Here is a 72,089-nt window from a genome sequence, read left to right on the forward strand (position 1 = left end):
TCTTCATGTATCTCACCCCTGACAGATTCCCTGAACTGAGCAAGCTGGCTTCCTTGTGCTACTCCCTAGTCACACCGATGCTGAACCCTCTGATTTACTCTCTGAGGAACAAAGATGTCAAAGATGCTCTAAGCAAACTTCTAGACAAGAAAAAATCCATTATTTAATTGTTCTTCCTCTCTCACTAGTGTTTTGAGTGTTATTTCATATCTCTTATAATGATATTTCTTCTTTTATGCTATTATTAGAATCTTACCTTATTAAATATGACTTTTTTCTTTTCTGAAATCTTAGATATTGGACATCCTGGACATTAGAGAATAATTCTTGATTATGCTCCCTTCTCATATCTCCAATGTCAATGTACTTCACAGAAACAGTATGCATATTATAGTATTGAATAATATATTAATGTTTCATTCTAATCATTAGCAACAATTTAGTGTTTATTTTTCATTGTTCTTCCATTTGTATAAAATTTATAACTATAATAGTTATTTTTAAGAAATTTTTCCATTTTATAGTTTTCACTAGTACTTTTAATTAGTTATTATATTCCAGCTTCATCAAATAGTTCATACTCAAGGAAGAACTGCTAATAAGATAAACAAAGTATAATATCCTTGTCTGTGCACATTTATTTGGGAAATTGTCTTTAAGCATTGCAGGCATTTTGTAATGCTCTGATACAGTGCTCATTACTCCATTTCATTTCAGTGAAATAAAAGACAGAAAGCTGAAAACATCTTTAAGTGACCCTTCTCTCCATATTATTGTTTTTAATTAAATTTTGTTTTTATTATCACTGGGAAATACTTAATGGAGTTTTAGGAGTAATTGAGCCATAAAAGTAGAGTACATTCTAAAATTCACTCTTTTATCCACACAGACGTATTTGTTTATTTCATAATTTTGGTGAAGATCCATGTTAATATTTTTACGTGTTAGACAGAGGAGTATGCCACTCTACTTCTTAGAGAGTTTATAAATTAATTAATGAATTAAATATTTAGACAGATAATTAATAATCATAGGGCTGTGCCAACAATATTCTAAGAAAGCACCAAGTAAAGTACTTGAGGACCATTGGAAGTCCTCTTAGGTAATACTCAGAAAAATTTAAAAGGCTAAGAATTTAGCCCAATCAGGGAAATTCTGTCATGAGCCAACAATGTTTACCTGTATTCAAAACATAAAATTTATATAGAAAAATTAACTGATCAATAAGACAGGACTCCAAAAAGAATTGTGTCTTCTAGTTTTTGAACTTGCATGAGTGTTAACGGTGGTAGAGTGAGCAGAACTGAGGTCGCAGCTCAGTGGTAGAATGCCTGTCTGCCATGAATAAGGCTCTGAGCTTGAACTTTTGTACCATAAGGCAAACACAAAGCCTAACAACAATATTAAACACAAATGATCTCAGAGTAAGTCCACAAGAGGGGTATTCCTCAGTTTGATAACAGTGAGGGTGTTCGTGTATGTGTACCCTAACATCACCTTTAATGATGAGGAATTAGAACCAAAGGAAGGATGTTACACCTTGGTATACCTTTCTAATCTTTTATTTGTAGCACTACCTTCTGTAACAACATATGACAAAGAAATAAATTGTGATATTTTCAAATGTGTGTGCTGAAGATTCATCTTTCAATACCACAAATGTGCCTACATGAAGTATACCAGTATGTTTTTGAGGTCAGGATGGGGCAACCATATGGTCAAGAACAGCTTCATTCAAATAAGTAAAGAAGAATAGTTTCATTTTTTTTTGGGTGTAATACATCCCCAGATAGGTTGAGTTCAGTTCTGAGAGGTTATGTTTGTTCATGACTTCTAACATGAGAGGAAAAAGTAGAGATCACATTCAAAGAATTAATTTTGGAAAATATAGGATGTTATAAATACCACAGTTACTGCTTGCAAAAACTAAACTGTGACAAAAGAAACCCAAAGCTTAAAATTTCAATAAAATATACTATAAGCATAATAATAAGTATATTATAAGATGATCCAATTTATAACAGAATTGTGTGCATATAAGGAAATAGTGAATTATAAATTATTTGTATGTGTTCAGTTATCTTCAGTCAAAATTGGTTATTAATATAGGATATTCCTTGTAAATGCCTGGTAACTACAAAGTAAATAGCTATAGAAGATCATTGACTATGAGAACGGCATCAAGATATACCAATTCAGAGACAGATGAAGCTGTTATATTACTTATACCAAGCACTCCATCTCCAGGAATCTCTAATCCATCAGATTTATGGCTGCAGGAAGAATGTATCAAAAGACAAAGGGATCAGTAATACTAGCCAACAATAAATAACAGAGATCAAATTAAATGCATAATTACTGAACTTGGAGTTTTAGGAAAAACAAATTTTAAAATAGAATACTAAGGGAAATGTTAGAGAGGTCTACAACCTTTACCACAGCAAAATGAAAAGGAGGACTCTCCATCCTGGAACACTCATCATTGTATTTGCTGTTCTTTACAATAGCAAGAAAATACAACAAGCCTCAATGTTCATCAACAGATGATTGGTTAAAGACTTTGCACCCGATAAGCCTCTTCACAGATACAATAATCCAAATCATACCAAATTAGAGTAAATTCAAGTTTAATGGATGCCAATGCTCCCTGGGAGAGAAAATGGGGAAGGAAGACCAGAAAATCATGTATTTGTTCTCTGGGATACAATTTAAATACCCTGTGGGAGTGGTCTTGAGCATCTCCAGGGAGGGGTCATTATTCAGCAGGCTTTCTCAGAGGTAGAGTCTGGACTAAGGCAATTCCCAGGGGAGGGGGCTTGGGATGGAACTTACACCCAAGCATTCCAGACTCTTTGGATATATGGATTCCAGGGACTGAGGTAACGCTTCCAACCAAACATCCCAGGCTCTTTGAGTATATGGATGCCAGTGGTGGGGATGATGCTTCCACCCAAACATCCCAGACTCTTTGGGTATAGTGGTGCTGGCTCAAGTCTGGCTACTTCCTGAGGGCATGGGGCGATGTAGGGGAGGGGAGAGTAAGGAGTTGATGGGCTCACACTCAGTGGGAGGAGTCGCTGGAGAGGCATCTTAAACCTGTTAATCCTGGACTATGAAGCCTGAGAAAGAGGCACACCTGTCTGTATTTTTAGCAGGAAACTTAACAAATGAAGTGATGAGCTACTAGCCCTTAAGTCATCCAATGCCATAGACAGATCTGAGAGGGGTAAATAAATGAGCAAAAGTGAGACAACTTTTTTTTCAGTTGTGCAGACAATCCCAAGTCTCTCTGTACTCTTTGGAAATCTTAGAAGCAGTACTTGGCTTTAGCTAATGAGGCCAGGAGGCCTGAAAATTTCTTTTTGTGGGGGTAGGGTTCAGTACACCTGTCTTGGCAGGATGAGATGATCAATTCCTAGGTGTAATGTCCAGGAAGTTGATGAGGTGGAAGGCAGGTTTTTTTTTTTTTTTTTTCCTGTCTGGGTGGCTTTGCCATATGTAAAGGCAAGCCTCCAGGCAGAAGTTCTTTTGCAACCATACATCTTCTTGGAAAAGCTATAGGATGCTTTAGGACAGCTATGTCTCTCTGTCATAAGAGCTCTTTTTCTAAATGCCATACTCTCAGATCTGTAAAGGCACTTGAGAGTCAGGGTACCATTACCTGTCAGGTATATCCAAGTTAGACATATAAGTTAAATTTAGACATATACTTTACACAATCCATTACAGCTTACCAATACTAGTAGAGGCAAGAAGATTAGAAGGAATATTTTAGTAAGCCGAAGTATATTGGAGGTGGAAGGTCTCCTTCGTAGGTTCAGTGCACGTGGGTACTCTTAACAAAGATGGCACTGAGGTTTTTACTTTTACCTCAACCAAAAATGGTGGCTATCCATGTTTTTTTTATTTTTACAGACCTGTTGTAATATGAAGTTACGAGTTTTATAGAATCCTATTTTCTAATGTCATCTCTTAGTATCTTTTTTATTATGGAGTGTAAACTATTACTATTAGAGGTACTATGGGAAAATATATATTATTTCCTTTCATTTTGTTGGTTTTGTTGTTTTTACTCAGACTCTTTTGATTACCTGCCCTGATTTTGTTTATCTGTTGCCCTGTGACCTCTTGGATGTGTTTATCCTTCTCTTCATATTGAAGTATTCCTGCTAGTATACTATCCCCTGTAAAGATACTCATCTGGGAACCCTGTGAATTTTTGGATTATATTTAAAACCTGGCCCACAAGATGAAATTCATACCCGGCATCATGATCAGGTCAAGAATCTGTGCCTTAAAAACTCATATGCTCTAAGGAAAAATCTGATACAATTATTCTGCTAAATGAACAACCCATTAAACCAAGTTCTAGTGGTTTACAGTAACACCCATAAATTAGTGTTAGGAAAATGAAACCAGTTGCAATGGTACATTTGGGAAATAGTACTTCACAAAATTAAGAAGCTTCCACACGGTGCCTAAAACAATCAAGTGAATAGACGGTTCACAGAATGTGAGAAATTCTTTGGTATCTACACATCTGAGAGAGAGTTTATATCTAGTCTATGGAAAATAAAAAATAAGTAGCTCATTTAAGATATCAAAAAGCATAACCACTAAGTGGGACAATAAAAAGTACAGACATCTCAACATATGAAGTGCATCTGTCCAATAAACACATGAAAAAATTTAACCACACTAGCTGTAATGGTTTTTTATGAATACCCAAATTAAAGCTATAATCATGTAGAAGACAAGTCATGTGTATTTCAGTAAGGGATTATCTAGATTAAGGAAGTCTATGGAAGAGAGACTATTTATATTACATTCAATAAGATAGGATGACCACCTTACTGCAATAGCATGATCTGTGGCCTGAGATCCTTTTCTGAATTAAAAGGAAAAGCAGGGTGCTAGCAGCAACAATTCTTTGTGCTCATCAGCAAATGTGATGTTACTAATGATATCTCACTCCTGCTATTGCTCCGTGTCTGCAGATGTGATATTACTAATGATATCTCGCTCCTTGTCTGCAGATGCGGTATTACTAATGATATCTCGCTCTTTGTCTACAGATGCAATGTTAGTAGTGATATCTCGCCTTGCTGTCATCCTTTCTTCTCAAGGTGAAATTTTAACTTTGAAATGTGAGTCAAACTAAACCGATCTTTTACAACATTACTTTTGTTGTTTATCACAGCAATAAAGATTTTAATACAATATCCATCAGAGAAATGCAAAATGCAAGAGATTCCATCTTACCCTATTCAGACAAGAAAACAAATATGGTATAACAATGCCTTGTATTAAGGTTTACCCTGTCTCAAGAAATAACTTAGAGACACTAGATGTCAATTTATGGCCTCCATAAATGAATAAACTTTTGGATAACTGCACATATTAGGGCTTCCTGAGTACCAATATGTTCTCCATTTTGCTTATTCGTTTTCCTGGCTTATATGTGATATGTGTATAGCATGTAGTTTGTTCTTTAATTTAAGAAGTTGAGAAGAAAAATACATTGTATTTAGGTACACTAGAGAAATTTACTTTAAAGTGAATAAACAAGGTAGCTACTTTATTGAGCTACATTTAAGATAAATATCTAAAACAGCATAATGATAATTTATTGAAATGTTTCATGTAGTAACTCATCTAACCCTTTGTGTTAACTTTAATTTTTTTCTTCATTTATAAATAAAAAGCAATGGTTAGAGTCAAATAGATTGAACTGTTTCTGTGTAATGAACAAGAAGAATTAGTCTATAAAACATAAAGCCGATACGACGTCTCTGGCTGCTAACTGTTTATAAATGTTTACAGGATCCCAGGAAGAATATAGGCTTGGGATTTACTTCTTGTCCTAAGTGACCTTTCTGCAGATGCTCGGATAAGCTCTCCTATCTCTCTGGATCCTCTGGAGCAATGTCTTTGCTAGATGAGCTTGACCAGAAGATGTATTTGTATAAAGTCAAAAAAAGCTATAAATTCTCTCATTTTATTACATAAATAACTCTTAAAATAGTTCTACAAAATCAGAAATCTTGATTCCTTTTTTTTTTTAAAAAAACAAGGTGTCCTAGATATATTACACAAGTGATTATACCTCCTATTATAATATTTCACATTGTGGAAAAAACGGCCTGAGTGATTTCATTTGTAATGCAGGTCTTTACTGAACATTGAAGGAAGAAAAAGTCCGTTATTCTCAGCAGGAAATGCTTTCCTCACCAGCAATCACCATAACATTATTGCTTCTAGAGAAAACAATAAGTGATTTATGATCTCATAGCTGTGTTATACATTAGTAGAAGCCAAAGGACTCCTTAAGTTAGATCTATTGCAGTAAGGCATTGGCAAACACCAATTCTCATATATTTTTCATGTCCTAAAATTGTTATAAATTATTTCGTAAATCTGCATGCAATCAAAGCCTGCGATCAGTCTAATTGAAGGTACGAACTTCAAAGCCTCAAAATGAGTAAAATACCACTAAATAATAGTAATAAAAAAGACTAGCTTTATTCTTTTTTAAAGTGAGAAATGTTGAGAGATTTTAAAACTTAAGGAAGGCTATGGTTTAGCACACTGTAAATTCAGAGAAGAGCTTGAAGAAATGTAGAGAATGTCTGCTTCATATCCCTTCTCTTCTACAAATTATGATTTTTTTGCCAATACTAGAAGTCTTAAAATTATTTCAAAAATACAAACAATGAGAGGTCATTAAATTAATATGTAACAACATGGTACCTGGATAAACAACCTCCAGGCAACTAAACTTAGAAGTAAACCTAAGTTTAAATATAGTCAGTCATTCTTAAATTTCACTGACGAACTAGATGGCCTTTACTAGACATTGCCTATACACTATTCTCTATTTTTATACACTTTATTACCAGTTATATTACAAGATATAATTGAAAACAGAAAGACATTTTAGTGAATGGAATTCTGGAATAAGACAGAAATTAGTTTTGTGCATCTTACTAAGATTTTGTTCCTTTATGTTTGTTTCCACTTCCTTATAAAAACTTATAAGGATAAACTGAAAATGTTTCCTTTTATGTGTAGAATTTACTACCAGAAGATCCTATTTATCAACCTAAACGATTCACAAAAGGAAGGACAACATTATGTATTTTACACATGATCCAGTTTTGTATTATTAAATCTATATACTCTGAACTCCTCTCGGATTTTTTTGTTCTGAAACACAGATAAAGTTTAAATAATTGATCTAACTTCTTCTCTCTCTGGAGAGCTGTCTCCCAAAAGGCGAGAGAAATCTTACTGTTGGAACTGTGTGAAAGCACTGCCTTGTTATTTCAAGTCCAAAGCCCTCATGCCTAACTGTGGCCGACTTATGGGAAATACCATGTGGTCAAGGTCTTATATACTCCTGACAACCAATCTCCCTTCCTTATAAGTGTGTAGAGGGGAAGCTGCACTGCCTTCTGCAGTTTCTTTTGAGTGGCTTCGTGCCACAGTTCTCCCAAATTAGCTCAACTTTGGCAGAGCATCACGAAGAAATTCACCTTTATTCTCTTCTGAAAAAGATCTCAGAAACTTTTCAAGAATTTCACAGCTGAAGGGCAGCTTAGTCCATAAAGCCACAAGGGATATACATGACACTTTTTCTCTGAGAAGCCTCTACCCTAAAAAGTGGGATAATGAACATGTACTTGTAGGGTGGATTCATCTTAATCTCAAAGTAATTTTTCACAGATAATGAACTTTATGCTTGCCATTTGGAGAACTAAAACAAACAACACCAGAAGGGGAAGCATCAAAATTCGGTTTCATCTTTAACAGAACCTGACAAACTACCATACGACACAAGGTAAAAGTAACTTTTACAACATCTAAATTTGACAAATTATAAATGCCCAAGCTGACCCTTTTATGCTAGGTACTCTAGGAAGGATGCCTTTCACGAGGTAAGAAGTATTCAGTCATAAATTTACTAATGTTTTTGATGTTATAAACTGTGGAATTCATAACCTAAGTTTATTGAATAATACCCTCATTCTGAATCCTCATATCATCCAGCTGTTACCTAGTAGCCATAGTAGACATGTGTTATAATGATTACCTTCTATTGCTAGACTCAGAATGCTATGGTGCTAATGAATACATAGAGAACACTTGAACTTGATCTCAAAGCTATTGCCAAAGGGGGGGTAAAGTACATTCATTTTTAATGTTAAAACATAGAGGATTTTATGGAAGTGACTGCTATGTGAGGAAAATATGAAGATAATTTTAGAAAACACATTTTGACATGAAATAGAGAGTTGGGGGAATTTGTAGTTAAGATAATTAAGTTTAATTTAACACTCAAGAACTTGGAGAAGTGAGCCAGGTGATTACTAGGAAGGATTTACCAGAACACACGTAAGGTACTAAGTCCTAAGAATGACCAATAATATGGGTTCTACAGCTGCTTTTCTTCATGTCAAATTGCAATTCTGACCACAGTAGATGAATTTTAAGACTCAATACATTTTGTACCTCATTTATAAACATGAAATATAACATTATCTCCTTATTTTATTATCTTATAGATTAAATGAATATGACTGAAGCATTTAGGACAGTGTTTGGCATAATAAAATGTTACCTTAATCTTTGTAATAATTTTTCTTACCTATACTCAAAAATACAAAGTCCAAACTGAGAAGATAAAGAGTAGATTGCTTTTTTAATAGAAGAATATAAAAACATCTATTTGAGGTCTCTAAGAAATGACATAGCATTGGTTATAAAAATCATGTATGGGAAAATAAAGGCAAATAATATTTCACACTTATGTGTCACTTTTCTTATTTTTAATCCTAAACTACTATGTAAATATGCTATAAGCTTCTTTTTCTCTTGAAATCACAAAATTCAATGAAAAATCGTAATTAAAATATTATTTGCTGAGCCTGGGGACACAAATCAAAAGCAGAGGTAAGACAAGTTCAAGGTTTATAAAATCTACAGCAGGTTGAAGAGAAGACTAGAAAATGAACAAGATTTCAATATAAAAGGCAAATAAATAGGAAGTCATCAGGCTTGCTGATAGAATGCATATGGTCACACGTGAGATGCTAAGTTCATTTTCCAGTACCATCGAAAAAAGGTACTGATCTTTCATCTGGTAGACATACCCTAGGATAGGTATTAATTTTTTCTACACTTAATTATATATTAGTTTTAGGACCTCAGTTAGATTAGCAAGTGCCAGACCCTGGGTTCAGTCTTTTCAGCTTCAAGAAAAGAAGACAATATTAAAAAAAAAATCCATTTTGATATCTATTGAATCTCTAAGTTAAAACTTGAAGCCTTGTGAAATTTGAATACTAAAGCCTACAATATCTCTAAAACAAGACTTAAACATCTTCCTGAATGTCATTTCTTAAAATATGGATATTTCCATTTTAATATCACTTCCTAATATTGAAGTCATTATGTAAATAGAAAGAGAAATATGTAAAACAGTGACAACTAAAAGACCAGAGTCATCAAATGCAGAGTAAAGGCCTAATTCTGCCACTTTGGGAACGGGAAATAAAAGCAACATTTGAATTCTGGTCACTTGTGTGAATTCAGCTTGTCATTGTATTCCTATGAAGTGCAAAATAAAAATGCTGATATAACACTTTTGTAAACTCCTGTACTGTAGCAGCTGCTTGTAACACTAAGATCAAGCTAAGAGTTTGTTTATTTTGCCTTATGCCTCTCATCAGATCTCCTCCATGGGTGACAGGGGAGCAAGCAATCACTCAGGAGTGACTGACTTCATCCTTGTAGGCTTCAGGGTCGGCCCTGAGCTTCATCTTCTCCTCTTCCTGCTCTTTCTGCTTGTGTATGCCATGATCCTTCTAGGAAACCTTGGGATGATGACCATTATTTTGACTGATCCCCGGCTGAACACACCAATGTATTTCTTCCTAGGCAACCTCTCCTTCATTGACCTCTTCTATTCATCTGTTATCGCGCCGAAGGCTATGAGCAACTTTTGGACCGAGACCAAGTCCATCTCGTTTGCAGGCTGCGTGGCCCAGATCTTTCTCTTTGCACTCTTCATTGTGGCAGAAGGATTTCTCCTGGCAGCCATGGCCTATGATCGTTTCATCGCCATCTGCAACCCACTCCTGTACTCTGTTCACATGTCCACACGCCTGTGTGCCCAGCTGGTGGCAGGCTCGTACTTCTGTGGCTGCATCAGCTCTGTTCTCCAGACCAGCATGACATTTACTTTATCCTTTTGTGCTTCTCGGGCTGTTGACCACTTTTACTGCGATAGTCGTCCGCTTCAGAGACTCTCCTGTTCTGACCTTTTCATACACAAAATAGTATCTTTTTCCTTAGCTGGCATCATTATCTTACCAACAGTCATAGTCATTCTTGTTTCTTACATGTACATTGTGTCCACCGTGCTAAAGATACACTCCACGGAGGGAAGGAAGAAGGCCTTCTCCACTTGCAGCTCTCACCTGGGTGTTGTGAGTGTGCTCTACGGTGCTGTCTTCTTCATGTATCTCACCCCTGACAGATTCCCTGAACTGAGCAAGCTGGCTTCCTTGTGCTACTCCCTAGTCACACCGATGCTGAACCCTCTGATTTACTCTCTGAGGAACAAAGATGTCAAAGATGCTCTAAGCAAACTTCTAGACAAGAAAAAATCCATTCTTTGATTTTCTCCTGTTCCACTAGTAGTGTTTTGAATATTGGTTTCATACTTCTTGTTGCCAATGCCGAGTTTTTCTCCTATATGTAATAACAATGTTATTAGTAGCCTGATGTATACAATGCATCTTTGTGACATCTTGTCCGTCTTGTAATCCTTAAATTCTTGCACATGTGAACGTCCTGGAAATAACAGAAGCTTTTATCCATCATCCCTTCTTCCCATATCTGACAAAATTTTGCGTAATAATTATGTTTCATAGTCTTTAAAATGCTTTAATTTTAATTTTACTGTATTTATTAAGTAGCTTTTGATCTAATATTGACCCTATCTAAAATTTTTATTTCCCTTCTACACACAATCTGGATAATCCACAAAGTGACAGATTTTATTTTCAAGAATACACTGGCTATTTGTTTTTCATTGTTATTAATGTATTAAGTGATTATCAAACCAGTGTGATAAGTACTTTCCATGTATTCTACATAGAAGTAATAATTATAGCAAAGAAGCTGTACGTAACCTCAGTATATACACTAACTTGAAAATTTCTCTGAGAATGCCACACATTGTGGAGTCCTTTGAGCCACACAAAACACAAATCTGAATACACAGACCTAACTTGGAAGATGAAGCACTGTCAAGTTTTGATTACTGATTACCTCAATTTATCCTGTGTTAATTATTTTTGGGGGTATTTAATAAATATATAGAAGTAGCTGAACCACCGAAATAGAATGTTTTCTAAGATGTATTTCTCTAGCTCTCTTTCTATGTTTGTTTATGTCATAAATTTTATTTAATGCATTTTAGCACATTTTAGTATCATGATAGCCATAATAATAAATCACTTTATTCTTTAAGAAGTTCAGGGGGCTGGAGAGATGGCTCAGTAGTTAAGAGCTTTGCCTGCTCTTCCAAAGGTCCTGAGTTCAATTCCCAGCAACCACATGGTGGCTCACAACCATCTGTAGTGAGGTCTGGTGCCCTGTTCTGGCCTTCAGGCATATACACAGACAGAACATTGTATACATAATAAATAAATATTTAAAAAAAAAAGAAGTTCACAATATAGTATATGAGTCAAATCTTTGGGAAATCAATTCAAAATCAAAGGCTGTGTGCCAAAGATGCTCTCTGAGATCCCATTGTGAGATGGATGAGGGATTAAGGTTGGTAAGCATGGATACTTTTCTTGGGCTCTGAGGAAAATGGATTTTAAAGGTATAGAGTTGGAGGTAGGGAGACTGATGCTGTGGCTAATGCTGGTGGTGTGAGCTTAAACTTTACTTATGTTTCTGAGGAAAAGGTACATCTTTAAAACCATGATTAGCAAATAAAAACAAAAGTTAAAGAACTAGTGAGTCAAGACTATGTGAAAAGAGATGTTCTCCCATTTTAAAACTAGAATCAATGTTGATGGAGATTGTCTAAGCAGAAAAGTCAATGGGAAGAACTAAGTTAAGGATGTACCTGCCCAATCCATCAGATCCATGGTGTGATCTTCAGCATCAGTAATAAAAATAAATTAAAGGGTTTAATGTAAGTTTTATAATTATAATGTTTAGGACGATCTATAGCCAACATCGTCCTTAATGATAAAAACTTGAAGCTTCCCTGATGTAATTATTAACAATGCTACAATGTCATACTGTAACATATATGTTTAAGTTTGTAATAAAATTCTAGATGATATAATGAGATAGCTGGAAACAAATGTTTTGTAGCATAATTGTATAACTTAAAATTTTTATGTTGAAGCTTGTGGTGGTTTGAATATGCGTGACCCCATAGGCCATATTGAATGCTTAGTCACCAGGGAGTAGAACCTGTTTAGGGACAGATTAGGAGGTATAGCCCTGAGGGAAGAGATGTGGCCTTGTTGCAGGAACTGTGTCATTGGGAATGTGCTTTGAGGTTTCAAAATCTTACACCAGTCTCAGGTTCTCTGTGCTTTCTGCCTGTGGATCAGGATGTATCTTTTTAGTTACTGACTCACTGTGATGCTTTTCTGTTTTTGACAATGATGGTCACAGACTCACCTTTCAAAACTATAAGAAAGCCCCCAACTAAATGTTCCTTTTATAAGAGTAACCTTGGTCATGGTGTCTTTTCACAGCAATAGAACAATAACTAAGACAATGCCCAAATCTCCAATGTCTCAGAATAAGACTATAATTTGGATAGTGTCCTTAAAAATGAAATAAAGTTAAAGTTGGACAGCAAGTGGGTCAAAATTCATAGTATATCAGGATATTTGTTGGAAGAAATTATAAGAACATGGAATTTTCAGTTTCATGTGTATAGAGTTGAATCTAGGCAGAGAAACCAAGAAAATTGTCACTTACAAACCAAGAAAAAGATCTAAAATGAGTTTACTCTGATAGTAGCTTCATCTTAGGCATTAGCCTCCAAGGCTATAAGAAAATATTTCTGTGATAACTATACCCAGTTAGTTGTATTTTGTTATGACAGACTGAGAAAACTCATGTGATTAGATGATTAATGATAAATACACAATGGCACATGTTTGCATACAAAATGGTGACATATGGAGAAAATTCAAATGTCTCAGTAGTAGCAGCAATAAAACTTTCTGCAATGAATAATTAGTTACAGTAGGCTTCCTGAAACATGGCTAATATACAAAGGTCAATGTAAAACATTCCAGCATCTTGGTCCTGCTTCAACTTGATATGCCATGTTTTGTTGACTCCCATGGGAGGTCTTACCCTTTCTGAGGAGTGGATGGGGGATGGGTGGGTAAAGGGGAGATGGGGGAAGAGAACAGTAGAAGAGGAGGAAGAAGAAACTGTGGTTGGTACGTAAAATAAATTAAAACATTTTAATAAAAAAGTAATATAAAACATGTTGTGGAAGTGGAAACATCAAGATAAAAGAATAGAAATTTCCATTTCTAGTTTCTTTATGTAAACACAAATTTAACAATAATGTACAGGACAAAATACATCTATGAGAATTCCAGCATACAGTTAAAATGTTGTAAAACCCCCAAGAAACTAAGAAGGCAAGGGTACCTTCATCAAAATGGGTAAAATATACTCAGATACAGATGGCTCAGCTAAGTATCTAGAGAATACCTTTATACATGCTTTCTATTTTGCAGGGAAATATTGGATTGGATGCCACAAACAACACAGTGACTTTTTAGAAGATTAAATAAGATTTTTTTTTTCTGTGAATCATTTGATGCTCAGATGAAACCAACATAGTTGTATGTTAAGGAATTCCTGAGAATACAGAGATAACAGCCGGGGTGAATCAAAACCCAGTGCCATTATCATTAGCTTCTCAGTCAGCCCTCATTGTCAGCCACATTCAGAGAGTCCAGTCTGATCACGTGCTCTTTCAGTACCAGTCCACCTGGCCTTGGTGATCTCCCATTAGCTCAGTCCCACCGTTTCAGTGGGTGGACGCACCCCTTGCGGTCCTGACTTCCTTGCTCATGGTCTCCCTCCTTCTGTTCTTTATCTGGACCTTGGGAGCTCAGTTCAGTGCTTCAATGTGGGTCTCTGTCTCCATCCATCGCCAGATGAAGGTTCTATGGTGATATGCAAGATATTCATCAGTGTGGGCACAGAAAAATTTTTAAACAACAGCATAGAGGAAAAATTCCCCAATCTAGAGAATGTGATAAGCATCAAGACGTGAGAAGCATACTGAACAACCAATAGGACCACAAACGCAATTGTTTATAAAACATAAAAAAAAATTCAGAAAAAACAGGATCTTAAAAACATCAAGGGAAAAAACCAAATCACACATTAAGACAGCACAATTTGAATAACACCCAACTTTTCAGTGAAGGCTGAAAGCTGGAAATGCCTGTGTGAATGTTGTCCAAGTTTTGAAAGACCATGAACAACAACCCAGGTTACTGTTTCCAGCAAAACTATCGATCCTACTCTATGGGGAAAACATTCCATGATCAAAATAAATTTAAACAATTATGTCTAAAAATTCAGCTCTTCAGAGGACACTCTGCAGAGGAAGGAAAACATCATTCTAACATGAATGCTAGCTACACTGTAGAAGACATAAGTGTAATCCCAGGGTAACTGACCAAATGAGATCCAAAAACTCAAAAAATTAAAAAACAAAGAAAAATGACAACATAAAAAAGAAGACAAAAACTAAAAAGATGAGTGAAATATGGAAGCTGATATAAAATGTAGAGTTCAATAAAGATACAGAGTTACATAAAAACACACAAGCTGAAATAATGCTAATAATGAAAAATTCAATAAAAATAAAAACCCATTGGCTAAGAAGTGGGGAGTGTAACTGCTGTGGAGTGAGCACAAATCCAGCTCTCAGCACCCAAGCCCAGCACCTCTCACCCAACCTAGCTTCACTGATAGTGACACACACATATGCAAATATAATTTAAAAATAATAAAGCAAAATTAACATCTCAGTAGAAATCCTCACCACTAGAATGGATCATGTGGAAAACAGAGTAAGAAGGCTGGAAGACAGGCAGAGTAATTATACTGCTCAGTAAAATGCAGTGATACGTTTACAAACATCTGTGAAGGAGACATTAGAAAGTTTTGGAACACCATAAAATGACCCAGCCTTAGAATTATGAGCATATGAGGAGAATACCATACAAAAGGAGTAGAAAATATTTCGCTAAAATTATATTAGCCAATTTTCTCCACTTAGAGAGGAGATCCCCTTGTCGCTCTAAGAGATCAAAACAGTATAAATAGAATGAGAAAAGAAGCTCTAAATGACATATTACAGTTAAAATATGAAAAGTGCAGAAAAAAGTATTCTGAAAATTGAAACAGAAAATGATCAAGTCACTTACAAAACAGCCCTATTAGAATAACCTGGGAGTATTCAACAGAAAAATGTAAAACCAGAAGGACTAAAAAGATAAAAAGATAAAAATAAGGAAAAAATAAAAACCTTTCAAATAAGAGAAAATCAAAGGCATTAATGAATAATAAGTGAACTGTACATAGATACTGAAGGAAATACTTTATTGTATGGAAGGATACATATAGTCAAAGGGTCATTTGGAAAAGGAAACACTGCCGTAATTATTACTCAAAAGATCACAATTCAACAAAATTACAGGAACTAACACACATTTTCAGTAATAATTCTTATCAATAGTCTCAAAGCACAGTGAAAATCTAAAGCTAGGCAACTAGAGACAAAACTAAGCAGAAAGCAGCATCCATTAATTTTCTGCCATCAAGATACACACCTTACCATAGAGATAATTTTAGATAGGATAAAATGACTGAAAAGTGTATTCCAAAGAAACCAATCATTTTTAAAAATGACTAAGTATAACTATTCTAATATATTATATAATATATTAAATTAAAAATAGTCAAAAGAACTGAACAAGGTCACTTCATACTCATCAATGGTGTGGGAGAATTGTCTGTATTCTGTCAGTCATATTTTAAATAAATGCTGATTGGCCAGGCAGGAAGTATAGGCAGGTCAACCAGACAGGAAGCAGAGTCAGGGTGATGAGAACAGGAAAATTTTAGGAAGGAGGAAGCCCATTCCTCCAACTCCTGCCCAGACCACCGAACAAGCAGCATATGACCTTCCTCGCTGAGAAAGATAATGAGCCATGTGGCTAACATAGTTCAGAATAACTGGTCAATATAAGTGATAAGAGCTAATAAGAAGCCTGAGCTAATGGACCAATCAGTTTATAATCTTATGAAGATCTCTGTGTGATTTTCTCTGGGACTAAATGGCTTGGGGACTGGGCAGGACAGAAACCCCAACGAGCAGCAGGCCCTTCATGTTACAGAATGGCACCCAATGCATTTGAGTGTTATACATCAAATGAACACTACACCAATAAAATATTATAAACCTAACATAGAATCATAAAACTCAAGTGCATCAAATTTCAGAAGAACTTGTAAACTTGTAATAGATGCCTAAAAGTGAGATGATCTTTCATGGTTCCTGCTTCATGAAAGACTCTGTGAGACATTCTGCAGCACACAGCCAATATAGACAGAACTGTCTTTGAAATTTCCTGCTTCATGAAAAAGTCTGCTGGATACTATGGGCCTGTAGGCTGAAGATGGATACCCCATTGTACAGAAGAACATTGGGTGACTGTCCAGGCAGCAAGATGTCTCTGTTAATACTAGAGTTTTGGAAGTTGCTTTACAATGCACCTTCTGTTTACTTAGGTAATATTATATCCTTCTGGAGTCTTTGATGGATTTGAAAAATTTATAGTTATAGTTTTTCTCAGTTATGATATAAAGTAGATATAAATATTGTAACTGTAATTCTTGCTTGATACTTGCTCTATTATATGTAATTTTACTATGTTAAAGATAAAGTCTTTCTTTTTTATTTAAACAGAAAAGGGGAGGTAATGTGGTGTTTCATTCTGTATGCTGTGATTACCATAAATGAATAAAGAAAACCGCTTTGGAAGTTTTACTCCATGTTTGACTGGGCCAGCTCCTTCTAGGTACTGACATGACAGAGCATAACTAGATGAGAGACTGATGGTAGAGCAATTACATATCTCATAGTGGCTAAGAAGCCAAGAGGGACACACGAGAAGGGAGCCTGAGCAAGATACCCTTCAATAGGCAATTACAACCTGAATCAAGTCAGAGACTTTGTCTTCAGTACTTCTGAACTACCCACATTGATTGAGAAACACCCCTTTAGAAAACACACCTTCAGGGGACACTTCAGATTCAAAGTATAACCACACACACACGCACACCTCAAAATATTACATTAATGTCCACTTTAAAGATTTTAGAGTGTGAGGTAAACACTTGTCAAAATACACAAATGAAGTCTATTGCTCAAAGAACATGTCTAACATTGAAAAAGTATGGGCATCTCCTCCAGTCATTCGGTATAAAACATACCTGTTGTTCCTGAAAAGCAAGTTTATTTGACCATGTTCTTGTCAATCATCTTACTTATTAAAGATTATGTGACACACTTTAAAAAAAGAAAGAAAGAAAACTGTTTTGAGCCTATAGCAGAGCTAAAGGGGAACAGAGCTAGGTGGGAAAAACTAAACAGAATGCTGGGAGAAAGAAGGGTGGAGTTAGAGAAAAGCCATGTAGCCCGCCAGAGACAGATGCTGGGAGCTATACCCAGTAAGCCACAGCCACGTGGAGATACACAGATTAATGGAGATGGGTTAAGTTAAGATGTAAGAGCTAGCCAACAAGAAGCTAGAGCTAATGGGCCAAGCAGTAATTTAATTAATATAGTTTCTGTGTGACTATTTCAGTTCTGGGTGACTGGGACAAACAAGAAGCCTGCTGCTACAATCAAGACTATAAGAAATGAACCAAGTGTGTCTTTTGTCACATTGTATCTGTTTTACTAGTTTATTCTGTATAGAAAATCAGTTATCATGCCCTCCAGGGAATGCTTCTAATTTTCCAAAGGCGTAATGCTGAGTTCATCAATTAATAATTTTCCCTCTTCTTTCCTTGTTTCCTTCATTCTATTTCTTTCCATTTGTTTCTTTTTTTCCGCATCATGGCACAAAGTAGTTTACTGATGATCTCCATGGAGTATTATATGGAGGCACTGCCTGCCCAGCTCCTTGGTTTTCATCCTCATGGGGAATTTCTTTCTGGATTCATTCCAGGCCTACTTGCCACTGAATTGGTGAAATAGTACAAGACAATTATAAGTTCATCCAACATGACGTTAGGATATCATCTGAAAATGTTGCTACTGTTTGCTAAAGCCAGCAAATCTGAACCAGGAACTGAACATTGATGAATGACAATCAGTGCTGTGGAATAGCTTCTGGGTAATGAAATGTTTGTTTATATCCATGTTTTGGTGTATTCTTAAGCATACTTAGTGGTTACCAAGATAATAAGAAAAATTCTCATATCTGCACCCTGACTTAGCTTTCAATTCTAACCCATGTTTTGAAAATTCTGCTAAAATCAGGGACTTGTTAATGTAAATTATGGATTTAAATAAAATTTAGTTTTTTCATTAATAGTCCTTGCTGGAGGTAATTCTTATCACTTCTCTAATGTGGACATTGACCAGTTATATAGTTTTAACCTTTGTATTCAAGAGCTATTACATATACACCAAAGGTTCAAAAGTGCTTGCATATGAAAATTTCATAGTGTGATTCCAGTACCAACAGGAGCAATTGTGAGGCATTTTTGGGCATAAATACACATGTTGTAGGTTAATGCACATGATTATGCGATTTAAAAGTCAGCTTCATAGCATGTGATTGAACTATTGATTACACAAATTCTTTTATACTCTGTGATAAATTGTTGAGTAGTAGACAAGCATGTTTCTCACTCTAGTGACCCCAAGTCACTTAAATCTATTGTTAATATTTTAATTTTCTAAATCATGGAGTTGGAAAAAACTTTCTCTATGTCTATGCTGTATTTTACTTGAGAATAGGCTGCAATTGTAACAGTATATATTTAAATAAAGATAACTGAGGCTTGCCTAAATTCTTACTTTTACTATTTAAATAACTATATTTAAATTGTTTCTGGACATGAGTAATTTTCGTGGGGATTTATTCTCGTTACTGACTTTGTTGATACAAAATAAATGCCACAGTACAATGAAAAGTTATTTATTCCTTGAAAGCAGAAGGCATCCTTGTGTAGGGAAGTATGATTCACTGTGAATTATTTAGTTCCTGTAGTCACATGCTGTTAGCACTACAGGGAACCTCAGGGATTTCTTAGTTCAAAGGATTTCAAAAGATTTCTTTGCAGTCCTGGGGTTCTTCAGATGTGCCTGGTACCAGCCCACTCCCTCCCGTCATATCAACCATATTACTTTTAAAACGTGTAATAGCTAATAAGATGTCTTTGATAAAAATATCTTCTAGAAAAAAATCCTCTCATTTTACCAGGAACAATGTAGGATCCTCTTAAGCAAAGAGACTCCACAAAGAGGGCGCTGTGTGCAATGGTGGCAGGTCAGGCGGCCATGTCCTTTGTATTCCTGCCATGTTTTCCTTCATAGGATTTACTGAAATAGTTCATGTTCCAAGACGTCTATACTTTGTTTACATTTTAAAGCTATGCAGAATAAAAAAAAAATACAAAAAAAAAATTGTTTTGTGCTGTCTTTTCATTTTACAAGGGTATATTAGGGCTTTTTCTAAAAGGAGGGTAAAAATTGAAAGGAGGAAGGATAACTTGAAAAAAAGAATGAAGGATAAAATAGGAAAAAAGCGAATTAATAAATAAAGAAAATAAGAAACAGAAGAAGGAGAGAGGGAGAGATGGGGTGCAAAGCAAGAGTCTTTTTTTTTTTTTTTTTTTTTTTTTTTGGTTTTTTGAGACAGGGTTTCTCTGTGGCTTTAGAGCCTGTCCTGGAACTAGCTCTTGTAGACCAGGCTGGTCTTGAACTCACAGAGATTCACCTGCCTCTGCCTCCCGAGTGCTGGGATTAAAGGCATGCGCCACCACCGCCCGGCAAAGCAAGAGTCTTGTTGCATTGCTTTTAGCCAATATAAGCAAAATAGTGCGTGTCTTTGGCAGTTAAGTTGTGCCTTCAAGCATTTAAATCGTCTTATGACTGAACAACAAAAAAACTAATGACATGAAGTTATTGTATAAAAATAAAATTGTCTAAACTGGAGAGACTCCCTCTATTCTATGAAACTATACATATATACACACACACATGTGTGTGTGTAATGATATATGTTACTTTTTATTTTGTTGATGAAACTAACCAAGCTAAATAACATTTTAATTTGTGCTCAAAATTTATTCAAATATATTTACATTATAATACTTCATATATTATATATTCTAGAAAGATTATGATGTATACAATAAATATCAACCTTTTATAGTCACAAAACTTAATGGCAGTAAACAGGTGATAGAATCTATGGGAAAATTCAAAACAAAACTTCCTGATTCCAGACATTTTTCTGGAATTTCTATTTTCCCAATAGAATTTAGAGGTCCAATTTGCATTTATTACAGGTAAGTATGATGAAAAATCCTCACTGGATTAAACAACTCAATGGGAAGACTTTAATAAAACAACAGATTGTTCATGTTCATGATGTTTATAAAGTAAAATGAACAAGGTAAGTGTGCTTCCATGCTGAATCAGCAGGAGTTTTTAATAAAATTCTGACTCTTCACTTATTTTTTTTTTATTTTTGCCATTTTCTAGTTTTATCTTCATATTAGCTATGAAGAGTGAGCAGAAGAGGAATTACTCAGAGGTAACCGAGTTCATCTTGTTGGGATTTACAGCCCCTCCAAAGTTTCAAGTCTTTTTATTCTTGGTGTTCTTGATGATCTACATGGTCACTGTGGTAGGAAATGTCAGCATGATAATGATTATTAAGATGAACTCCAGATTCCAGACACCTATGTATTTCTTCCTTAGAAACTTGTCTTATTTGGATCTCTGCTATTCCACAGTCATTGCTCCCAAAACCTTAGCCAACTTCTTGACAAGTGAAAAGAAAATTTCCTACAATGGTTGTGCCACCCAATTCTTCTTCTTTGCTTTATTTGTTACAACTGAAGGCTTCCTTCTTGCTGTGATGGCATTTGATCGATTCTCAGCCATTTGTTCTCCTCTCCTTTATCCTGTGCACATGTCCCAAAAGGTCTGTATTCAGTTGGTAACTGGCTCCTACATTTGTGGATGCATCAACTCCATGGTACAAACAGGTTTCACCTTCAGCTTGCGTTTTTGTGGAGAAAACAGGCTGGACCACTTTTTCTGTGATGTCCCAGCTTTGATTAAGATCTCCTGTGTTGATACTTTTGTGAATGAGATTGTACTGTTTATTCTCTCTGCTCTCATCATCATCTCCACCACTACCATCATTCTGGTTTCCTATGGGTACATTCTTTCCACTGTCCTGAAGATCCCCTCAACCCAAGGCAGGAGTAAGACCTTCTCTACCTGTGGCTCTCACATAGCAGTGGTGAGTTTATTCTATGGAACTGTGTTCTTCATGTATGCCCAGCCTGGGTCCATCTCCTCCCCAAAGCAAAGCAAGATTGTAGCTGTGTTCTACACACTTATAATACCCATGCTGAACCCTCTAATATATAGTCTAAGAAACAGAGATGTGAAAGATGTTGTACAAAAAATATTTGGTGGGAAATGTTCTCAGTGATATTTATGAAACCTTTATTTAGTGAACAAAATTTCTTTTCTAAGCTGTATATGACCACAAATATAATTTTATAAATCTCATAGAGTAATAATTCTAGTAAAATTGCATAGAACATTATTTTGTGTGTACTAAATATATGAAAGCATATAACTTCTCACTTTATAATGAAATTTCAAATGATTAGGTAGCAAACAAAAATTATCTTTATGTAATTGATAAAATTTTGCCATATATGTATATTACACTTTTTATGTCAACCAATGACATTGAACCATGTCACCTTTCATTTCCTGGGTTAAGCCCACCTAAGCGAAAGAGAAATTCTCTATTGTTCTACAGGGTCCTAGATTTTCATCATTTCAACACCACACACAGGACCGAGAGAGCGAAAATATAAAAATGGCCTCCAGACAAGTCTGACTCAATTTTCATTCCATCTGTAGATTTTTGTTGTTTATAATTGAACATAAAACATTATATGGGCACCAATTTTTTACTTTCACTAACAAATCTCGAACATGGGATCCTATCAGAGTAAAAATAATCTCATCCTGGTGGTTAAGGGCATCAGAAATCAAACCATTAGATACTTGTTTAGACGGTTGTTCAGGAATGAGGAGGTGTACAAGGCTTTTTTTGGGGGGGGGGCACCAACCAGTTTTCAAGTCATGACACAGAACCTTATTAGCTGTGAATCCTCGACCTAGGTTAGGCTTGTTTTTGGCTAGCTCTTTTAACTTAAATAAGCCTGCCTCTCTTTATCTACCTTTTACCTTGGATCGTTTTTACCTTTCTTCCTTCTGTATATCATACTTTCAATGTTTCTTGGGTCTGGGTGGCAGCTGAGTGGTTTCTGGCCTTGGGTGTGTCCCTCCCCTTCTCCCCCATTCTTTCCTTCTTCTTTTCTGTCCCTGAGCCTAGATTTCTCCTCCTATGTATTCCTCCAGCCTACCAGACCCAACTATCCCTCTCCCGCTTAATGGCTTGTCATTCACCTATTTATTAGACCAATCAGGTGTCTTAGGCAGACCAGGTAAAACAGAAGCAACTCATCTTTATATAATTAATCACATATCTTTGCATCATTAAACAAATACAGAGTAAACACCTTTACACAGTTAAGTAATATAATGTTGCGTAAACAATTGTAACACCTCTTTGCCTCCAGAGGCACCCAAAATGGAACATATTGTTGCAATTGCTTTGTTTGCTCATCATAGCTATATGGTATAATGTTATTACTGAAGACACTACTCACTTTGCCTATAACACATAGAGAAGCCAACTTCAACTGCAGATGGTGAATTTTCCCTCTGGATAGCTTATATAGTTCCAAAAGGTGTTACACAACCTGCTGAGAGAGAAAAGAAATCAAAGGTGTCTCTGACTGCTGATCTTTACATGCTAGAACACTGACCTAGATGGCAAGATGTGCCCATTGGCATAAGAGTGATATAACTGGTAGAAGGGTAATCAATCATTTTATGATTTGATATAAAGTCTGCCTCACATGAGGGATTTAATGTCTTATACTGTAAATTGGCCAAAATCCCATGACCGGGGAACTCACAGACTCTAAAGGGAAAGTTACTGCTATTGGTTTGCTAAATGGTTATGGGGTCAAGCTGCCCTCTAAATAATTGTGCTTATTCCTAAAGATTTGTGTTACTTCTACCTTTGTCAGAGAAACTTCTTTTTGCAGTAGGTAATGCAGATATATAACAAGTCAAAGCACCGTGTACAAGTAAATGAGTAACCATTTGTGGACAAATCATTCATATCAAGCCCTTGTCTCACACCCTAGCTCAGGAGACTTTGTAAAAGATAGAGAAGAAAGAATGAAAACGATGGGGTAAAATCTTCAAAATTATGACTTGTTGACATGGCATGGCTAATGCATTCATCAATTTGTGGCTACATGAACAAGATCTAGACAACAGCATACAATCAATATTCCTACATGATCAGGGGCTGAGCCTTTGGTTGACCAGACATTGGAAACTGATGCCTACCAAAGGAAGATTCACTCTTTTTTGAGAACATGGCAGCTTATAGGCTACCCATGTCCCAGTAGATAGTCACATCCACATGAAGATGGGCAGCAGTAATAGGACTCAATGTTATGAATAATCAAGAAATAGATGATTTCAGTCATGATACATTTTTAATTCTAGCACCTAGCATACAGATGTAGGTTCTGTGTATTCAAGGCCAACCTGGTACACAGAAAATACAAATCCAGCCATAAGAACATAAGAAGACCTGTTTTAAGAAAAAAAAAGGTAGAAGGAAGAAGAAAATGGGAGGAGATGGTGTGGGGGGCACAAGAGAGAGTTAGAGGAAGGTAGTAGTGGATTGATATGACAAAAATACATTGTACAAATATAAGCAATTCTCAAAAATAACTTAAAATATTTGATGGAGGTGGGTCTTGTATTAATCTGTTGCTTTCATTGGTTAATTAATAAAGAAACTGCCTAGGCCCATTTGATAGGCCAACCCTTAGGTGGGTGGAGTAAACAGAACAGAATGCTGGGAGAAAGAAGCTGCGTCAGGGAGTCGCCATGATTTGCCCACCAGACACAGACGCAGGTTAAGATCTCCCTGGTAAGCTACACAGATTATTAGAAATGGGTTAATCTAGATATGAGAGCTAGCCAGTAAGAGGCTAGAGCTAATGGGCCAAGCAGTGTTTAAAAGAATATAGTTTCCGTGTAATTATTTCTGGTAAAGCCATGAGGGCGGCCGGGTGCCAGGGATGCAGCCCCGCCGCTCTCACTTAAACAAATATTATTTATAATGGAAAAATATATCTAATTTATAGTCATCACCATTATGTATTGTTTTATATGTGTAGTTTTACATGTACAAAATTTTACATATGTAAAATTGCATATTAACACTTTGGTTTTAATTTGTGCTTTTTATGTTGATTTGAGTTATGTTTGCATATTGCTACAAGGATGATGTGATGATTTGGGTAAAAATGGCTCCCATAGGTACATATATTTGAATACTTGGTCATTAGGGTGTGTGCACTACTTGGGAGGGATTAGGAATTGCAGCCTTGTTGGAGTAGGTGTAGACTTGTTAGAGGAATGTGCCACTGGGTGTAGGCTTTGAGGTTATAGAAGTCCAAGCCAAAACCACTGGCTTTCTCTTTCTGTTGCTTGCAGATCCAGATGTAGGACTCTCAGCTACTTCTCCAGTAGCATGTCTGCCTGTGTGCTGCCATGATTATTATGGACTAAACCTGTGAAACTGTAATTTGACAAAAACAAATAAATTAAGTAGTTTCTTTTAGGGAATTGTTTGATATAGGAAAACCCTACATCATGGTTTTCATGTTTTATTGATAGATCATGAAAGAAGAGTTTTTTGTTTGTTTTTTTCAAATTATTAATACTTATTTATTATTAGTTGATTTTCCACAACCCAATCAGTCCCCCTCTCTCCTCTTTCTCTAGTCCCTACCACATTACAGAATATTTGTTTACACTGTGAATATATGTCTTTGCCTTCTGATTGATTTAATGAAAAGCAGAATGGCCAAATGCTAGGCAGGAAGAGGTTAGGCAGGATTTCCAGGGACAGAGAGAAGGGTGGAGTTGTCAGTCAGATGAGCGGAAAAGGATGGTTCAAGATGAGAGGTATTGTCATGTGACAGAAAGTAGATTAATATAAATGGTTTAAGTTACGAGCTAGTTGAGACAAGCTTAAGCTAAAGGCCAAGCTTTCATAATTAATAATAAGTTTCCATGTAATTATTTCTGTGGTGACAGCTGACGAAAAAGCTTGCTACACCCCTCAATTAGTATTATTAAATATTATTATTTAATATTACTAATATTAAATATTATTATTAAATATTAACTACATATTTTAAAATATATTTGTTTGAGAATGTAAAATATGTGCACACAACACATACATTCAATACTATGATGTGTATATTTTTCTTTTTTATTGAAAACAGATTTTTTCTCACATATTCTAATTATAGTTTCCCATGTCTCTACTCCTGGAGCTCATCTCTCCCTCCCTCCCCTTCTACCCAGATCCACCCTGTTTCTCTCGTTAGGAAACAAACAGGCTTCTAAGGGATAACAATAAAATAATATAAGACAGGGACCTGCAGTGTTTCTTCCACTGTAACCGCCAGGGATCCTGCAGCATTTTACTTAGTCCATGACAGTTATCCAAAGGATTAAGAAAGAAAGAGACAAAAGACAGAAGATAGAATCAGGAGGAATCTGAGCAAATAATCTAGCAGACTTGAGTTTATTTTTCATAGACCTTTTATACACAAAGCAAAAAGGAAGAAGTCAAAAGAAAAAGTCTTTTGGCTTCCTTACCATGGTTCAAGAAACAAACAAGCATAATCACATCCTTAATTCTCAAAACATCTAGTAACCACACCTTTGATCAAACATCTTGTTATTTGGCCTTGAGGAGTAAAACATCTAGTGACCATGCCTTAGGTCAAACATTATGTTATTTGGCCTTGAGAAGCAAAATACATCTAGTAAACACATCTTTGGCCAAACATCCTGTTATCTGGCCTTTACAATCTTGAACTCTCTAACCTTAAGTCAAGATGGAAATACTCACTGTTGGCTTCCACATCTGCAGAGTAAAGGCTTTCTCTGTAGGAACCAGCCCGACTTCTCAAGGTTCAATATGTTGTGATGGTATTGTCTTCATTAGTGGGGCTTGCCTTCAGGTTATGGAGAAAAATCTACAGACTGGACTAAGGTCTAGGTAATATGGATATTCCCATGGGATTTCTATGGCCAACAACTCAATTATTTGGAACCCAGTCCTGGTACAGGAAGATTCATTTGATGACAAGAGATGTCCAGTTGGGGTTCTATCTGCCCTATTATTTGGCAATTTTTAGATCATCTTCATATATGCATATATTTTAGGAATCTTCTACTGTATTAGGTTTCCATACTCCTTTCAACTGTCTCTTTTCATATTTAACTGTCTTTCCTCCCACATCTCTGTCTTCCCTCCCCCTCTCCACTTGACCTCTTGTTACAGTCTCCCCCAACATGCCTAAAAACGATCTATTCTACTTCCCTTTCCTAGAGACATCTGTATGTCTCCTCTTATTTCTTTACTCCATATTTAATCTCTGTAGTTCTGTACCTTGGTCATCAATGACTTAGCAGCTAATATCTAAATATAAGCAAATACGTACCATTCATATTTATCACCCCACAAAAAATTCTGTAAGGATCAAAGACTTCAACATAAACTGGATATATTAAACCTGATAGAAGAGAAAGTGGGGAATAGCCTTTAACTCATTGTCTTAGATGAAGACTTTCTGGGTCTTTATTTGTCTTTATGGGCTGGGTTATCTCATTTGAGGTAATTGCCTTCTACGTCCATCAATTTGTCTGGAAATTTATGATTTCTTTTTTTTTTGTTGTTGTTGTTTGAAACAGATGATTATTACTACATTGTGTAAATACACCACCTTTTTTGTATCTATTTTATTGTTGAGAGACATCTACATTGCTTCCAGTTTCTGGCTGTTATGAATACAGCAGCAATGAGCATGGTTGAGCAAGCGTCTCTCTGATAGGATGAAATATCCATTGGGTTTATACTGAAAAGTGGTGTAGCTGAATATTGAGATAGAATGATTCTCATTTTTCTGAGGGAATGCCATATTGATTTCCCTAGTGACAGTATAAGTTTGCAATGCTACTAGCAATGGATGAATGTTCCCCTTTCTCCACATCCCCTCCAGCATGAGCTATCACTTGTTTTATTGATTTTAGTCATTATGGTGGTTGTAACACAAGTAAAGTAGTTTAATATTGCATTTCCCTGCTGATTAAGGATGCTCAACATTTCCTTAAGTGTTTCTCAGTCTTTCCCGTTTCCTTTACTGAGAATTCTCTGTTTAGATCTGCTCTCCATTTTTAGTTGATTTTTTGTTTTATTGATATCCATGTTTTTTAGTTCTTTATATATTTTGAATATTAGCCTTCTATCAGATAGTAATTTAAAAATAATCTTTTCCCATTCTGTAGGCCAGTGCTTTGAATAACAGGGTCCTTTACTATGCAAAGCTTCTCAGCTTTACAAGGTCCCATTTATTGTTGATCTTAGTGCCTGTGTTGTGTTCTGTTCAGAAAGTCTTCATCTAAGACAATGAGTTCAAGCCTATTCCCCTCTTTCTCTTCTGTCAGGTTTAGTATATATGGTTTTATGTTAAAGTCTTTGATCCTTATGGATTTTTTTGTGGGGTGATAAATATGAATCCATTTGGAGTCTTCCAGTTTTATCAATACCATTTGTTAAAGATGATGTATTTTTTCCAGTGTGTGGTTTTTGCTTCCTTGTCAAAAATCAGGTGTCCATAGGTGTATGGATTTATGTCTGGGTCTTCAGTTCTATTCTATTGATCAGTGTGTCTGTTTTTGTGCCATTACCATACTATTTTTATTACTTATAGCTTCATAGCCCAACTTCAAAACTGAAATGAAAATACTTCCAGCAGTTCTTCTAGTATTAAGGATTGCTTTAGCTATCCTGGGATTTGCATCTTTGTGTGTGTTTCTATATGAAACTGAAGTTTGTTCTTTCAAGATCTGTGAAGAATTGTGTTGGAATTTTGATGGGGATTGCACTGACTGTATAGATTACTTTTGGTAGAATGTTCATTTTTATCATATTAATCCTACTGATCCAAGAGCATGGGCGATCTTTTCATCTTCTGATAGCTTCTTCAATTTCTTTCTTACAATGTGTAAAAATATACTTGTGTTTTATTATTCACTTTTTAAGACTAGCAAATATTTAGTTTTTCCTTACAAAATTATTCATCTTTATCCAGTTGTTCATACACCTTAAACAAATGAAGTACAGTATTGTTCAAATTGCTAAATCTTATTTCTTAATTAAAATTCAAGTACTTTTTATTTTGCAGATTAGGAATACAGATTTTTGTCCTTTAATCTTCTGGGGGTTTATTATTATTGTTTTGTTAGCTAAAGAGTTTTGTAAGTTTGAAAAATATCATGTATTCATTGTTTCTCATTTACATCAATGTCTTGTGATTGAATTTATAATCTTTATATCAAGCATCATTATTTATTAAATAAGTATTTATACAATGAACAGCACCAGGTATGTGTGATCCACTTCTCAGCACACACTGACATCAGAAACAACAGAAATTCATAATATTTCATTTTTGTTAAATAAATGCAGGGACTCCTAGAAGCAGTTTTTGTGAAATAATATAATATTCGTTCAAAAATTCTTTATAATCAATGGTGAATTTTGAGTGAGAAAATAACTATTCTGCTTAAAAGCACTGTAGCCTACTCTACTTATCTTTGAACTTTTTTCATAGAAACTGAGATTATAAGAGTCATTAGGAATCAGACAATGAAGAATTCCTATCCTAAACTCACCGTGTCCTATGTAGACATTTTACAATTTCATATTAATTAATAATCGGGTACTACCCAGGAATCAGATTTAAAAAGAAAAACAAAACAACCTCCCAGGTGATTCCAGGGAGTCAAAAAGTTCACCAAATGCTGACCTAATTGACCTCTGGGACTTACTTTATTTTCATAGAAATATGTGTGTATAACAAGAAATTTCTGATTTGCTTTCCTGGTTTGAGATTATTATGCAGTTGGATGTTATGATGCTTTCACTTTCACATTTACTATTATAAAACGGTGCTCTTGAATTGGAGCTGAAAGCCCAGTGTACGGATTTCTTCTGAGGGTAATGAGGTGAGGACATATTATGCATGAAAATAAAATGGTCTGCTTGGTGCATGTGGTTTGTTACTTGAAGAATCTATATGAAAGATAAAATACTTTTGTTAATTGTTATACTTTTCTCAATATGACTTAAAAAGCAATAAGCTTTTAAATTTATTAGTGAGGCTCTCAGGTAGCCAGATCTGTATTTCAAAAGTTAAAAATTTAGTTTTTATGTAGATCTTATTTTACTTTAGCAAATAATTCTTTTTTTTTACTATGATTTTAAATTGATTTTATTGAACTATACATTTTTCTCTCCTCCCTTCCCTTTACTATGATTTTTATAGGTAAGATTCCATTTTCAAATGTTGGATGCATGCATATATACATTTGTATTTTTCAACACTTCGTTCTTAAGGGATATAATGAGGCAATTTATGCATATTTCCACACATAGTAGACAAGGCTAATTAGAATTTGTGATTAGAAAACCTTCCTAGTTTATTGGAAGTTAACTAGAAGCGATTAGGGGGATTGTGATTATAGATTTTGCCAGATTATTTTCTTTCTTTCTTTTTTTATTTCAGCAATAATCTTTTTTTTGAATTCAGCCCTTAAATGGGATTTTATTTTTTTCTTTTTTTTATTAATTAATTTATTTAATTATTAAAGATTTCTGCCTCTTCCCCGCCACCACCTCCCATTTCCTCCCCCTCCCCCAATCAAGTCTTCCTTCCTCCTCAGCCCAAAGAGCAAGCAGGTTTCTCTGCCCTGTGGGAGGTCCAAGGACCACCCACTTCCATCCAGGTCTATTAAGGTGAGCATCCAAACTACCTGGGCTCCCACAAAGCCATTACGTGCAATAGGATCAAGAACCCATTGCCATTGTTCTTCAGTTCTCAGTAGTCCTCATTGTCCATTATGTTCACCGAGACCGGTTTTGTCCCATGCTTTTTCAGACCCCGGCCAGCTGGCCTGGGTGAGTTCCCAATAGAACATCCCCATTGCCTCAGTGTGTGGGTGCACCCCTCGCAGTCCTGAATTCCTTGCTCATGCTCACTCTCCTTCTGCTCCTCCTTTGGATCGTGAGACTTCAGTCCAGTGCTCCAATGTTGGTCTCTGTCTCTGTCTTCTTTCATCGCCTGATGAAGGTTAATATTCAGGAGGATGCTTATATGTTTTTCTTTGGGTTCACCTTCTTATTTAGCTTCTCTAGAATCACGAATTATAGTCTCAATGTCCTTTATTTATGGCTAGAAACCAAATATGAGTGAGTACATCCCATGTAGCAAATAATTCTTGTTTCTCAGCTCATTCTCTCAAGTATGAATTATTTATTCAGGACTTTCCATTTTACAAGGGCTAGATATTTTACTTACTTTTTATATATAACTTTGGGAAATCCTTATGACAATCTATTGAATCAATTTAGTTACTTATAATAAAACAAGGACATGGAATTAAACATTTAACTGAATTGCTGAGATAAAGTAGCCAGAGACATAAAAAACAGGGATTTTTTTTAGACAGGGTTTCTCTGTAGCTTTGGAGCCTGTCCTGGAACTAGCTCTTGAGGCCAGGTTGGTTTCGAACTCACAGAACTTCACCTTCCTCTGTCTCCCGAGTGCTGGTATTAAAACCATGTGCCACCACCACCCAGCATAACCCAAATTTATGTGAACCAAATATCATGATTTTATAAAGAAATACTTTTATCCTTCATAAAATATGACAGAAATTAAGTCACTTTCACTTCTTCTCTCTCTGTTGTATGTTTAATTTATAGGATTTTGAAATAAAAATGTGCAACTTCAGAAGTTCATTAAAAGTTTCTCAAATAGAAGGAACTGTTTTTGCCAATCTGAAATTAAATATGACAGTTAGGCCCCCAGGATCATAAAATCTATTCTTTTATTTAGATTTAGCTTTTCAGATATCCTTGCCATTAATTTGTTATTTATGTATTTTTTGTTATTTAATAGTAAGCATTCATATTTACTAAAGAAGTAAACCTGATTTATTTATTTTGTGTTTTTAAAATATTCACAGAGAAAAATAATCCTTGTTGGGGAAGTTAATAATAGGTGGCAACCATGACATTTTACATAAACAAATAATTTATATGTTTAAAGCTGGGACAAAGAAAAGTGCTGGGACTTGACTTCCAAAAAAGAAGCCACTGACCTTCAGAGAGGAGCAATAAGTGATGTAGGACACAGGTGCTAGCTATGTCAGGCAGGTACAGGGGACACGGGGCTGATTTCTCACTGGGATGACATTCTTCCAGGCTGATGCTTTGCTTCACTGTGTGAAACTGCAACCTCCTGTGTCCTAATGGCTTTATGTACACACGAAATTTTTTATTTAATTTTTTAGATTAAAATGTAAAAACATCACTCCCCACTTATGTTTTTTCCTCCAACATATCCCAGCTGTCCCTCCTTGCTCTCTTTCACTAGAGTTTCTTTTCTTCATAAATTATTGTGTTAAAAGAACCAAGTTCACTATGTCTTTTGGTGGGGAAGTAGATTCAACAAATTTCTCGTTTCTAAATTTCAAAGAATTGTGTGTGTTTAAGCATTTGACTACTATTGAATTTTATGTGTTTGGGTTGTTATAAATACTACAGCTTCATTCTCTGTTTCCTGCAATCCTTGAAAGAACCTCGTACAGTAGGTATTATTAGCAGTTCCCATCCTACAGAAGAGGACTTTGATGTACTGAGAGTTTAGAAGTCATCTTAGAGTTACTTAGGTTGAAAACTCCTAAGTGTCCTAACTTGACTGGGTAGCATTCAATCCAGAAGTGTGCCTTCCTCTATTCATACTTCTCAATTTATATCAGAGCTTATGATGTTAGAGTTAATGGGGGGCTTCATCTTTGACACTACACTGGCTAATCTAAATTCAAAACTATCTTGTCAAATGAGTTATTAAAAATGAATCAATTATATTAGCATTTTCCCCCGAAAGGAACCACAAGTTGACCACAGTGCCCTGTGATCTTTTTTCTCAAATAGGTCTCAGTTATGAAACTGGAGCAGAGCAGGAATGACACCGAGCTGACAGAGTTTATTCTGCTGGGATTCTTGGTATCTCCAAAAGCACGAGTTCCCCTATTTTTACTCTTCCTGCTTATCTATTTGACCATTGTATTGGGAAATATCAGCATGTTAATTGTCATTAAAATAGACTCCAGACTTCATACACCTATGTATTTCTTTCTTCAAAATTTATCTTATTTAGATCTCTGCTATTCCACAGTCATTGCACCCAAAACTCTAGCTACTTTTTTCTCCAAGGACAAGAAAATTTCATACAATGAGTGTGCAACACAGTTCTTTTTCTTTGCTCTTTTTGTTGGGACAGAAGGTTTTCTCCTGGCTGTGATGGCATATGACCGCTTCTCAGCCATCTGCTCACCGTTTCTATACACTGTACGCATGTCCCAGTCGGCTTGTATTCGTTTGGTGGCTGGCTCCTATATCTGTGGATGCATAAACTCCATGATACAAACAGGATTCACCTTCAGCTTGCGTTTCTGTGGAGAAAACAGGCTGGACCACTTTTTCTGTGATGTCCCAGCTCTGATTAAGATCTCCTGTGTTGACACCTTTGTGAATGAGATTGTACTGTTTATTCTCTCTGCTCTCATCATCATCTCCACCACAACCATCATTCTGGTTTCCTATGGGTACATTCTTTCCACTGTCCTGAAGATCCCTTCCACCCACGGCAGGAGTAAGACCTTCTCGACTTGTAGCTCTCATATCATTGTGGTGAGTTTATTCTATGGAACTGTGTTCTTCATGTATGCCCAGCCTGGGTCCATCTCCTCACCAGAGAAAAATAAGATCGTGGCTGTGTTCTACACCCTTATCATCCCAATGTTGAATCCTCTGATTTATAGCTTAAGAAATACAGAGGTAAAAAATGCTTTGAAGAAGATATTACTAAGAAAAATGCCTTGGCATTGACTTCAAGTTTCCCTCAAAACTATGGAATCAACTAAAAGCAACAATATCAATAACTTATGGCATAGCTCAATCAAAGGTATCTCAAAGTTTTGGATTCTAAATTTTATTTTTTTATTTTGGTAATATCCTAGATTTTCATCGTTTCTTGTATAAAACAATAGTGGCATAGCTAGGTATTACATAATTTCAAAACTATAATTAAATGCATTACTACCAAATTAAATATATATTAAATTGATTAAAACTATCTTTCCACAGTTTATTTAACAAAAAATTTGATGGTCAGTATCATTTATGATTGTCTAGTTCATATTTATGTATCTTATTTTAAAATTTTATATGTAAATTAAATTATACATTTCCCCTTGAATTTGAAAAGTTATTTCCATGAAATGACATAAAATATTTTCTCATAATAATCTGAGCCTTTTAATGTTGGTAGACATGCTCACTATCTCAAATATCCTACCTAGTACTTTCTTCTAGTTTTTTCTATTAAACTTGCCATGGAATTTGTTATGAAGTTCATTTTGAGATTCAAATCCATTTTTTAAATAATTCCTCTTAGTGTGTCAAGTTGTTATATGTATCTTTGCTTTTGTTTTATTTTGCTGAGGTATATTCAAAATTACAAAAGTACCAAAATTAATGTATATACTGAATATATCACTGGAATATCTGCATACAAATCTTCATGCCATATAACTGTTTTGTTTTCTAAGGTTTTCTGATTTTTATTAACTTTCTTTTTGTGAGTTTAAATATTGAGTAGTGTTTCCTTAGTTTCATGAATTGTGTTGAAGAGCTGCACAATCATCAGTATAGGTGTGCAATTTCATTTTTCATGTGTTCTTGTTCTGTCGTGTGTATTATCAATTTTACAACGGGACTATTTAAATGAATTTCTAACTTCAGCACAGTCCATTTACTTGACTCATGTCTTATTATTTTTTTCTAATTTATTATTGTATTTAAGGGCACCAAAACTTAAAATGACCTTATAAAAATTCTTATTTTTAATTAATTTGTATAGTGGCATGAATGGGATAGGACTAGCTCTCCTACACACTACCTCCTGCATTGCAGTGCTGTGACCCTTCAAGGGGGAAACTCTTTCATGAGGGATCAATCCAGCTCTCCCACTCTCATGGATATTAACATGGATTCAGGTGACAGCCCTGACCAGGCCACAGATATCAACATGGTCCTTGGCCACATCTGGACCATTGACCCACTCATAGCTCTCAGTGACTGCATGGACCATGAGCTTCAGCATTTACTCAGGTGGCTACATATGCCACTCACATCAGTATGGCTTCCTGAGGTCACAAATCCCGGGGGCATCACCAAAGTGTTAGGTAGCAACACAGACTAAATTTCTCCACATGAATCTCAGGCTTTATCACAGCCTGGGCAACTTCATGGACCACTGACATCAACATGGCCTCTGGTAGCATCACTAATCAAGGTGGTCCTTTGAGGAGGTCTTATCCTGAAAGTGAACCTTTCCTCATCTTGGACCTCCATCATTGCCCAGAGTCAGGGCGATCCTGAAGCTGGACAGAAGGTTCAGGGATGAGTGTGCATTTGCATAAGCTCCAGGCTGTTGTACACCATCTGTTGACCCTACTTGGCAATAACAGCATGTAGACCTCACCTCTCTCATCTATCACAACCATCATTTCTTCAGTTCCACCTCTCCCCTGAGCTCATCATCTCCATTTTTCTAACCCCACTTTCCATCACATATTTGTTGTAGAGGCACATGTCCACCATGGTCTGAGAGACCAGGGCAGCACTTATGTGTCTTGGACCCTTAGGCTGGAGTGGTGCTTTGGGGAATATTTTTTTTAATATGGAAAACACTGATGATTTAATATTAGAAATTTCAGAGTAATATGAAAACTCTCTCAAAAGATTTAAAGAAAGGCTGAATAAAAACATTTTATGATTTTATGACACACTACTATAAGATACTTAAAAAATAAATATAAAACTCAAAATGAAGTTAACACTAAAATCATTTGCATTTTAAGGAAGAAAATAGAGTAAAATTATCAGAATATAATGAGAAAGTATATATATATATGCAGATATTGAAAGGGTCAACTAACAATGAGAAAATATTTTATAAAAATATTTTTTAAATTTAGAGAAAAATTCCTACTTTTAATTCAAAGTTCACAAAAATTTAGGAATAGTTTAGTAAGACATATATGGTCTTTCCATAGATTTTATAAAATTTGGTCATCCACATGATAGAATATATGTTCAAAATTTATAAAAGGTACCAGCCTTATATGAAAATAAATACACATACAAGGCTTTTATTAATCATGCTTCATTTGGTGCTCAGAGTTTTGGGGTACAAATTCACGTGGATACCGATTCCATGACTACTAGAACCAGCTCAAAATGTTTGGGGCCAAAAGTCTCCCACCTGGCTTGATTTAACCTATGTGGTTTTCTGTCAAAACCCCACCACAGTAGAGGTAGCCCATTGGTAGGCTCACCATGCAGTGACTTGGCAATTTCTCCAGCTCACACTCACCTTTTCCCCTGCTGCTTTCCCTGGCACACAGCAATTTGGGCAGTTTGTGTTTCCAGATAACAATTTACGGAATTCTCATAATGGAGGAAAGTTCACTTGATTAAAAAGTAATCAATAAATTTGAAAGTTATATAATGGCAGACCATAATCACCATCCAGAAATATAATAACGTTTTTGCTTATATTATGGATGATATTCTACAAGGCTTATATGGTTTTTCTGATACATCTATTTATTTGATATTTGGACTTAGCTTTGTTTTTCGTATTGTATCTTTATTTTACTTTTTTTTTATTGAAAAAATTTCTGCCTCCTCCCCACCTCCCATTTCCCTCCTCCTTCCCCCACTCCTTTCCCCCTCCCTGTCCAGTCCAAAGAGCAGTCAGGGTTTCATACCCTGTTTTTAAGTCCAAGGACCTCCCCCCTCCATCCAGGTCCAGGAAGGTGAGCATCCAAACAGGCTAGGCTCCCACAAAGCCAGTACATGCAGTAGGATCAAAACCCAATGCCATTGTCCTTGGCTTCCCATCAGCCCTCATTGTCTGCCATGTTCAGAGAGTCCGGTTTTATCCCATGCTTTTTCAGTCCCAGTCCAGCTGACTTGGTGAGCTCCCAATAGATCAGCCCCACTGTCTCAGTGGGTGGGTGCACCCCTCACGGTCCTGACTTCCTTGTTCATGTTCTCCCTAACCGTATTATATCTTTAAAATAATGGTTTGATAACATGCTAATAATGAGGCACTTTTAGAAATGATATAGTCTTTATGGACTAATAATGAATAGCTAGCTGACAGAATTTATACTATTGAAAATCAAAAGTTAACTGAAGAATTAATATGATAGAAAAGGATAACATTACTTTGACAGAAAAATTCAATCAGTGTGAAAGGGTACTGAAAAATTATCTGAAAGAAGTGATACTGTTGAATTTGACAATCAAAATCTGCTTAAAAATTATTGTAAGTTAGCAGTTAGAGTCTCTCTCCAGGAAGGCACTCAGCACGCCATCCAAATAATATCCAAGGATGAGAAGTTATCATTAATGGAAAAATTTCATACTATGGAATCATATGTGCAGAATGAGGACTAGAGGTTATTTGAGTCAATGAAAACATTAGAAAAATTCACAGGTCAACAGATTCAGGCTTTACAGAAGACAGTGGTAAAAAGATTTGAAATGATTGAGGATGGTGGCGCACGCCTTTAATCCCAGCACTCGGGAGGCAGAGGCAGGCAGATCTCTGTGAGTTTGAGACCAGCCTGGTATACAGAGCTAGTTCCAGGACAGGTTCCAAAGCCACAGAGAAACCCTGTCTCGAAAAACCAGAAAAACCAAAAAAAAAAAAAAAAAAAAAAAAGAAAGAAAAGAAAAAAAAAAAAGAAATTATGAGAACTGATGAACGGGGGGGTGGAGGTACAAGAGCAGGATTTAGACTTGCCAGTACGTGTCAGAATTGTCTTTCTTTTTTTAAAAATATTTATTTATTATGTATGCAGTATTCTGTCTATCTGTATGCCTGCAAACCAGAAGAGGGCACCAGACCCCATTACAGATGGTTGTGAGCCACCATGTGGTTGCTGGGAATTGAACTCAGGACCTTTGGAAGAGCAGGCAATGCTCTTAACCTCTGAACCATCTCTCCAGCACCAGAATTTTCTTAACGCTAATGAGAACAACAGTGGCAGAGGCATTAGATAATGCAAAAAACTTCTGAATTGAATCAACAAGTATATTTCAAGAATGTGTTGACCTCCCAATGAAAACCATGAGATGTACTACTTGGGGAAGGGGTTTCACTCTTGTTTCCACAAGAGAAGAAAAATTATGGATACCATCAAAATTAATAAAGATTCACTTTGAAAAGGAGAAACCCATTGAAACAGAGAAATGACAGCTCATCCACAATGGTGACAACCATACAGGTGGTAAGGAAAGTCATATAGGGTTGGGGCAGGGTTCTGCTCTTATCTTTGCAGGAAAATACACATCATCAAAAATTCAAGAGACCCTGGATGTTTGAATGTTGACAGAAGAAAAAATAGCTATCCACTATGGACCATCTAGAAAACAGAATATGGTTTATAAATCCAAGTATGGATTATACTTACATTTACACGCACACACACATACACATTCAGCTGGTTTTGGAGTTGGATAATGGCTCTGTACTTTTCTAAATCCAAGAATGTTGTTAAAAGGAACATTTAGAGTTTCTGTCTCATATCAAGAGACATCTGTTTTGGGACAAAAGAAAAACTTTAGGAAAAATTTTACTTTCTCCATGACATTTTTGTCTATATCATATTCTTCATTGAATGTATGTTTATATGGATGATGTTTAAGTGTTTCATGATGAACAATAGCTTTTCCTACAGATCTTTTTCAGTAGTAATCTTTGAATTTTCCAGAAAGAAGATGGGGCCCCACAGCAGCAACTCTACCTAGTTGAGATGACATCATGATGAAGACAGAGCTACTATAAGACTGCTTCTTTTTTGCTGCTGAAATGTTACACCTTCTCATGACAAGTTCTGGCCAGAACTCCAAATGAGAATTTTGAAAAAAAAAAAAAAAAAAAAACAACCAAAAATCCCTATCTATCGACTGCTTTGAAATTGTTTGTAAATATACTAGACAGTAATTTTGAAACTTAACCATCACTTTAATTTTGCAGGATCCCATTAAGAGAACATTGCCCATCCCCACCAAAAAGTTTGCCCATAGGGTTAGAAACACTGTTAGGGGTTGTTGGTTATTACTTGTATTAGATAGAGAGTTGGGGTAAAATATATTTGTTAAAAAAAGGGGAGATAGTAATAGTGGGTAATAGAGTGTGAGCTATTATTTATGAATAATTTACATTGGTATGGTTTTTGTATATTGATACAAGTTCAAATTATATTTTATCTTTGTTTACATTATTTGTACACCTATGCAAAGTTATTCTGTCAGATTGTATATATGTATGTTCTTATCTCTGTTTAGGGCATTTTGTATATTGATACAACTTTTAAGATATATTTTCATATCACATTATATGTTACTCCTACCTCTGATCAAGATACTTATAGATTGTTTACATTTTGAAGTCATTGTCCTCATTTGTTGCACTTTGTTTACAGATTATTTAATATTCTGACTTACTTCTGATTTACTCTCTAAGTTATACAGGTATTAATTATTTTCGGTCAATAGTTGTTCATGCTTGTTGTAGATACAGTCAGATCAATTAGGTTCTTTAGATAAATAGAGATTGTATTCTGTCTAGATAGGTAATCTTCAACCACTTCAAGGATATGTGGAACACGGCATTTAAATAACTTAGGGTTCTGCTGAAGTGAGACACTACTGCTTCTGACAGCATCAATCTACTCCCGAGAGAATGTTGAGCACCAAAGACACTCTACTTGGAGCTTGTTTTTTTCTTGGCAAAACTGGCCTTTGGGCAAGGAACTGACGATGCCTCAACCACTGACAAGTTACATAGTATCTGGAAATGGATAAGCAGGACTGTCAAATCTTGCCAAGACAGGGTAAAATGATTTTGAAAATTTTCCTGCCTCTGAAAATGGTCTGTCAGTTACACTAGGCCTTAGCCAAAGTTGGTTGCTTCAACGTTGTAAAATGAGACTTTGGGTGATTGCTCAGGTAGCTAATTGTCTCCATCATATATTGTTCCCTTTGAAAGCCACTTAATTGCATTTTCTGTCTGCTCAAGTAATATTATCTCCCTTCTTAGGCCTTCAATGGGGTTGAAGATTAGATAGTTGTATTTACTGTCCTCTTATGATCTAGCCAAGCCATTTCCTATATAAGACTTAGGCTCCACAGGATAGAATGTTTATTAAAACATTTATCATATGTTCCTTGCTTAATATTGTTTATGTTGATTGTAATTCTAATCTTATACTTGTTATCTGTTCCTAGTGTGTATTGTTTTGTATTGGGTTTGGAACTCTCTTAATTAAACAAAAAGGGGGAGGTGTTACAGGAACTTCTTCTGCTCTTTCAGCCAATAGCCTTTAAGATAACAGCCCACTGGGGTGTGGTCTCATACTTTAAAAAGCAGCAGGATCCGGGTGCCTTCTCTCTTGCTTCTGGCTCCCTTTATGGCGACTATACTTTGTTTCCTGTTGTTTGGGATGGTGATCTGTTAAGTATTCCCCCTCAAATAAATAACCCTTTTTATTATCCCTAATTCTTAACTGGTGTGGGATTGTTTTGCAGCTTCAATAAAAGACCTTCTGGAGGTAACAAAATCCCTGATTGTTGGGCACTGCAGACCCTTAGACCTGGAACCTTCTATGACCCCTTGCTTGCTGGAGTGAACAACTTGTTTTCCTATGTTTGCAGCTGCTCTGAGCACAGAACCATCATGAGTTCCTGATAACAAGGAAGTGGTTTCTGGTGGGCTTGCAGTGAAAAATTCCACTAAATTTAGTCAAGCAGAGCACTAAATAAGCTGCCTGGGAACATAATAAAATTAGCATTCTTGCTTCAAGAGTGACCCATGTCTCTGTGTGTTTGTTACTCCCCAGACTCTTGCCTGACCACAGTTCTGGGTGGTGCAAGTACCATAGGTGGAGGTGCTGAGATCAGGAACTAGGGACACCTCTGAGGGGCACCCTCCAGAAGGCTGGCCAGCAGGTAAGTAACAAAGAGAAGGTGAGAGGGTGAATTGCAAAGATGGGGCAGATTCCTAAAATAAAACAAAATCTTTAAAGAGACAGAATAAACTTGTAGAAAAAGTAACAGGAGTAAAGAAAAATAAGGCATATAAAGATGGAACATAAATACAGAGTATGGATTATGTATATTATTGTGTTCTCTTTGACTTTTTTGACTGTGAATGAGCTAAATATAGAGAGATATTTCATTATATGGGCTACTAAGCTAAACAAACACATATGTTTTAAAGGTTTCTTGACTTCAAAATTTGAGTCTAAGGATATGTTGCTTTGGAAAAGAGTTTCTTTTGTTTACACAGAGGATGAGAACCTGTGGAATCCTTCCAGACTAACGTGGTTTGATGGCCAATACCCCCTGAAAGGTTGCTATGAATACCCACAAAAATACTTTGCCCAACAAAAAGCACCAGGCAGTTTAGAGAGAGCTTCGTCCAAATTCCCAAATATTATTTATAAATGTTTCTTTACATTCAGAGGAGGATATGATATAGAGATGAATACTTTGCATTGGTAAGAATCTTGGTCTGTTGATGCAAACTTAAGGTCAATTTTGTTATCTACTTTCTGCTCTTGATTACAGTGCTGTGTTTATGCAGCTCATTTAAGAAATGTAATATATAATTAACAAATATAGCTTAATAGATAATTATCAATAATAGTCAAGTGTATAGTCAGTTATGTTTTCTAGATATATATTTCAGTTAGATAGGTATTCTTCAAATTTTACAGAGACCTTCAGAATATGGCATTTAAAATGGTTTTTTTTTTTTTTTTTTTGGATTTTTGAGACAGGGTTTCTCCGTAGCTTTTGGTTCCTGTCCTGGAACTAGCTCTCGTAGACCAGGCTGGCCTCGAATTCACAGAGAACCGCCTGCCTCTGCCTCCCGAGTGCTGGAATTAAAGGCATGCGCCACCACCGCCCGGCTTAAAATGTTTTAAGAGCTTAAGACTTTTCATGACAGTGAAACACATATGCTTCTGGCAGCACCAATCTACTTCAAGAGGATGATGGGCATCAAAGAGGCTCCTTATGAAGTTTGCAGAAACTTTACCCAGTAAGCCATAGCCTCATGGCAATATGCAGTTTAATGGAGATAGGTTAATTTAAGATATGAGTTAGCCAGAAATATGCTTAATCTATTGGTCAAACAGTATTGCAAATAATATGGTTTTGTGTGATTATTTTGGGGCTGAGAAGCTGGGAACAAACAAGTGGTCTCTTATAACATCTGATATCAAGTTCTACCACAGAGCTATAGTACTACAAACAGCATAGTATTGGGACAAAAACTGTCACCTTGGTCATTGGAATCAAACTGATGAGCCAAAAGTGAATCTACATACCTGTGAACATTCAATATTTTACAAGGTAACCAATTAAACACTGGAAAAAATACAGCATCATCAACAAATGGTTCTTGCCAAACTGGACAGTTGCAGATAGAAGAATCCAAACAGATCCATACGTATCAGCTTGCACATAACTCAATTCCAAATGCATCAAAGATCTCAGCATAAAATCTATACTGAACCTTATAGAAGAAAAAGTGGAGAATAGCCCTGAATGCAATGGGCAGAGGACAATTTCCTGAACAGAACACAGACAGCAAGACACTAAAATCAACAATTAATAAATAGTACCTCATGAACTGAGAAGCTTTTGCCCAGCAAAAGACACCACCATTCAAACAAAGTTACTGCCTACAGAATGGGAAAAGATTTTTATCAACTACATAACAGATTGGTTAATATCCAAAATATATAAAAATCTCAAAAACATAGATATCAAGAAAATAAATGAGTCAATAAAATATTGGATGCATATATAAACATTCTTTTTGAGAGAAATCTCAAAAAGGGAAGCTCAAATGTCTGAGAAACATTTAAATAAATGCTGGACTCCCTTAAGCATTGGGAAAATACAAATCTAAACTTCTTTGAGAGTTTATCATACACACATCAGAATGGCTAAGATCAATTAAACCAAGTGACAGTTCATTCTGGTGAAGATATAGAAAAAGGGGAACATTTACCATTTGATAGTGATGCTTAAAACTTGTATTGTGACTATGAAAACCAGTTTGAATCTCAGGAAAATGGGATTCAATCTACTTTAAGACTCAACTAGAGCACTTAGACATATGCCCAGATGATGCTTCATCCTATCACAGAGACACTTGCTCAACCATGGTTTTTTTTTTTGTCTTTTTTTCTCTATTCATAATAGCCAGGAATAGGAAACATCCTAGATGTCCCTCAACAGAAAAATATATAAAGAAAATGTGATCAATTTGAATAATGGAGTATTACTCAGTTTTTAAAAGAAATGAAATCATGAAATTCAATATTAAATACATGGGACTAGTAGAAATCCTAAGTGAGGTAACTCAGAGTCAGAAAGAAAAATATGGTATGTAATCACTTAAATATCGATATTACCTTTTCAGACAAAGATAAACAAGCTACAATATATAGGACCTAGAGCTGAGATAGAGAATAAGACATTATGGGGAGACATATCTCCCTAAGAAAGGGAAATAGAATAGATTCTTATGAATGGATGCTTGGGAGATACTGGAATGGGAGGATCAAATGGAGAGAGGAAAGAAAGAAGGAAACGAAGAAGGAAGTATTTGAAGAAACAGCTAAAACTAAGAACCTATGATAGGTAGTATGGAAAACTAATACAATAAAAGCTTCCTTTAAAAATATACGTATGTGAATGTGATATAAATGAAATCATTAAATAATAGGGGAGACAGAGCCCCAGCTAGACATTCTAGTCACCAAATGAAGCTTCCAGTATAGCGATTGGGTTACGTCTATAATACATTTGCCACTGGCCAAAGGGAAAGCCACGTGAATCACTAAACAACTCAGGCTGTTGTCAAGACTCTAGGTTGCTCTACACAAATTGAAAGCAAGCCATATTGATAAAGACAACAGCTACATAATACACTGAAGATGGAAAAGTCAAGTTGGTGCCTACAGAAAACCTTCATCCCTACGTGTTAGCATCATTGTTATAGAAAGGTACGCTGCAGACTATCAGAGGACAAGTATAAACATGACATCAGTCACAAACTTTTAAATCGACAATGGTGTCCTGCCACAAGATATGCGAGGGTAATGGTGGCACAAACCATGTGGGAGTAGCCATCAAATACCTGGTTTGAATGAATGACCACTTCATGAGTTGGAACCTTTATTTGACACTGTTTGGCTGTTTCTTTGACCAAGAACCAGAGACTAGATAGGGTAAAACCAAATACTACTGTCCTTACAAAAGCAAACAAACAACAACAAAACCCTGTAGTGGTAAATGATTTCTAAAGACATTTTGTTATACTCATAAACCAGTACTTTGCTCAACCATCATCAGAGAAGTATCTTCCTGCGGCAGATGGGAACAAATAAACCCAGATCTAGACATTAGGTAGAGATTCAAAGAACGTGGAACACTCAGCCTTGTAGCAGGCTTTCTTTTTTGGGCCACCAACCAGCTCCCAAATCATGACACAGAGATTTATTAATTAGTTTTGAACGCTTGATCTAGCTTAGATTTGTTTCTGGCTATCTCTTTTAACTTAAATTAGCCTATTTATCTTTATCTACCTTTTGCCTTGGAGCTTTTAGCTTTTCTTCATTCTGTGTATCTTACTTTCACTGCTTCTTACGTCTGGCTGGCAGCTTATGACTTTTGGCCCCTAGAGTGTTCCTTTTTCTCCCTCATTCTCTCATCCTTCTCTCTCCCTGAGCCGAGATTTCTCCTCCTATCTATTATCTCTGCCTACCAGCCCCAGCTATCCTTCTCCTGCCTAGCTATTGGCTGTTCAGTTTTTTATTAGACTAATAAGGTGTCATAGGCAGGCAAGGTAAAGCAGAAACACATCTTTTCATAATTAAATAAACACAATAAAAACAAATGTAACACATCTTTACATCTTTAACAAAGGCAGAAGAAACAAATGTAACACACCTTTACATAGTTAAAGTGATATTCTGGAGCGTAAACAAATGTAGAACATCTTTGCCTAGTTAAAATAATATTGCACAACAAAGCCCTAAAAGGGATGTCTGAATCAAATTCTTCTCCTCAGGGACAGGGAACCAAGACAAAGAGGAAGCAGAAAGAGTGTAAAAACCAGAGGGAATGGAGAACACCAAGAAAACAAGGCACTCTAAATCAACATCATCTAAGATCACATGAACTCATAGAAATTAAGGCTGAATGTGCAGGACTTGCATGTACCTGAACCAGATCCTTTGTGTGTGTGTGTATATACATAATGTATATGTGTGTGTGTATATACAATGTATATATATTGAAAGTGAGCACTTCTAGCTCTCTGATTTTTGTGTTCTTCTCTTTCTGTTCTGTTTTGTCCAATTCAGATGCCTTAGTTTTATTTCATCTCATTATATTTTATTTTGTTAGAATCCTGTTTGTTTCCTAACGAGAGACAGAAAGGGAGTAGACCGGATTGGAGTGGAGGTGGCAGGGAACCAGGAGGAGTAGAGGGAGTGAAAATGGTAATCAACAAATATGATGTGAGAAAAACTATTTTCCATAAAAATTATGTTTAGTGAATTTTATACATGTGCATGCATATGAATTACATTTAATGACATGCATATGGAGGTCAGATGAGAACTTTTGGAAGTTTGTTCTCTTCTACCATGTGTATTTAGTAGATTGAACTCAGATCTCCAGACTCAGTGAGTGATATGTGCCATTCAGCCCATTTTATAATAAATTTTAGTGTTTTTAACAGACTACTATCTACATATGTTTTATGCAATTGTTATGTATCTCATTTTTTATCTGCCTTGTTCAAATTGTAAAGTCATAGTAAAGCTTCTGTATAAGTGGGTAGACTGAGTTCAAATTCATTTTGTTCAAAAACTCTCTCTCTCTCTCTATATATATATATATAATATTAAAAATCAAGCTTGTTCCTTCTTATCTGATACTTTATTCAAGTTACACCAATTTTTCCAACAACTTCTTTTCATGAGAAAAGAGTCCATATCAAAAGTAGACTTTGCATCCTATTGTCTTGTCTTCTCAAACTCTTTCAGTTTGAAATGACTTCTCAGTGTTTTTAATACTCACAACAGTGACACCATGGACTATTACTGACTACCTAATATATAATAGCCAAACACTTTAATACTTAGCTACACTTTTTCCTGTTTTCTTGATTGCAATATTTAGTTTCTTATCTTCATTTATCTTTATGTTTGTTTATATGTGTGTGCCTTCGTGTGTGTGTATGTACTATGTACATGCAGGTGTCCATGGAGGCCATAAAAGGATTCAGAACCCCTGGAATGAGATGTACAAACATTTGTGAAGTATCCAGTATGGGTACAGGGAATCTGAGGTCCTTAACAAGTGCTTCTAACCACACTGAAGCATCTTTCAGTCTCATTTTTAACAAATTAAAATATTTGATGTTTATGCTACTTTCTGTATTAGCAAATACATTCACATTACTATTCAAAATTGTTTAATAATTATTTAAGCTTTCAGGTTTTTGTTATTAAGTGTAAGACCCTTTTTTTAAAAACTTTGGCTAGCTTTTATTTTCAGACTTAGCAGATTTATCTCCTTCTGTAGTAATTAATAAGTCATTGATGTTTATTGTCTTCTGTATATCTTCACTAAGTTTTCCTACTTGTCTGTTGCCATACATAGTTGTTCATTAAAATAGTTCAGTTTCTCATTATATATTTTAACTAAACTAAATCAGCTCATTTTGCCATATTGATCATAATGATGAAAATGTTTATGAATATTTCCTTACTGTGTGGTCAAATGATGTGGGAAGTAATATAGGCTGTAAATATATTTTATTGCCTTTGGTTAATAAAGAATCTGCTTTTGGCTGATGGCTTAACAGAACAAAGCTAGGCAGAAAATCTGAACAGAGATGTAGAGAGAGAATAGGCAGAGTCAAAGAGAAGCCATGTAGCCCCCAGAGGAGACTGATGCCGGAACTTTGCCTTATAAGCTATAGCCACATGGCTATATACAGATTAATGGAAATGGGTTAATTTAAGATATAAGAGTTAGCCAGGAACATGCCTAAGGTAATAGGCCAAGTATATTAATTAATACAGTTTCTGTGTGGTTGTTTTGGGTCTGAGAAGCTGGGAAATGAATGAGTAGCCTCCAGCAACAGTAAAACAAAAAAGTATAAAAAAATACAGAGTAAATAATGATATATTGTTTTTTCATAATAATATATATTTTTTGAAATTATAATTACATTATTTATCTTTTACTTTTCCTCCCTCAGCCTCTCCTAAGCACACCCTTCTTCTTCTTCTTCTTCTTCTTCTTCTTCTTCTTCTTCTTCTTCTTCTTCTTCTTCTTCTTCTTCCTCTTCCTCTTCCTCTTCCTCTTCTCTCTCTCTCTCTCTCTCTCTCTCTCTCTCTCTCTCTCTCTTTCTCAAATTCTTGGCTTGTTTCTCTTTAATTGGTATGATGCATACACACACACACACACCTAAGTTGGAAATCCAAATATAATAATCTCCTATTGTTGCTATTAATTGTTTCAATCTACTGAGTTTAAACAAATATTCCAAATTAAAGATAAAATCTTAAGAACGAAAAGATAAAGTGTTTGTCAATATAGTATGTCCAAGCAAATTCTGCATCGATGGTCTACAAATACAGTGATTCTCTATGGGTGCTCAACCTAACACTCCAATTTTATAGTTAGGCACCTGAGTTGAAGAATCCCAAAAGATAAATTCTTGTTTTTGAGAAGGTTAATATGATATGAGACCTTGCTGGTATCAAGGTACAATTTAGATACACAGTAGACAATTCCTCAAAATTAACAATTAGAAATATGTATATAAATATATTCCCAGATTCATAAATACAACCTGTTAAGTTCTTGCTTTGATATGGATAACTAGAACTACAATGGGAAGTGTAAGAGAAATAAGAGGAGGTGGCAAATTTTTGATTTTTTTTATTTTCTAAAGAATGATGGATACCTAAATTTGAGTTGTATCAGTTTGAAGACTGGAATAAGAAATAGACATGCTTTGGTCTTCATTGATTCTTTAATTTTGAAAACAGTCTGTGACATAAGGATAGAATGCTTCATACTTTAAAATGAGGACCTCACAAAACACAAAGTAATGAATGTGTATTCAGACTCATCACTGATTCAAATTTCCCACTGCAACATGGCTCTCCATTTGCTAAGTTCTACAGTTTCCTACAACCACGTCCACATTTAAACCTGAGAATTTGTTAAATTGAGAGGGATGTTTTTTAATTTTTTTTGAGGATAATTTCATCTCATCTCTGGGACAGATGCTTCTTCCATTAAGGTGCCTCTTTGACCTAATGTCTATGAAGTCTTTTAGTCAATATAAATTTGTACTTTTAATGCAGAGAACATTGGAGAAAACCCAAAAGTTTGCATAAAACTCTTCTACCCTTGCCACTAATTGTTTTCATCAGTTGAGACCGGATTTGCAAATATTTCTAATTAAAGATAAAGTCTTTCTCAATATAGTATGCTCAAGCCAATTTTGCATTGCTGATTTACAAATAGAGTGATTCCCTATGGATAGTTGATCTAATACTCCACTTGTGCACTTAGGTGTATTAGTTAGCGAGTCCCAAAAGATAAATTTGTGTCTTTCAGAAGGTTAATGTGAGCCGGGACCTTGCTGGTCTCAAGGTACAATTTAGGTATATGGAAGATAATTCTTCAAACTTAAAAAATTGATCTGCTTTGTCACAATTAGTTACTAATTGTAGCAGGGCAACTAGATGATTCTCAGAGGTAGAGAGGAACTTTTGAGTTCTGCTGTGAATTACCTTCAATGAAGCCTGTGTGAAATATCTCAAGAATTTAATCAGTCTCAGAGGGCCTTATTAGATGTGAGTTTAGCAAGGAACAAAATTAAAAGTAAGTAACTGTAAGTAATCCCTGGATAGATGATTGCAGAGTTTCAAGTGGTATGTTAGATGTTAAGAACTACAGAGTCATAAAGAAAAATTTTAATTTTCAGAGTTATCCTACACACACAGAGAGAGAGAGAGAAAGAGAGAAACAAGAGACTCTCTCAGTAGATGCAAACAATATTAGACTATTTCCCAAAGAGTTCATAAGAGTAACTTTGATGTATTTGAAAGCTTCCATGAAGAATCATGCTTACCTATGCCATGCTTCGTCCTTTCTCCTTTAAATCTGTTTGAAAGAATAATTTATAGTTCTCAATATAAATGACTTTATATTAATCTTTATAAGTTAATTTAGAACCAATGTCCACTTATTATTCCTTCAGTGGAAATGCTAGTACGTTAGACTAACAAGATAGCTCAGAACAGATGAAAAAAACTCAAAGCTCTTTTTCAGAATTTTTTTTTTTTTTTTTTTTTTTTTTTAATGTTTCTCCATTCTAGGGAACACATCAGCTACTTAGGTTAAATTCTATGAAAGTTCTGTGGTAGCTGTCCATGGTGACTTGTATTAACTTCTTGTAAACACACGTGGACCATAGTTACCACTGCTTCCAGTACAGACATCTAAAGAGATATTTTGCCTAATTCTTTCTAAAGGGATTTTTTTGAGTTTTTTCCTTTTAAAAGTCCATTTTGAATGTCAATATAAAATTTTAACAATTTCTCTTCGTATGCTACTAACGTTTATTGGAACATTTGTAAAAGGTTCCCACCAGTCATATAACTATGTAGCAAAGTTCACATGATGTGATGGTCTTTCATTGTTTGCTTTCCGTTCAGCTCATATCACATGTAGAGATACTAGTCATTTATGCAACCTCACAGCTATTTTTTGGTCAATAATAGTCGTTCTGTTTCAAATTACATTACGTATTATATACTGCAATGTGCTAGTTATTTTAAATGGCAAACACAAAGCAGAATCATGAATTGATTTTTCATCATTAATGATCTTTTGATGTTACATCAATTATAGATCAATGTCACATTCTAAACTATAATACTAATTGAGTAAATATGTGCTGTCTAAGTCTTCTCAAAGGCATCTTATTATACTCACTCACTTTTTAAATTTTTGTCAAACTGGGGATAACCAGGAAGATAATTAGGGGAATTAACTCTATGATTGTAATGACCCAAACTGTCAAATACAAAAGAGAATGAAATGCTAAGAATATTGTATTTTATGATCTGCATAAAAAAGATATTTATACAAGGAAAGCAAAATCTATCAGTCATTGTTAGAGAATTTTGTACTTTGTCACTGAAGCTAAATCGATATTAAGTGATTACATATTTCAAACCTATTCTTTTACATTTCCTAGAACTATATCTAATAGAGGGGACAAGTTTTCACCTAAAGATACAGTCAGTGCTTTAAATGTTAAGGGTAGTCCTACAGTCTATGTACAACCATGTCATTTTTCTGAGAACAGTGCTTCTAATAACAGAGACTCAGATGACTCAGATCAGAAAATAATGATTTCTCGGGAAACATTTACTCTCACTTGTCTATGTATCATGATTATTTCACATAAGTAATATTTCCAAAGACTCAAAATCATAATCTACCTACAAGTAGAAAGTAAAGACTTTAGAGGAAACAAAAAATGACGAATTTCGGATACCTTTATTTAGCATTTAACATTATATATTTTATATACATATGTATTAAAATATGTACGTGTGTGTGAGTATATGTGTGTATGTGAATGTGCTTCAAAGCAGGGTTTCTTTGTAATAGAAGTCCAGGCTGTCCTGGACTTGCTCTGTAGACCAGGCTGGCCTCAAACTCAGATAGTTTCTTGCTGCCTCCTGAGTGCCATAGGTAAATTTTAAACAATTAAATTATTCAAAATGAATTCTACTTGAATACTTTCTGAGTCAATAGTCAATGAAGTGGCAGCCTCGCAGCAGCATAGCAGAGAATTGCAAGGCAGTCCATTCCATTTTCAGTCAATGTCTTTGGTTCTTTGTAAAGTTTTCCTCTTTTTGAGCAAAAGGTGTTTTCATTGAGTCCCACTTAAGTTTCACACTTTGTCCTTGAGAATCAGTCTAATTATTGTGTCTAAATTATTAAATTTACAATGGCAATGGCTTCAGGTTTCTTAGGAAATATTTGACCTTTCGTAATAATTGGAGTTAAATCTTGTCTATACTATCCAAACACAACAACTCTGGCCACCACTGTCAACTGATCCCAGTAAAATATTTGAACTTCAGAAGCAGTGACACTGGTAATTTAACACACTACTAGTTCATTCTTATACTTTAAAAATGTCTGTGTTCACTGCTAAGTAGATCCTCCTTTTGAAGAAACATGCGTTTTGTGGACATTCTGGTTAAGTAGTGTGGGAAGCTTTAATGACTGAAACAGAAGCGTCCCTAATCTAAGGACATTGAGTCTATAATTTGTGATCCTAAAGAAGCTAAATAAGAAGGTGAACCCAAAGAAAAACATATAGTTATCCTCCTGGATATGGGAAGTAGACAAGATTGCCGGGCAAAAAATTGGGATCTTGGGGGTGGGGTGGGATGGGGGTAAGGGGAGATGGGGAGAGAAAAGTGAGAAGGGGAGGATGGGGAGAACTTGGGGAAATGGGATGGTTGGGATAAAGGAAGGATGGATATGGGAGCAGGGAAGTATATATCTTAATTAAGGGAGCCATTTTAGGATTGGCAAGAGACTTGAACCTAGAGGGGCTACCAGGTGCCCAGGGCGATGTCCCCAGTTAGTTCCTTGGGCAGCTGAGGATAGGGAACCTGAAATGGCCCTATCCTATAACCATACTGATGAATATCCTGCATGTTGGAGTTTTTTAAGTATGAAATGTGTGGTGTGAACAATCAGCTACAGTCGCAGTAATTCTGTCCACCAGGTGGCGCTGCTGCGTTTGTTATCTGCATCTCAAGCACCTCACCTTTTATACAGTAAATGATTACTTTTTTTATTGGACAGTGAATAGCATTAGGAAGAAATGTCCTTTTTTTCAGAAGGCATTTTGCAAAAAATAATTTGACTGTGTGAAACTAAAGAAGTAAGCAATTTGGTGAAAATTTGTAAAGTCTTATTCTGGATCCTTTTACTAGACAAAGCAATGCTGCCAACTCAATCACTAATTATCAATAGCTATCTTAAGTAGTGGAAACTGCATTTAGAAGCTGAGGATAAAGTGCTTGGTTAATCTTATTTAAACATTCTTTTAAAAATTCAAAGACTTTAAAAATAATTTTGGGGATGGGGAGGGAAGAGAAGGATGAGGGAGAGTATAAAAGGAGATAGTAAAATTAAGGACAATTTGAGGGGTAGTATGGAAACCTTGTACAGTATAAGCTTCCTAAAATATGAAAACATATTGAGGTGTTATTTTAAAAACTGTCAAATAATGAGGGAGACAGAGCACCAAATGGACATTTCTTGTCTCCAAATGACGTTTTCAGTATCAGGATTGGTTTACATCTAATCAAGTTTTTGACCAAAGAGGTCCCATGGGAATTCCTAAATAAACTAAGCTATCACCAACCTGACAGGAAGGCCCTATGGCTGGAGACAATGCCTCCATAATTCATTGAACATGGAGAAGTCAAACTAGTGCCTACATAAAACTTGGGGGAGTAATCAACCATCTTATTTGATTGAATGTTTGTTCCTCCAGATGGAACCCATACCAGAACTGTTTTTAGAGGCATATTCAGGAGTTGGTTTGATTTTTTTATGAATCTTTTATTGAAAACAATGGTTAAAAATAGTTTGTGCTCGAGGGCAAAGTAGGTTTTAAAAGCATGAAATGCGGGCTAGCAAGACTTCTCATTGGTCAGGTACTTGCCACATAAGCATGTGAACCTGAGTTTGGATCTTCAGCACCCATGTCAAAAGCTGGGCTTCAGCACTGTACTGTGATCCTAGAGCTGGTGTGCTTGGGGGTAATGCATGGAGACAGGAGGATTCTAGGTGCTCGTTTGACATCCTGTATAGCAGAACCAACAGACCCTAGGTTCAGTGAGAGGCCTTATATCAAAAAATATATTGAGGACTGGGTGGTGGCCTAATATTAGCATACTTTCTGCACTAGCATAAGAAACAATTGTCATTATTCTAATGAATGTGTTCACAGTGGTGAATCTTCTTATCCATCGCCATAGGAAATCCCTCTATTTATTTATGTCTTTGATTTTGCTCTACATGGTGTTATAGGTTTCGCCATAGAGGCCATATGTTTATGATCCTGGTACTGACCTTGTAGACTATGGTGGCTGAGACTTGTACATTGCAATCCTCCTGTCATATTTTACTCAGGTTTGGAAATTTCAGACATATATCTTCATTGTATTTTGAACATATCCATTTCTACTTTCCCATCCAATTACCCACATCACCCTTCCAACTTCAAGTCTACTTAAATTCTTTAAATAACTCTAATTATCACAGCCAATATGTACACAGGTTGGTGATCATCTGTTGGCATGGGAAACCCATCAATTTTCCACAATACACTCTCAATATAATGCCTTATATTTCAGCACTCCCTTCCCTTCTTATGAGCCTGACAAGTACACTTGTCATGAGTATTTTATACCTTGTTCCAATTTTCTGTGTAGAAGTTGGTTCCTGATCCAAAATATATAAAGAACTCAAGATAGTAGACATCAAAATACCAAATAATCCAATTAATTAATGGGGTACAAATCTAAATAGAGAAGTTTCAATAGAGAAATCTCAAATGACTGAGAAACACAGAAAGAAATGTTCAATATCCTTAGCCACAGGGAAATGCAAGTCAAAATTACTTTGTGATTCCATCTTACACCTGTTAGCTAAGATCAATAACATGAGTGACAGTTCATTATGACAAAAATATGGAGCAAGAGGAGCACTCTTCCATTGCTGATGGGGGTGCAAACTTGTACAACCACTATGGGAATTAATACAATGTTTCCTCAAAACTGGGAATTGATCTACCTCAAGCTATACCACTCTTGGGCACATACCCAAAGGACACTCCATCCTACCCCAAGGACACTTGCTCCACTCTGTTCATTGTGAAAAATAGTCTGAAATTAAACCTAGATGTCCTTCAACTAAGGAATGAATAAAGAAAATGTGATACATGTATACAGTGGAATGTTTACTCAGCAGCTAAAAAATGACATCATGCTGCTATGAACATAGCTGAACAAATGCTTTTGTAGTATGATTGGGCATCTTTTGGGTATATTCCCAAGAGTGGAATTTGTAATAGCCAGAACCTGGATACAACCTAGGTGCCCCTCAATGGACGAATGAATAAAGAAAGTGTGGCACATATACACATTAGAGTTCTACTCAGCAGTAAAAAACAATGACATCTTGAGTTTTGCATGCAAATGGATGGAAATAGAAAACACTATCCTGAGTGAGGTAACCCAGACTCAAAAAGATGAATATGGTGTGTACTCACTCATTAGTGGACTCTAGCCATAAACAAAGGACATTGAGCCTATAGTTTGTGATTCTAGAGAAGTTAAATAATAAGGTGAACCCAAAGAAAAACATATATAGATCTTCCTGGAAATTGAAAGCAGACATGATCACCAGGCAAAAGTTGAGAGCATAGGGGGTGGAGGAAGGGGAGGGAGGAGAGAGAAGAGAGAAGGGGAGGATTGGGGAGAGCTTGGGGAGTGGGATGGTTGAGATGGAGCAAGGACAGATATGGGAGCAGGGAAGAAAATATCTTAATTAAGGGAGTCATTTTAGGGTTGGCAAGAGACTTGGCTCTAAGAGGGGTTCCCAGGTGTCCAAGGGGATGTCCCCAGCTAGGTCCTTGGGAAGTAGAGGAGAGGGTGCCCGAACTGGCCTTGTCCCATAGCCATACTGATGAATATCTTGCATATCACCATAGAACCTTCATCCAGTGATCGATGGAGATAGAGACAGAGACCCACATTGGAGCCCTGTATTGAACTCCCAAGGTCCAGATGAAGAGCAGAAGGATGGAGAAGATGAGCAAGGAAGTCAAGACCACCAGGGGTTTGTCCACTCACTGAGAAGGTGTGACTGATCTAATGGGAGCTCACCAAGGCCAGCTGGACTGGGACTGAATGAGCATGTGATCAAACCGGACTCTGAATGTGGCTGACAAGGGGGGCTGAGAAGTCAATGATAATAGCACTGGGATTTGATTCTACTTCATGTACTGGCTTTTTGGGATCCTAGTCTGTTTGGATGCTCACCTTCCTAGGCCTGGATGGAGGGGGGAGGGCCTTGGACTTCCCACAGGTCAGGGTACCCTGCCTTCTCTTAGGACTGGAGGGGGAGAGGGAGTGGGAGGAATATGGGAGGAGGGGAGGAAGTGGAAATTTTGAATGGTATTGTTTATAAAGCAATAAAAAATTGGGAAAAAATGACATCATGATATTTGCAGGCAGATGATGGAACTGAAAAAAAATCCTGAGTGAGGTAACCCTAACTTAGAGAGACAAACAAATGTACTCACCTATAATTGTATATTAGATGTCAAGTAAATGATAATTGGGCTACAATCCACAGACTCAAAAGGAATAGATTTTGCAGATGGTCTGGGATGGGTGGAGATGGGAACAGGAGGGATCAGGTGGAGTATGTGAAGGGAGTGAGTACTGGGAGAGATAGGTGGAATTGTAGGGCATTTGGTGAGATGATGTAGAAACCAGTACAGTAGAATCTTTCAGGAATCTACAAAGATGACCCTATCAAGGACTCCAAGTAATGGAGAATGTGGAGCCTGAGCCTGTCATCTTCTCTACCCAGGCAGAGCTTCCAATCCAGCCACAAAACCTTCAGCCCACAATCTATCCTGCCTTGGATGTGCTAGGGCAATGGAAGCACAGAACTAGTGGCAATGCCCTACCAGGTCAATTTGAGGCCCAGGCCACAGAAAGGGAGCCCATGCCCAACACTACTTGAATTACCAGGAACTGGAGACTAGATGACCCAGAGACCCAGGATAGAGAAAAATTCAGTAAACTCGTTCTTAATGATATTCTGCTATACTCAGATCTTTGATAGCCCAATCATCACGAGAGAGGCCTTCACCAGCAACTGATGGGAACAGATGCACATCCAAACATTAGGCAGAGAGAGAGATCCCAAATTGGAGTGATTCATTGGGTCCTTCCCCTTGGAGCTCAGGAAACCCCATGGAAGGGGGGGAGGAGTAATTATAGAAACCAGAGGGGTCGAGAACACCACGAGAACATGGTCTACAGAATCAACTAAGTGGGGCTCATAGGGCCTCACAGAGACTGAAACAGTAGTCATGGAGCCTGCATGGGCCTGCACTTGGTCTTCTGTATATATTATGGTTGCCAGATTTGGCTCTTTGTGAGATTCCTAAGAACAGGGATGGGGGTGTTTCTGACTCTTTTGCCTGCTCATGACACCCTTTCCTTCCTACTGGGTTACCTCTTCCAGTCTTGATATGACGGTTTGTGCCTAGTTTTGTTTCATCTTGTTATGCCATGCATTGTGGGAACTCAACCCATTTAACTAATGGCATTTGGGTTGACTAGTGAATCTGTTCTTCCATTGCACCTCTTAATAAATTATTAGACAGACTTTGTGGGTTATTGCTTCAGCCATGTTTGACTGATATCCCTTGGAGGCCTGCCTTTTCTGCAGGAATACAGTAGATCCAGGGAATAGGAGACAGGAAAATGGGAGGAGAAGGGGGAGACAAAACTGCAGTCTTGATGTTTTGGGAAAAAAAAATAAGAAAATGAAATAAAAGATAAAGAAGTTGATGCTTGTAAATGCCTGTGGTGATTTTTATCAACTCCACTACTAGTGTCTCAGTTGCAGTCTTTTTTTTTCCCAAGAAGTACCTCTCCCACTTTTGTCCTTAAATAACCTCCTAAATAGTACAAAGGTCCTTCTCCACACATGTCACACCCTTGGAATGGGCTTGGAAATGAGAATGAATATGATCAAAATATATTATATAAAAAATTTTAAAACTAAATCAAAAACAAAACAAAAAACCATGTTAGTTCTAGTGGATTCCACATTCAATTCATAACATAATTTTAAAAGTTTCCTGGATTATATAAGAAAGCAGAATGAACAAGCCATGGTCAAAGGCAACTTGGGGAGGAAAATGTTTGTTTGGCTTACGCGTTAGAATCCATTATTACGGGCAGTCAGTACAGGAACTCAAGAGACATCTAGAAGGAGGCCCAGAAAGAGAGGCCAAGGAAAAATGGAGCTTGCCCCCAGGGCTTGTTCATTCAGCTTTCTTATACAACCCAGGACACTTGATAAGGGGGTGGAGCTACCCACAGTGGGCTGAGTCATCCCAAATAAATAATAAAGTTCTATAGACTTGTCTACAGACCAATCTGATATAAACATTTTCTCAGTCAAGATTACCTTGTAACGCCGGGCGGTGGTGGCGCACGCCTTTAATCCCAGCACTCGGGAGGCAGAGGCAGGCGGATCTCTGTGAGTTCGAGGCCAGCCTGGTCTAGAAGAGCTAGTTCCAGGACACGGACCAAATGCCACGGAGAAACCCTGTCTCGAAAAATTAAAAAAAAAAAAAAAAAAAAAAAAAGATTACCTTGTATCAAAGCAAAAGTCAATATACTGATTATAAACATCATCAATGAAATCTGGGACTCATGATCTGAGCGCAAAGGCTTGGGCAGGCTCATTTGCCAAGCTCTGAAATCTGCAGCACTCACGGGTTGTCTCATAGGCTCAGGCTGGTTTCACTGCCCCCCTTATGCTCTCACTGTGGTCATTCTATAGTCCTGGTATTGTCAACATTCTGTGATCTCCACTGCGACGGTGCCACACTGTCATCAGCATTCTCTCCTGGACTTCCTTCCAAGACCTCTTCAAATACAGAGGTCTCTAATTATAAATTAGGTTGCATCTAGGGCCTTCCCTGGTTTCTCATGTAAGCAAGGCCTTAGCTGCCTTACATGACCCTTCAATACGCTGCTTTCATTCTGCCAAGAGCAGTAATGCATTACCAGCTTTGGCTGCCAACCCAAGATAAAGCCTTGGCTTCTCTGGGCTATAGCTCTCTATGATGACCCTTAGGAAACAGCCCCCAGATTTCACCTAAGAAATGCTGGCTTCTTCTTATGTAAGACTCATTTTCTGAGCTCAGCTAACTAGCATAGATTATCCCAGTAAAGAACAGGTTTCAGTCCAGTGGTGCACCACTGAAGCTGCAGTCCCGACAGAAACCACTGATTTTTTAAGTCAGATATTCACATAATTGACTAAAAAGTCATCCAGTAACTCTCAAACTGACTCCTTAAACTTGACAAGCCAGATCTCCATTGTGCATTTCTCTCAGCATTATCTTTCAATTTCCTACAACATCCCACTAAGTTCTGAGCTGAAAATTCACTTAAAGGCATCAATGGAACAAAATGAATATATACTAGATGGGGTTGATAAAGACAATAGAAGCCAGATCATGCAGGACTAGTTAAACATAAAAATCACTTGGTCTTTTTCTTTCAAGAAATGGGGACTATTGCTTCTACTTAAACATGTTGGTGATACAATGAAACTTGCAATTTGCAGTTTTCACTAAGATTGAATGTTGGAAAAGAGTAAACCAGTCAATCTAAATGTATATGGGGTGGTAAATAAAGGGTCAAAGACAATGGTTGGATTTTGTCAGAGGAAATAAATAGTAGGCAAGGTTACCCTCATTTTCAGTTGCAAAACTCACTATTTTATGAAAGATTGGGCAATAAAGACACACTAGAAAAATAGGCCCAAGAAGTAGGCCCAAGATTTCGCTCTTCCATAACAAAATGGAAGGTGTAACAATTAATGCTAACATATAGAAAAATTGATGCCATTTTCAAGGTAGGATTATTGACACATTAAATTTGAACATGTCTAGTTTGAAATGCCTTAAACTTTTAAATGAGGCATCAGATAAAACTTTTATTTCCTATTTCAAATTGCTGCAGTGAAATGGTAATGCTTACTTATGGAAATTAAGATGAAACAGAGGAATATTTTGTCTTTATAACATTTGTAATATGAGAGGCAAACTCATGAGTTGCCTTCCACGTTTGCATGGAATAGATACATTCTCATACACACACCCACACACTAAATAAGTTTATAATAATATGGTAGAAAGCAACCTGTGAAGATACTTGACATTGACCCCTGCCCTCTGCAGGCATGTGCACATATGGACATATGTATAGACACACCATTCAAGCAGAGTATGAAATATTTTCATGACTTTAATAAATATAATTCTATTCATATTTTCTTATTTTTAAGAATACTTTTAATTTAAAATATGCCCAGTATCAAGTATCTTATCTTATTTACTTCTTTGAGACAATTGTTTATTCTTACATGAGGAAATACATGCTTCCTTAAAAGGACAAACAGTTTCTTCTAATATGCAAAGGATTTAAAATTGATTTTTATGAAGAACTAAAGGTTTTCTTGTTAAAGTCGTTGAAAAATCTTAGAATACAAGCAAAACAAGAGCTGTGAAGGTAAAGTGAACAGGTTCTATAAATATTACATATTATATAGGCCTAAGAATAGATGTTTTAATTCAAAATTTAATAGCAATGTACTATGAACGAGATACTCCTCGATATAGTAGATTATGAAATTTTAAGAAATTCCTTGAGTGTAGATAAGTCTAATAATTAAATTATTTTCTAAGGCATATATAAATATTGTTTATATGTTTTTTATCAACAGTTAAAACTTCTCCTGCGGAGAAGGACATGATTCTGAAACTTTCTTTGTTTCACAAGTTGAAGAGGACACCTACACAGTTGCATATTTCCCTTCTTGTTCACTATTTATGTGCACCAAAACTTCTGTCTGAAACATACATCAGATAAGCAACCGTTTTGAAAATGACAGAATTGCATTGCTTCTATTCAGTAATCAATCACAAATCATCTCCCATGATCTCAACAAATATAGTAAGCTACTCAAAATTTTGAAAGTGTAAATACCTGTTATATTATTAATATTCAAATGAACAAGTAAGACTAACACATTTAAGTTTAGATGTGGCTAGTACTATTTGTAAAATACAAATGGTCAAGTCTTAAAATAAATAACTATTTTGAATACAATGTTTTGTAACAATTACCATACATACATGTATGACATATACATATTTATTATATATCGAGCTATATAGAGATATTTTAAAGTATAGTAACCACAATAATGGATACACTCTGATATAAATTTTTTAATTTAAAATTTTATTATATTTTATTTATTCATTTCTGTTAGTGAGTCTATATAGAAGATAAAGGAGCACTGCTTTTGGAGGAAGTCAAAGAAAATCTTGTGGGAATTTGGTTCTGTCCATTTACCATGTGGGTACAGGAACCACACTCAAGAAGGGAGGATTAGCAGCTAGGGCTCTAATCTGCCAATCCAGTTGTTAATTTTTTTTAATAAAATGCATGCTAAAATTTAGAGAGATGTAAATAAAAATATTAAGCAATATCTGTACTTTGGTTATAAATGATCAGAAATACAGAATAGCATAATAATGTTTCCATGAAGCACACATTATACATGATATAAAATAAAAGAGAATCTAATAGTTTTGACTAATTGGGATTTTAAAATTCATTTTGTTTTACATGCAGTTTTACTGTTGGGAATCAAAACCATGCTCATTCGTGTTGTGCAGTCCTTCTACAATTGAATCAAGTTCTAGGTCATGACGAGAATTTTAAAGGACAAAGAGATGTAGAAAAATAAGCTCAATTCTTTGGTTCACACTTAGAGGAAAGAAGAAGATGAGTTTTAGGGGGAAAACAGCCTTTGGAGGTTCAGGTTACACAACTGTGATCATAGGTCAATAGCAGCGTGTTTCTCGAGTTTGTGCAAAACTCTAAGTTTAATTCACTGCTCCTCACACACATAAACTTTGCTTCTAAAGAGCAAGAACTTTCTGTGAGATGTGAAAATGAATAACCAAACAAGGAGAGGCAATTGAAGCAGACTTATCTTATATACTACTGGTGTTATTTAAATCTTCTTTCTTCATTTCCTTCATATAGTGAAATGGTATAGTCATTTCTTTGAGAAAGATGCAATCCTGTGTATTGTATTAACAAATGCCGTTTTCACTTGCTGATTCCTCAAGGTGTAGATAAAAGGATTCAGAAGTGGAGCCACTGAGGTGTTGAGCACAGAAATTCCCTTGGAAATAGATACTCTCTGCTTGACTGATGGTTTAACATACATGAAGATGCAGCTGCCATACGAGAGGGATATCACAATCATGTGAGAAAAGCACGTAGAGAAAGCCTTCTTCCTCTGGCTGGTTGAAGGGATTTTTAGAATCGTCATGGCTATGTAAGTGTAGGAAATTATCACCATTACCAACGTGAGTAAGAGTGTCACCAAAGCCGAGACAAAACCCAATTTCTCCAGGAGCTGCGTGTCTGTGCAGGAAAGCTGCATGAGTGGGGTGGTGTCACAGTAGAAATGATCAACAATGTTGGAAGCACAGAAGTCAAGATTCAAGCCTAACAGGAGTGGTGGAAAGATGATAACGAAGCCAGAAAACCAGCAACTGAGGACCAACTGTACACAGACTTTATTGTTCATGATGGTCATGTAGTGCAGGGGCTTGCAGATGGCCACGTAGCGGTCATAGGACATGGCTGCCAGCAAGAAAAATTCTGATGCTCCAAGTAAGAAAGCAAAAAACAGCTGAATGGCACAACTGCTATACAAAATGCTTTTGTCCCCAGTTGCCATAGTAGCAAGCAATTTGGGGATGCATGTAGTAGTGTAGGAAATCTCTAAGAAGGAAAAGTTCCGAAGGAAAAAATACATGGGGGTCTTCAGGTGAGCATCCACCAGGGTGAGTGTGATGATGATCAGATTGCCAGTGATGCTGAGCAGATAGGTAAGAAGCAGGAAGATAAATAAGACAACTTTCCACAGCGGGTCATCAGTCAAACCAGCTAGAATGAAAACTGTCACTTTTGTGTGGTTCTTCATTGTGGTCCTCTGGCTGTTAGCTGGTCTAAGTGGACAAGAGAGAGGTGGGTGGAGGGAGGTTATCCCTACAAAATTATGCTAGTGATAAATAATGCTGAAGTATCCTAGGCGTTGAGAAGACAAGGGTTCAGACAGCAACACAGTGCCTATCAATGATCTAAAGAGAGCTGTGCGGGAAAACAGTAGCTTATAGCTTCATGGCATCTGGACAGAAATCAGGATATTTATTTTTGATTTTACTCTAGAACAATCCATATGATGGTGTTATTTGTTCATCTCTTTTCAGAGAACAAATTATCAGTAAATTAAAGACTCTAGAAAAAAAAGGATATGTTTTGTTTCTTGAGCATATAACAGAGTTTGGATGGTGTGTCATATTTTTTGTTCACTTAAAAACTTTAATTTGCTACAATATTAAATATTTTCAAAGAAAGCCAGTGACATTAGTCACTTAAACCACAGTGGTCTATAATGAAAAAGAATGGAAAAAAGAAAGAGGAGCTAGAGATAGGAAGGGGGAAGGAAGGGAGAGAAAAAGGAGAGGGAAAGAAAAAACCATCAGTAAGATCAATATACCTTTCTAGGTTATTCAGCTTATCTAACTGAACTGTCTGATTTTCATTTTAATACTTTCACGGAGGTGATGCAATTTCAAAATTGAAAACAAATCATTGAGGTAATGTTGATACTTCTATTGAATTCAATGACTTGAAGCAATTTTCTTTACAATTTCTGTTACTATTTGTATTGCTTTGATTTCTGCTATCACCATATATTTTATTGAAATTTTCTTACAATCAGAAACAGTTTGTTACTGCCAGTGTCTATAATAAACCATTGTGAATTCTTAAGATTTTAGTATCAAAAAATTAAATCTTGAGCAACAGATACACCAGACAAAAGATATATGTAAATAGAGTTTAAGGGGGCTGAATGAGATGGGAGGATTAAAAAGTTGTGTAGAATTCTGAGAAATAAGATATCTAGAAATGGAATGAAATTGAAGAGAAAAATTTTAGAGGAATGTGTGTGTTTGAAGCAAATACGACATTTTTAAACCTTTAAGTTTTCCCTTACGTACTTTTAAAGCTTACATGTTCCTGGTTCATCTAATGAAGAAATTCGCAAGGTGAATAAATGACCTACAAAACAGGAGAACTATTTGATAAAGTTAAAAATCACTTTATACATAAAATTATGCTATATATAATATATAAATAATATACATTTTGAAAGTATTGTATTATCAAATAACATGACTCAAATTTTGACATGTTTTCCTCATAATAATATTAAAATTTCTAGCTGCCATTCAGTTCATAAAAATTATGAAACTGGAGATATGAATAGTGCTTGGGTATTATACATAAGACTTCAGCCTTTACAGCAAGATAGAATGTCAGTGGTAGTGGAGAAGAAAAGAAAGAGTGGGAAGTATGAGCAAAGACAGTAGGAAGTGATGTAGATACCTGTATATATTGAAATGGCACTTTTAATAAACAAAATTACATAGATTTATATAGCTAGTAAACTGGATTTCTAGCGTTAAAACTAACAATATCTCCTGGGGAACTTCTAATTTGGGATCTTCACACATGAGTAGCATGACAATAACTCTACAATATTATTTTTTGTTTTAAAGATAATATGATCATTACTTAAACCTCTAATGTATATATTATTCCTAGGAAAGGTCACAGGTAAAGAAAAAAGAAATTAAAAAACTTACTTCATGTAATATCATGAAAATATTTGGAGTCTATGATAGGTCTTAGAATGAGAAACAGAAATGAGAGCAAATATTCCCAGAATAGTGTAAAGAACTGAGGCAAAGTGCTCAGTGAATCCATAATCTACTGAGAAGCAGTGAGGAGCCTTCTGCTGTCAGGGCTGTGCATACCAACACAGCCGACACACATGGCTAAAGATCACCATTTATTAGACATACCTTCACATCAGAGAGTCACGAGGGCATCTCTTACAACTTCCTTTGTGTACACAAATGGCCTCAATGGCAATAAAATGTAGGAATTCATATGTCTAAACCACAGAAATCACAGTATCGTTAATTAAGTCCATTCATCTATCTATGTGAAGTGACACATACTAAGGATTCTACAAAATTCTCTGAAAGTAATATTCATATGCAAGTCAAATATATGAAAGAATTTAAATTGTATCACCCATCTTGAGTATTGGATTAATTAAAATGGAAAATGCTTTTAGCTGTAATTATTACAACTGCCTTATTTTCTCTATTAAAGTTTAAAGGTGATCATAACCTATCAATCTTTTGGTAGAAAAAAATTTAAATGAATTAAATATACATAGTAGACAATATTTCTTAACTTTTGCAAATGATTTTATCTTTCTGAATTCCAAGAAACAGTGTAAAATGTCTAAAAAGTACAAGCATTTATTTGAAACACACAAACACACGATAAAGTGGTAGAGATACCAGCACAGATGTGCTTGGACCAGACTCTTCTTGGACTAAACTGTTTGATCAAGTTTATGAAAAGAGACACTGCATTCCTCTCTGAGTGCAGCTGACACTAAACTACAAGTTAGGATGTGTTTTGCTCACCTATGAAGACAACCCTGTAGACAATTTTGTTAGCCATTGTTTGGCAGGCAGACTTTTGTGTTGAAGTTCTCTTTCTACTGCAGTGATGTGGTCCTTGCATTGAATCATTTTCTACTTATTGTCCACATTGCCATATAAAATGAATCAATCCCTATCTTAGGGAATTTTCATGGGCTCACTTTATGAATCAACATTTAAAGAAAATTCTCATGAGTATTTGAGATTCATGACAACATTTCCCCGGGATCCAGCATGTCTCCTGTTATCCAAATGTATTCCCCAGACAATCTGTCCTTTTTAAAAAGAGACAGAGAATTCTCAACAGAGCAATGTCAGATGGCTGAGAAACAATTAAAGAAATCTTCAACATCCTTAGCCATAGGGAAATGCAATTCATCACTACTTTGATATTCCATCTTACATGTGTCAGAATGCCTAAAATCAACAACAAAAGCGACAGCTCATTGTGGAAAGGATGAAGAGCAAGGGGGGCACTCCTCCATTGCTGATGAGAGTGCAGACTTGTACGTCCACTATGAAAATCAATATGATGTTTCCTCAGAAATTTGGAAATTGATATACCTCAAACTATACCACTCTTGGGCATATACCCAAAGGACACTCCATACTATCACAAGGACACTTGCTCTACTATGTCCTTTGTGATGTTATTCATAATAGCCAGAGAGTGGAAACAACCTGAGGTGTCTCAACAGAAAAATGGATAACAAAATGTGAAGCATTTACACAATTGAATATTACTTGGCTGTTAAGAATGACATCATAAAATTGCAGGCAAATGGATGCAACTAGAAAAATAAATCATCCTTAGTAAGGTAACCCAGGACTGGAAAGACAAATATGGTAGGCATTCACTTATAAGTAGATATTAGCTGTTAGTAAATGATAAGCAAGTTACAATCCACATACCTAGAGAGGTTAGATGAATTGAAGGGTTACAGAGGGAAGGATGGATTTTCTGGGAAGGAGAAGTAGAAAAGATTCTGAGCATGGATTGTGGTTGGTGGGGATGGGAGTTGGAGGGACCGGATGGTGGGAGGATGGAGAGAGAGACTGGGGGGACAGACAGCAGGACTGGGAGGCATTGTGTTTGTTGGGGACAGTGTGGAAACCTAGTGCTGTGGAAACTTCCTGGAATACATGAGAGTGATATGGAATCTGAACTGGTTATCTTTTGTAGTAAGGCAAGGCTTCAAGTGGTGGGACTGGGTTGCATTCATTTGAGTTATTGGCCTTGGAGGTCCTGTGAAGACCACTAAACAACCCAGGCTGATGCTAGCACAGAAAGTCCTTCTATGAAAACTGGAAGCACACTTCCTTGTTAAGGACAAATTCTACATAGTCCACAGAACTTAGAGAAGTTGAGTTGGTGCCAGCTTGGAGCCTTCACCCCTAAGTCCTAGTCTCTTCGGAGGGGATGGTACTTTTCAGGTTACAGAAAAAGAAGCCTGGACACTAACCAGCCGCAAAATCCTCCATCCACACTCTGTCCTGTCTGAATGGTTTGCTGGGGCAATGGTGGCGCAGAACTTGTAGAAGTGACCAGCAATGTTTGGTTTAACTTGAAGGCCCTGCTAAAAGAGGGAGTCCATGCCCTATACTGCCTGAATGGCCGGGAATAAGAGACAGAATAGCCCAGAGATGTAGAGCAGAACCAAAGACAACTGGAAAGAAAAATAGAAAGAAATGATTCCTAATGATATTTGGCTACACTCACAGCTTAGTGTCTTGTTCAGTCATCATCAGAGAGGCTTCCTCTAGCAGCAGATAGGAGTGTGCACAGAGACCCACAGTCAGACAGTATGAGGAGAAAAATCTAAATTGGAGGTTTCTACCAGGTCCCTCGAAGATGGGGGAACCCATAGGAAAAGAGAAAGGAAAGACTGTAGAAGACATAGGGGATGGGGATATCACAAGACTATGGTCCACAGAATCCACTAAGCACGGCTCACATGGGATCTCAGAGACTAAATCAGTAAGCATGGGGCCTACATAGGTCTACACTAAATCCTCTCCATACATGCTATGACTGTTAGCTTGGTGTTTTGGGGGATTCCTAAAAGTAGTAGTGGGTGTATCACTGACTCTTTTACCTGCTTTTGAAACTCTTTTCCTATTGGGTTTCCTTGTCAAACCTCAGTATGAAGGCTTTCACCTATTCTTATTGTATCTGGGATGGCCAGGTAAATGAGGGACAAGTTTATTATTATAAAACTTAATTTAAGGTGAAAGTCTTTAACTCCATTCATCTGTTTTCTGTTACTCTACCAGAATACTCTAGATTTTTTTGTTTATTTAGGGAAGATACTTATAGAACAATATGAGAAAACATGTATGTGGCAAATATCAAAAGTTTAGTGTATATAAAGAAAAATAATTTTATTTTGGTTCAAATTTCTTAAGGTTAAGAAGTCCAAGATCAGGAACTTGTATGTACCCTTTAACTCACAGCAGAAAAAGCAGAGATAGGCATTGATTCTCTCTTAAGGTGCCACTCTGCTATCCCAATATCTAACTCTAGACCTCACGTTCCCTCAGTGTGTACTGAGGAACTAAGGAGAACAAAATCAAGTAGGAGATCTATCTTATTTCCTTTCTGGGGACTATGCCATCAGGATGCTGTGGGTTTGCAGTTAGGAGACAGAAGAATACATCATTACCTGAAAAGATCATAATGCAATGTTAAATTTCAAAATATGTTCTCATGGTCATGTACTACTATAGTCTTGATTGCTTTCCAGTATGAGGTGCTGAGAAGTACTTTACTACAGACAATTGTTTCCATTGGGCATATGCATTAGGAACTGAATGAGATGGATATTGCTTTCTTTGCTGAGCAGGTTGTGGACTAAAAGATGCCAATATGAAGATATTCTAGAGAATGAATGCAGTGTAATTTCAAGGGCCATAATTGTTAAACCCTCTAAATTGTTAAATCCTGACAAACACTGATTTATAAGTTTCTTCTGTGTGAAACTATGTCACCTAAAATTTTATTTAAATGGAACTTATTCCATGAGTATACTTCTGTTTAATCCTTCATTCTTTTATTAGCCAATATGTGCTTAAAGTTCATCTATGCCTTTTCATTCCTAACATTTACTAAGTTGCTAACGATCCAAATATATGGGAATATCATAGGTTTCACCTTTTACCTCTTGAAGATGCTATGAATTGCTTTTGTCTATTATAAATAAAGCTTCTTATCATTACCATAGAGATGCTTTTAGGAAGATGCATTCTCAAAATATTTATAACTAATAAAGATATGGTTTTTGTTTGTACAGAAAGATTCCATTTACATCAATAAAATTAACAATTTTTCATCAAGAATGACTATCTCATTTTGCATTAAAAATGTTATGATCAGAAATCTTTTCTACACACTTAGGTATTCAAGCCTTGGTACCCACTTTGTGCTTCTATTTTAGGGCAGTTCTGGAAACCTAAGGAGATAAGATCACCCTGTCATGAGATTAGAGAAAGGAGAGAGATTTCTTTCTTGATGAGGGAGCCATTATGGGGTTAGTAGAAACATTGCTTTAGAGAAATTCCTAGGAATCCAAGTGGACGACCCCACCTAGGACCCTGGGCAATAGAAATGAGGGGCCCTGATCTTGACTTGCCCTGTAGTCAGACTGATGATTATCTTAAATATCACCATAGAGCCTTCATCCAGTAACTGATGGAGGCAGAGGCAGAGGCAGAGACCCACATTGGAGCACTGGACTGAGCTCCCAAAGTCCTGTTGAAGAGTGGAAGGAATGAGAATATGGGCAAGGAGGTCAAGACCGTGATGGGTTCACCTACTGAAGCAGTTTGCCTGAGCTAATGGGAGCTCACCAACTCCAGCCGGACTGGGAAGGAACAAGCAAGCATAGGACCAAACTAGTTCCTTTGAATGTGGTTGACAGTTGCATGACTGGGGCAGACTGAGGGGCCACTGGCAATGGCACTGGATTTATCCCTACTACATGCATTGGCTTTATGGAATCCTATTCTCTTTGGATGTATACCTTGCTCAGCCTAGATATAGTAGGGACAGCCTTGGACTTTCCACAAGGCCATGTGTCTTACCCTCTCTGAGGATTAGATGGGAGTGGGGTGGGAGGGTGTGTGGAGGGGATGGGAGGGGAGGAAGTGGGAACTTGGATTGTTATTTTTTAAAAGTCTAATAAATTAAAAAATCACACTGTCACTTAGGGAAGGTCATTGAGGGTATCTATGTCTGTTGTATCTCTAGATTCCATTTGCACACAAATTTCAGCTTTAATGAATTAGAAACTCCATCAGCTCCTTACTAGTATAGAGCACCTCCTCAAGGACTTTCGATCTTGCATCTGGGAGCCTGCTTAATCTTAAGTCTGGCTATAGATCTAGGGGCAACACTGAAGGGCCCTAAGAGACACCAGTATTTTCTTGTCTGGCATCTCCTTTAGGGAAGTTTGCTGCTGTGTGGTTGACAATGAAAGACTAATTCCCACAGGAGGCAAGGGTTGGAATACATCCTCTGCTAAGGATGGAGAGACTACTTCCTCAAGTGGTATAAACGCTTCAGAATCAGAATGTACCAAGTCCACAGCTTCAGCAGGGTCTTCCCACAGATCTCCATCCCAAGTTACAGGATCCTATCTCTTACCAATCAGTGCCCTTACTTTAACACCTGACACTCTCTGAGACTGAGACTTCAATTTTTATTGTAATTCAGCCAATCTTATGATGAGGTTACAGGTTTGATATTTCACAATTTGAGTTCTATGGCTTCTGGAGAGAATATTTTCTTCCAGAGCACACATAGAAACCTTTAGATTGTTTACACACATCTGGATCTGGGCAGTTGTTTCACTCAGTTCACTCTTTGTCCTTTGCCACTGTATCCCAAGATAATAGAAATTTTTAAATTTTATCCCTAAAATCATTCTTTTTAATTGTCAGTTTATCAAGAAATGCTGGAAAGAAGCAATCAGCATCATTGCTTTTCTTATTTTTTGATAAATTGTTAAAAGTTTTATATTTAAAATCACTGAATTCCTTATTCTATGCATCAAACCTTTTGAAGATTTCTAACCACAGGCTGTCAGTGCTCCTCATGCTACCTGGGGAGTCTTCGGTAACTGTAGGTTTGGCAAATTCCTAAACCTGCTTAACATAATTAAAAACCCATCCTTACAATTCTGTTTCACTAGATCCATTTCTGGTATCACAGTCTCTGTTAGGGTTTTCTAGAAGAACAGAACTGATAAAATATATGTATTTGATATATAAGAGTATCTTATAGGCTGTGGTCCAGATAGTTCAGAAATGGTTGCCTCCCAAAGGAGAATCCAAGGATCTTGTATGTTTAGTCAACAACTCTGGATGCCTCATCTGGTCTTCTGTCTACACTGGAATCATGAAGGAGTAGACTCTAGTGCCAGTGAATAAATGAACTTGCCAAGAGAGTCAAAGAAGTAGGCAAAGAGTAAAAGTCTCTTTCTTCTTGTCCTTTATGTAGTTTGCCATGAGAAGGGGTGAAATTAAAGGTTGGTCTTCCAGTTTCATGTGATGTGGATTTAAGCTGTGTCTTCCTACCACAAATGATCTGAGTAACTAAAAACTCCCTCACAGGTGTGCCCAATGCCTTGGGGTTTTAGTTAATTCCAAATGAATGTAGTCAATTTGACACCTATGAATAATCATTACACAAGCCATTTCTTTATCATATCTGGGTACTTTACCTTTTTATTAATATGGTGAATAACAAATACAGGTATACCAACTATATTAGGTTAGTTTGTTTCTTTTTCTTCACTAAGAATGTACTTTATGCATCTCTCCAATTTAATTTTCAATTTCCAAAGTCCAAATTCAATCCTTGACACTTACAGAAATTCCTTACAGTATTTCCATAAATTTGTACTAGCCAACAGGGAGCAAACCATGGCATGAGATTCCTCAATCTTCTAGAATCAAGCTTTAAACAAAATTTCATGGCATGAATAATGTACTTAATACCTTACTAGATCTAAAGAGAAATACATTTTTGATTGTGTTTTATAATATTTCTGTTCCATGAAGCAGTTTTCTAACAGTTATAAAATGATGGTAGCCATAACATATGGATTCAAAGTTGAAAACTTGAACAAATTAAATTTAGTGCTGCTATATAATCCCATAATTTCAAGAGAATGAGGTAGGAAATTCATGAACTCAACTCCCGACTGGACTACAGAGTGAGTTTAGTTCAAGGAAAAAAGAGGAGTAGACTTAGCTTGATAGCAGTGCACTGTCTTAAACTGAGTTCTAAATACCATAAAAAACTTGAATGAATGATTAAACAAATACATAATCCTAGGTTTGTTGCTCTCTATTTGTTCATATTGAAAACTATAAAATAGACATATTTGTTAGGTTATCAATGCTTCAATAGCAACACAGAATGATAAAGGATTCATAGAGTTGAATAAACTCTCTACACAATGGTAAAAGTTTCAGCTGCCTGGCGAAACTAGTCCACTTGTCTAAGAAACTTCCTCTGTGTTCCCTTTCGAAAAGCTTCTTTCACTTCCTTGTTCCTCAAAGTGTAGATAACAGGATTCAGGGCAGGGGTGACCACAGTGTACATAAGAGCAGTAGCTTTGTCAGTGTCTGGGGTGTGTGAACTCTTGGGTTGGAGGTAAGTGAACAAGGCAGTGCCATAGAAAAGAGAAACGACTAAGATGTGAGACGAACAGGTGGAGAAAGCTTTGTGTCTGCCAGCTGCTGAAGGCATTCTCAAGATGGTCAGAAGAATGCGCACATAGGAACACAGAATGAAGAGACAGGGACTCATGATGAAGATCAGGGAAACAATAAATAGCACAATTTCATTCTGGGAGGTATCCACACATGCCAGTTTCACCACGGGCATGATGTCACAAAAGAAGTACTGAATGTTTCCTGCTCCACAGAAAGGCAGAGTGAAGATCCATGTGGTCTGTACTGACTCCACCACTGTTCCAGTCATCCAAGACGCCCCAGCCAACTTCAAGCAGACAGAAGGGCCCATCCGCAGAGTGTAATGGAGGGGGTAACAAATGGCCACAACGCGATCATAAGCCATGGCTGCCAGCAGGCAGCATTCTGTCAGTCCCAAGATGGTGAATACGTACATCTGCGCTGCACAGCATCCCACACTTATGGTCTTGGACTTCACGAGGAGATGCACCAGCATCTGAGGCACCACACTGCTGATGTAGCACATTTCCAGAAAGGAGAGGTTGACCAGGAAGAAGTACATGGGAGTGTGCAGGGAAGGGGTGGCCCAGATCACACAGATGATGAGGAGATTGCCTCCTACAGTAAACAAATAGATAACCAAGAACACAAAGAAGAGGGCAAGCTGCAGCTCTGCTAGAGAAGAAAAGGCCACCAATGTGAATTCAGTGCAGAGAGATAGGCTTCCATTCTTCATCAGCTCAGAGTCAGACATCTGGGAAGACAACAGAGCACACAGATAGTTCCAAGGGACACAATCAGCAGCCACGGGTGTCAATCACCCTCAGCAATGGAACTCATCCACTATCAGTGTGCTAACAAAAGAGCAGTGACACCTGGATGCCTTGAGACAAACAACCCATCAAGTGGATGCATATTTCTGTTGTGACTCTTGTTCTGTTTTCATAGGAACTTGGATAAAAAGGCATCTAAGTTAAGAATTCCAA

General features: G+C 36.4%; 6 protein-coding genes across 6 annotated transcripts in view; 4 read left to right on the forward strand and 2 right to left on the reverse strand.

Moving 5' to 3' along the window:
* Positions 1-167, forward strand: part of LOC130866615 (olfactory receptor 9K2-like) — a 948-nt gene extending 781 nt beyond the window's left edge. The window contains exon 1 of the mRNA XM_057758191.1: positions 1-167. This exon is cut by the window's left edge and continues 781 nt beyond it. Coding sequence (XP_057614174.1) covers positions 1-167 — 167 coding nt within the window.
* Positions 168-9,707: 9,540 nt separating this feature from the next.
* On the forward strand, positions 9,708-10,682 carry LOC130866629 (olfactory receptor 9K2). The gene has a single exon (XM_057758209.1). It carries the CDS (start codon positions 9,741-9,743, stop codon positions 10,680-10,682), a length of 942 nt encoding a protein of 313 aa, XP_057614192.1. The 5' UTR covers positions 9,708-9,740.
* Positions 10,683-20,891: 10,209 nt separating this feature from the next.
* On the forward strand, positions 20,892-21,836 carry LOC130866598 (olfactory receptor 12-like). The gene has a single exon (XM_057758166.1). The coding sequence runs from the start codon at positions 20,892-20,894 to the stop codon at positions 21,834-21,836; it is 945 nt and encodes a 314-aa protein (XP_057614149.1).
* A 10,773-nt stretch (positions 21,837-32,609) lies between these two features.
* Positions 32,610-33,557, forward strand: LOC130866622 (olfactory receptor 12-like). Its single transcript, XM_057758200.1, has one exon. The coding sequence runs from the start codon at positions 32,610-32,612 to the stop codon at positions 33,555-33,557; it is 948 nt and encodes a 315-aa protein (XP_057614183.1).
* Positions 33,558-60,860: 27,303 nt separating this feature from the next.
* On the reverse strand, positions 60,861-61,808 carry LOC130866365 (olfactory receptor 6C74-like). The gene has a single exon (XM_057757774.1). The coding sequence runs from the start codon at positions 61,797-61,799 to the stop codon at positions 60,861-60,863; it is 939 nt and encodes a 312-aa protein (XP_057613757.1). The 5' UTR covers positions 61,800-61,808.
* Positions 61,809-70,894: 9,086 nt separating this feature from the next.
* LOC130866665 (olfactory receptor 10C1-like) lies at positions 70,895-71,857 on the reverse strand. The gene has a single exon (XM_057758267.1). It carries the CDS (start codon positions 71,855-71,857, stop codon positions 70,895-70,897), a length of 963 nt encoding a protein of 320 aa, XP_057614250.1.
* Between the last annotated feature and the right edge of the window lie 232 nt (positions 71,858-72,089).

Source organism: Chionomys nivalis, chromosome 25 (assembly GCF_950005125.1).
Source record: "Chionomys nivalis chromosome 25, mChiNiv1.1, whole genome shotgun sequence".
Lineage (NCBI taxonomy): Eukaryota > Metazoa > Chordata > Mammalia > Rodentia > Cricetidae > Chionomys > Chionomys nivalis.

Bases quoted from the DNA above. Each gene is read 5' to 3' on its own strand.
- LOC130866622 (XM_057758200.1), top strand. From the start codon at position 32,610: ATGAAACTGGAGCAGAGCAGGAATGACACCGAGCTGACAGAGTTTATT.
- LOC130866598 (XM_057758166.1), top strand. From the start codon at position 20,892: ATGAAGAGTGAGCAGAAGAGGAATTACTCAGAGGTAACCGAGTTCATC.
- LOC130866365 (XM_057757774.1), bottom strand. From the start codon at position 61,799: ATGAAGAACCACACAAAAGTGACAGTTTTCATTCTAGCTGGTTTGACT.
- LOC130866629 (XM_057758209.1), top strand. From the start codon at position 9,741: ATGGGTGACAGGGGAGCAAGCAATCACTCAGGAGTGACTGACTTCATC.
- LOC130866665 (XM_057758267.1), bottom strand. From the start codon at position 71,857: ATGTCTGACTCTGAGCTGATGAAGAATGGAAGCCTATCTCTCTGCACT.